This window comes from Notolepis coatsorum, assembly GCF_963971535.1.
Source record: "Notolepis coatsorum genome assembly, chromosome: 4".
In the NCBI taxonomy this organism is placed as follows: Eukaryota; Metazoa; Chordata; class Actinopteri; order Aulopiformes; family Paralepididae; genus Notolepis; species Notolepis coatsorum.
In genome coordinates, this window is record NC_140168.1 from 153,658,377 (window position 1) to 153,730,465 (window position 72,089).

The window sequence follows — 72,089 nt, forward strand, 5'->3', positions numbered from 1 at the left end:
AAAAGCGCTTAGTAACAATATTCGTTTCAATATGCGTTTGCAAGTTAAACGTCCTTTGCGTTTGTAGTATAATGATGCACTTGAGCGCGGTAAAATTGAGCGCTGTTAAGCTATTGAAAATAGTCAAATGAAATGTGAATTTTAACAAAATGGCCGCGCGGAAGCTATTGGAAAAAGTAGCATAGAATGTGAATCTGTATGGGTGTTTGTATTATATCTAAGGTAATGTGTTGCACTAATATGTATGTTTAAGAGTCTGCTAGAGGTTAGGAATGACTGACAAAACGTGAGAGCTTGTTGTATTATTATGAAATTTTAATGACCAACAGCCGTGGGGAAATGTGATAGTTGAACGCCGTTTTTTCGGGGGTCGTTGGAACGCAGCGGCATTAGCTGCTACATTAGCCACGGGGGCGACCGGGGTTAACGATGGTCTGGGCGTCATGGTTTCGAGTATATGAAGTCGATCGGAAATATCATGGGGCTACGGGGATGTGTATGGCACTTTAAAATTTTCAAATTCGGCACGTTTAAGGTAATTGTTTAACGTAATAAGGAATCAACTGGGGCGGAGGTTTGACCCGGAAGTCGTCCTGGGCACTGCTAAAACAATGGCGGTGGGGTCAAGCTAGTGTTTGGAATGGCCTGTGTGTTGTAATGTTTAAATTTTTTTTGATTAAATCTGTACACTGGCGTTTTGAGGGGATTAGAGTTCTGTTGTAGGGTGGGGCGGTGTTGCGCTAACATTGCGATGTGTCGGCCCGCGCGGCGAGACGGGACAATATGCCGTTAGGGGACGTTGTAACGGAGTCGTGGTTGAAGCTAAGCTAATGCTAACTAGCCACGCTAATGAGGCTAATATGCTAAGCTACCTGTGCTAACGACGTAGCATGACGGGACTCTCGGGATATCTCGCGGGATGCTAGGGATGGGACTTCACTTTTTTAAGGTGGTTTGTTTAGGAATGCAGTAGGGTGCGGCAGAGGCCAGGTTAAGTTTCCATTCAAAGCTGCTTTTGGTTTTAGGGTTGGACTCACACACGGGAGGTTTTTCTTATAATATACTCCCGTTCTTCCATTCCCTCTCCCCCCTCACCGCCTCCCCTCTCTCTCTCTCTTTCTCTCTCTCCCTCCCTCTCTCCCTCTCTCTTTCTCTCTCTCTCTCCCTCCCTCTCTCCCTATCTCGCTCTCTCTCTCTCTTCCCTCCCTTCCTCACCCCCCCTCTCTCTCTCTCCCTCCCTCCTTCACTCACCACTTACCCCCCCTCTCTCTCTCCCTCCCTCCTTCACTACCCCCCTCTCTTTCGCTCCCTCCCTTTCTCTCCATTACCCCCCCCCTCTCTCTCTCTCCCTCACCACCTACCCCTCCCCCATCTCTCCCTCCCTCCTTCACTCAACACCTACCCCCCCCCCTTTCTCTCCATTACCCCCCCTCTCTCTCTCTCCCTCACCACCTACCCCTCCCCCCTCTCTCCCTCCCTCCTTCACTCAACACCTACCCCCCCCCCTCTTTCTTTCTCCATTACCCCCCCTCTCTCTCTCTCCCTCACCACCTACCCCTCCCCCCCTTTCTCCCTCCCTCCTTCACTCAACACCTACCCCCCCCCTCTCTCTTTCACTAACCCCCTCTCTCTCTCAACACCTACCCCCCCTCTGTCTCTCTCCCTCCCTCTCTCCCTCTCTCTCTCCCTTACTTTCCCTCTCTCCCCTCCTTCCTCTCACTGGGGAAGGTTAGGTCTCAAGGAACCTGCTCCTCTCTCCTAATCCCTTAAACCTTCCCTAGCTTCCCCTAACCTACCCTAGTCGACCCCAATCCCTTAGACCTCCCCTGACCTACCCTAGCCTACCCCAATCCCTTAAACCTTCCCTAACTTCCTCTAACCTGCCCCTCTCTCCTGATGTGGGATAGTTTAATCTAGTGGTGAGATGTGGGGCCCAGGCTTCCTCCCCCTCCCCCTCCCTTGTTCTTTCTCTTTATGGGGCAGGTCAATGCTGAGGACCGCGGAGTCGTGGCTGTGGTGGTAAACCGCGGCGTCATGGTTGGCGGTAGTGAATGGTGTCCGTTGCGTCGTAGCTCACGGGACACGGGCGTGCGCGCTAGGTTGTTAGTGTAAGGTGTGTGAGAGCGGAGGTCGGTGGGGTTGGTGTGTGGGTTATGGTCCGCTAGGGGGCGAGAGAGCCATGTCAGGGGCTCCCAACCTGGTTTAGGATGTCATTCTTTAAGAGTGGGATCGTTTGACGAGAGGGTTGGCCGTTTATGCTGCATAGGCTATGTTGTATTTAGTGTAATTTCGGCCAATGAGGTGGTATATGGACGTAAAGTCTCTCTTTAAGTCCTCTCTCTCTCCCTCTCTCTCTCTCTCCCTCCCTCCCCTCCTCCCCCTCTCCCTCTCTCTCCCCTCCTCCCCCTCTCTCGCTCTCTATCCCTCTCTCCCTCTCTCTTCCCGCTGTGGGCTCCACCGGTAGAAGTGTGCATCACGGTTGTGATGGGGGCTCAACAGCACTTGGAGGCCGCATCGCGGGGTTGGACGGCAGGATTGCTCTGGTGCTGGTTTAGTTGACACCCGATGGTGGTAATGGCGGGTAAGGCAAATGCAGTGACAGTGGTATTGGCCAGCGTCAGGGCGATGATGTTGTAGCAGCGAGCGGTGGGGCCATACTCTCTGGCTCCCTCCAGGTCTCCAGCCACCTTCCGGTCCCTTGATTTAGCGGGGAAGTGAAGCGCTGCTGACACGGGGCAACGCGGGAGGCTACGTGTCAGTGTCTTGTGTGTTGCGTTCATGATGGTGGGGCGTAAGTCGGAGCGTGCTTTGAGGTTAGGTTTGGGACTCTCTACGCAGATGGACCTGCGTATGAGGGGTCGCTCTGCTCGGCTGCACCTGTGATGGCGATGTTGGTAGAAGAACAAGGCGTATGATGGAGGGGACGTGCCAGGGTTTGTTATGCATTGGGGGTTCAGTGGTAGGATTCCTGCCGGCCACGGTTGTGTTTAGATTTCGGCGAAGAGGGTGTGATTTTTCTTTTCATTTCAATGGGGGTGCCGGCTCCGGGCGTCGTGGCATGCGGTGGTAGACAGCTGTGTCGTCGCTCGCTGTCTACCTGCGCGCATTGACGTGGAGGCGTCGTGTGTGCGCTGCGTCGTCGTAGCTCGCTGCCACACTGCGCGCATTGGGTCGTATTATGTGTGGATATTTGGGTGAAGGTGTTTGCTGTTGTTAATGTGAATCTGAGGTGCTGTGTAAGTGCGGCGGTGGCGGTATGGATTTTGAATATCCTTGTGCGAGGAGCCCGGGGTTTCACTTTCAGGTCGCTACTGGAAGGGGTGCCTAGGGCTGCGAATGGCGACCGGTGAGATATAATTGGTCTGCAGGGATTTCAAGATGGGGGTGGTGTCTGCACCTGTAGTTTAATGAACAGGTTGGGGGACACTGTGCCAAGCCACAGGGATTCTGTGATATAAATCAAGGAAAATTGATTTAATTCCTCGTGAGTTGTAAGCGTGGTGTTTAGCACCTGAGGTTAAGGTGTTAAAACGGGGGGAATGTGTATTAATTATGAGTAAATTATGTGAATATTGTGATGTAAAAGGAAATGATGAAAGAAATACATTCTAGACTTCCTCAGATAAAGATAAATACAGCTACACATAGTGTAAAAAGCGATATATGAGAGGAATACATTTTTAGACTTTCTCAGATAGAAATAAATAAAGCTACACATGGAAGGAAATGTTAGAATTACATATACACATAGTCATTTGGAGCGCAATAAGAGTTAAAATATTTTATGAGAAAGAAATTACAAATTCATTAAGTGGAAGAGAGTGTATTTTAAGCAACTAAATTACCATATCCAGCACAAGTGTTTAGAAATGATAGGCTGTGAATAACACATTTCTGATTGATCAACAGACGGAAGAGGCCGATGCGAAATAGTGTTCCCCAGAGTCATGTGATGCGGATACATGACAAAAGGATTGGAAGATCCAGTTTTCCGATGAAGACAACAGAACAGAAAACAACTAAGGCCGTGTCGTTAAAATTCGAAAGAAAATTGCACTAACGCTCTCTAAAGTGATATTAGTATAGAAGATGCCCGACATTCCATGCTTAAAGATAATGATGGATTGTGAAAGGGAAATGCCACTGATAATTAAGTGTATGTTTTTTTCTTTCTTTCTTCATAGCTGCTCGAGGGCGGACAGAGGCGGTGCTGACGGTTCCAAAACTCCAACGGGGGATCAAATTGACTGTTGAAGTCTGGGTGTAGTATCACTAAGCGTTTTGTCAATTCCGGTCTACACCAAATAACTCTGCCAGTATGAGTGATTTTTAACTCAAGATTGTAAAAATAGGTTGAAGTGCAGAGAAACTTGCTTTCCAAACGTTAAAATTTGAGTGGATGAGAGCGAAGTGTGAATGGGGTTTCACCAGCTTGGATAGGAACAATTAGAAGAAAAAATAAGATAACGAAAACGAGAGTCGACAATTAGTCTATTTCATTAACCCATAGTATAATAAATAGAAGCAATATAAAAATGGCCAATAGTAGTCAGGCCAATGGGGGGGAAATGCCGATAACTTCTGCAGACATTTCATTGACCGAATTGAACAGTGACGTTAACCTGATTGATTTGAATGTGACTGACTCCCCTCCTGAGACCAGTGTGACGGAGGGACTGGAAATAATGTCTTTAACTCCAACACAGGGGGTCTTTGGGGAGAGAGATCCAGAGACAACTGTATTACCAGAGCCGATCCACGCTGGAGTGGCCATTGCAGGTGACTGCAATTTACAGACCACCAGTGTCCCTTGCCCAGGTTCCCCCCACCCCCAACATCAGCACCAAACTGAGAGGCGTGGCCAGGGGACGAGGAGCCAGGCAGCAAGGGCCAGGGTGGTGTACTGGCCGTGCGAAAATCTCGGACATACAGCTAGGGACTGTGACCAAGAATATCGACCCCGAGGAGGAGAGTATCATCCTCAACCCAGAGGAGGAGGTCCGCGATGGAATAACAGACGAAGAGGCGGACACGGGCAAAACCAGGGTCGGTATCAAGAACAGTGTCCACAGCCCGCAAGTCCCCCCGGTCCAGAACCCCCTCAGCACCAGAGTCAAGATGAGAGGCGGGGCCCGGAGATGGGAAGTCAGACCGCCAGCACTGAGATGGGGGGAGAGGCGTCGACCTATAGACAACAGAGAGCGTTTATAGCAGCGTTCGGACGACATGAGGCAGTGCATCGAGACCTGATGAACACACAGCTGGAGATTGATCAGGCCGCACACGAGACGCAGAGACTGGAGCAAGAACTGGCGAGAAAAAATGTACTGCTAGATGGTACAGTGATTGAGGTCATGCTTCGGGCGTCGGAATTAGGCCGCCGTGATCAAGCAATGCCCTGTGCCCCGTTGCCCAGACAGGGAGCGGGGCCTCGACAGGGTGTTGAGAGCCTCAGGCGGGGCGAATTTCCAGACCCCTCCCAACAGCAGGCTCAAAGGACGGTGGCTGAACAAAATAGGTACATGGTTTTCTCCCCAGATCAGGCTCAAGGGGGGCGAAACCAGGAATGGACTGTCAGAGGTGAGAGCCATGGAGATAATGGCAGAGAGCAAGGACAGACTCTGGGCCCGATGAACCCAGGGCCATCCGATTACAGGCGGGGGGCCCACAGGGTCCCACAACCGAGGGAACAAAGACAGGTTTGCTGGATCTGTGGACTGATAGGTCATTTTCAAAGGTCATGTCTGCAGAGGCCGCCGGCAGAATAAAGAATATAGAAAGCGATTAAAAATGAAAATGAATTGAATAAAAAATATATACAACTGATTAGAATAAAAATAGAATGAATTGAATAAAAAATATATACAACTGATTAGAATAAAAATAGAATAAAAAATATATAGAGGGGTTAGGTGATTAGGTTATGAGTGGAAGTTACTAAAATGGATGTGTGACTAACGTGGAGGGATGAAGTAACTGACGGATGCATGAACAAATCGGACTAACAAGAACATTAAATCAAATATTCCCAGTAGGGAAATATACCAATCAAGGATTTTCCTTTTTGCTACAGTGTTTCTGATCAACTCTTGCTGTGGCGGTAAGGAAAACATAAGAGAGAATGGTATGGTGGACGATTTTTGATGTCTCCCACCTGTGCAGCCTGGCCAAGCTGCACAGATGGGAGAAAGAGAGAAAAATTGTCACCGCAATGGCTTTTGTGGTCATGTGGATTCTGAACTAGGTTAAACAGTTAATATTAGGTATCCAATATTAGACAGTGAAATGATGTGACACTGCGTCAGCTAGTGATCAGTAGACTTTCCATGCTTGATCAATAATCAGTTTGGTCAAAGTGTGGACTGCATGAATATGAAATTAAGAAGACCTATAGTCTTTTCTAGGTTTTAAGATATTGATAGACGAACATCAATAATCAGGAATAATAGATATAGGCATTTATTTCTTTTCGTTTTTCTTTCCTAGTGTTTTACAAGCAATTCCTGCCTTAGGCCGGAAGTTTTCATTTTGTTTATTCTTTTGATTTTTTCATTTTGTTTCTTAGTATATACGGGGGTGGTTACGCCCCTAGATGATAGGTTAATTTTGTTTCAAAGAGTGAGTTGAAAAAGCAATGCTCACAAATTTTGTTTATTGTTTCATTTGTGGTTTTGGCATGTTTTTCTTTGATTTTGTTTTTTTTCTCTATTTTTTCTTAGGACCTGACAGGCTGGGTGGAATCGCGACACAGCAGGACTGGTAGTATATGTCCATATGGTGGGCTGAGAACAATGTGAATGGACTAGAGCTGGTTCATGGTTTTTGTTCTCCGCTCATTAAAAAGTGTTGGGAAACATGATTCTCTGTACATTGATAAGCTCAGTAGGTTTTGGTCGCCATTGGCCAAATAGCCTTTGTGTAGGGTGTGGACATGTGCAATTGATAATTGGCTTGTGGGGGACTCTGACGGCTTGTTAGAGGCTGGCGGAGCGTGTGAAAGATGTGTGTTTAAAGCGGACTGTGATTTGTTGCCGTGCGTGTAGGACTACTGGGGGAGAGGTCTCGTCAGTATTGGCTGTCCGGGCCCCGAGGCAGCTGTCCAGGAATGGAGGTATGATGTTTAGAATGTTATTCAGCACTGTTTTGACAGCATAATCAGCATAATATAATGAGAGACATGTGAATTTTTCTGAATTTTGAATATTAACGATCTAGAAGCCATGAAATATATAGATAAATGATTTGGAAAAGAAAAGACCAAAGACCAAACTCAGACCAGTAAAGAGTGTCTGAGGGAGGAAAATATGGATTCTCAATCAATTGTTGTGATAGAAGTAACCTGTGCTGTCCACCGAAGCGATATATACTCACTGCAGGATACGAATGGGAGATTGGGGAGTCAGCAGTCATCAGAGTGTGGTACGAGGAAGACCAAGGACTCCATCGGCACTGTTGATCCAGGACACTGGCTAGTGTCTACTAAGGCTGAGCCCGAACCCTGTTTTTAGGGTTCGAACGTTCGCCAGGGTTTATCGAACGAACGTTCGAACGTTCGTTTTTTGTAAATGTTTTAATAAAAAAAAAATATTACATTTTTTTTTTTATATAATTTTTTATTTTTTTTGTATTATAGATCCTACGGAGGGCAGCATTGCATAATCTATTGGTGAAAAACATGTTGTTTACAGTGGTGGCTGTTCATGTAAACATGTAATTAAACAAAGCACTCAGAAGCAATAGCCCTTGCACACCGCATTCACGTAAGGGGCTAGATAAACAAAGGCATTCGTTTTGTGGCATTAACGTTATATAGTTAGTGTTACACGTTCAATAACAGGTAATCACTCTTGGTCGACGGGAAGGAGAGAGGCGCGCGCCTCGGCTCCTTCCACCGTCTACCTCGGAACGGGGGACGGCAGAGAGACAGAGAGACACCGGCGCGGGGGTCCCGCCGGGCTCCCAACACGCCTGCCGCCTCGGCCAGAGTTGTTTCCAACGCAACCACCTCCCGCCATGAAGCTCGCACTCGAAAAAGGCTGGTATTCATTAATGATCCTTCCGCAGGTTCACCTATGGAAACCTTGTTACGACTTTTACTTCCTCGGCGGGGAGCTAACGCTACGTTAATGCTTCTCGCAAGCAGATCAATGGCGGCATTGCCGGAAGTAAAAAATAATAATAAACGCTTGCCGATTGGTGGTAACAGCAGAGGCGGGTGCAAGCGGTGTGACGTAATTGGCAGAATCGCCTCTCATTCAATCAAAATTGTTCTATTGCATTGGTTGAGACTAGAGCTCTGGTTGAGTATCCAGCAACAGCCCGGCAGAGACCATACTGGTTGAGCCGAGCGACTCGGGGGACGCGCCGCTTCACATCGCCTCACCGTCGTTGCGCCTGCTGCCGCTTAGCTGCCGTCGAACAAGACCAGAGTTATGGTCTTTTGAAAGTACCAGGGTTTTTAGGACGGGCAATTCACAACGCAGAGTATTGGTTCTGATGTCATCAGAACAGAACATAGACCCTAGGTGACTTCACTAGCTTTGCAGGAATTACACCAGACCATTCCGGTATATAGTTCATATTCACAACGCTATAAAACGGGAACGTATTGATGAAAAAAAAATTCTTTATGGCATATTGAAGGGAAGGTTTATACTGTCAATTGACAATGACAATGGACACATAGCTGTGAGGATTGGTTCATTCCCCGCCACACGCTCCGCTCCTTTAAGGTACTGTGTTGATTGATGCATTCCCCGCCACACGCTCCGCTCCTTTAAGGTGCTGTGTTGATTGGTGCATTCCCCGCCACACGCTTTTGGAGCAAGTATCAATTCCAGCGCGCACCTGTCATAGTTTTTTATTAGCGCCCCAGAGGCTTTTTATACTGGGACTTCCCTTCAATCGATGTCGGGTCGTTTTGAATACTTCTGTTTCTGCCTGTTGTTCCCCGTTGCTGTGCCTCGTCTACTCTCCCTCCAGGACATCTGTGGATTGCCGCTGGTGAAGACCTTGTCCCCCGTTTTGAGCTGCGCCTCGTTTACCCGCTTACTCTTGCGCTTTGGTGAGTTTGAACCAAACCCTTTTTTTTGACGATTCTGTTTTGTGTGTTTTGAAGAACACTGAAGAGTTCTATTTTTGCTTACACTTGACTCAGCTAAGTTCTGTGTTAAAGGAGACACTGAAGATTATCATTTGCTTGCACTGGACTCAGCTGGGGTGTGTGTTTAGAAGAGACACAGACGTTTATCGTTTTTGTTTTGCACTGACCCTCAGCTAAATTGTGTGTTGTGGTGAACACTGAAGATATCGTTTGTTTGTTCTGGACTCAGCTAAGGGAGGAGGAGACCGCACTGCCTCTGTGTGATGTGGACTGTTATTTACCTCTCTCTCTCTCTCTTTTCCACCTCGAGTTGAAGCTGGGAGTATCTGCAGAGCCGCTTCAGCGTCAATACCGTTTCCCCACCTCAAACACCAAGAGGATCTGCAGAGCCGCAGATAACTCTGCTGAAGGCAGTCTCGCTTTGTTTCAAGATTGTTACTTGCTCCTTTTTGACTCTGAAAATAAATACGCCCTAGTATTTGGCTAACTCTGAACTACCTGTCTGTGCCGTGCGTTTGAGGTCGGTTTCAAACCCTAACAATAGCAATAATATAAAATATAGATTTAGCTCTACAAACAACCTCACGCACAGTGAAAACTTGTAATGAAAAGCTGGCCTCAAGTTGGCCTCATAGTCTAATCCCAATGGCCCCGAATGTGTTAACAGATTGGACGCCAGACCCGACATAAGTCGAGTTAACTCACCGAACGTTGGGCGCCAAACCCGACAAAAGTCGGGTTTTCATCGTTATTTCTTTTATTCGATATTTCCCTTCATAATTCATCCATCCAGCCTGATGTTATCATTGGAAATGGGTCTGAGATTGCAAGCGTCCAATACCGCCGCCTAACGCCTTGTGGCCGTTATTGCACTCCATTTGAAACGATGTGGCTTGGTGTCTGGGCCGAGCTGCGGCGTGCGGGCGGGGTCTAACTACTCGGGCAAGATGAGCGGTTATAACGGATGCATCGACGAGGGTCACCCCCCCGTTCATGTTCAATGCTGGATTACGTTGGAAACATGATCGTGATCAGTACTTGGAATGTCGATCAGATAATTGGATTCTTCTTTTTGCAGTACATCATAGACAAGGTAAGGGCAATATGTTAATAATCTTGCGTTGATCCGATAATTCTTTCCCCGCGATCGGAGCGTGTGTCTGTAATGTACTGTGTAACATATTCCGTTGGTGGCGATCGAAGCATAGAACCCCCCCCCCCCCACCCTTTCATGCATGCATGATGAAACATAATACTGATAATCTAGTGTTGATTTCAGATTGAATATTGATCCAGGTGAGGAATGGCATGATTTATAATGAAATGCAGTAAAACGCTGTTTGGCGGCGTTTCCTGGGATTACACAGAATTACTCTAAAACTATACTCATATTCACCACGGTATAAAACGGAAATGTATGGATGAAAAAATTTGCTGTTTTTTGCATCTTGACCGGAAGAAACTCAATGACAATCGACTATGTTATTAGATCCATAGCTATAATATTTAATATAGTTTTAGCACTTCAAACACCGGCATTTATCCCCATTGAACACACACGGCCATACGCCCACAGCGACCTCTGGCGCGGAACCTGTTAAGTGTAAGGTGTGCCATCATAGAATACCACCCTCAAAACCAAATGCACCATAGAACCCATAAATGATGACTGCTCAAGTCAACCAGAATAACCTGGCCTGACTATGTACAGAGCTAGTGGTGGAAAGTACTGTAACTAAGTACTTTTACTCAAGTAAAATGTTTAGCTACTTGTACTTTAAGTGAGTATTTTCATTTTAGGGTACTTTATACTTTTACTCCACTACATTTCAATGGAAATATTGTACTTACTTACTATAGTCACTTTTCCGCACCTACTCCGCATGCACAGATTGCCCAGGGAGTCTCACAATCTGCGCATGCGCCGGTTGGGTAAAGTAGCTCAAAATTGTACTTGTTACTTTCCACCACTGAGTCTTTCTGAACTCACATTCCTTTGTGTTTCGTTTGAGCCAGAGCCATATAATATAGCCTAGTGACAATGCCCCCAAAATGTTGAGATACCCCTACCGGAGGTAGAACAAAACACAAGAATGTTTTTCCTTATCTCTAAGGTCTCCCATATATGAAATGGATTCTTGTATAAAAATATTTTACTGTAAAACTTGTTAAATTGATAGATATTGTTATACACACCCAAAGGAAAAAAGAACCAAAATATAGCCTGGCCGTATGGGAGTTGAGACATATAAACTCATGTACATTAATAATACAAGCTCCAAGAGCTTTCAAACTTGACATGCTAGCAGTCAGACAGTTGCTTAACATAATAGAAAACCCTGGATGTGAATATCTTTATGCATGTAGGAAATATATACCTATGTATGTACACATACTTAAAATAAGCGGAAATGTAAAAAATGAATATCTATGCAGAATGTTCTCATTTACTTTGTAGTAGCTCTGCCATGGATTGTCATAGAAACACATATGAGGGCTTTTTCGGAAAGGTGTGGTTGTGCTGAATCCAGCAATACCACATGTGTAAATATAGCATGCATGGTCTGGGAGTTACACCAGTAAATGTATGAGGTGTCCTAAATGAAAGACAATTAAACATTGACATAATGAAGTCTTCAGTCCAAAGCCCACTATCAGTGGTGAGAAGCATGTTGACAAATTCAATATTACTGCAAAGTAAAGTCACTTGAGGTAATGTTCTGGTCTATAATGTTAATATATTTATGATACATTTAATAAATTATACATTTCATATGATACATTTTATGATACTTCATATGGAAACAAAGGAATCAGGTTGAAATAGAAATAGAACACCTTTATTTCAATCTACCGCGCCCCCTGCTGTATTCACTGTACACACTTGACTGTGGCCAGGTTCAGCTCCAACTCCATAATGAAGTTTGCGGATGACACATGGTGGTGGGGAGGAGGCCTATTGGGAGGAGGTTGATGAACTGGCATGCTGGTGCCGGGATAACAGCCTACTCCTGAACATTGGTAAAACCAAAGAGCTGATCGTGGATTTTAGGAGAATACAGCAGGTGACACACACGCCACTGCGGATAAATGGGGCTATCGTGGACATGGTGAGCAGTTTCAAGTACCTGGGAGTCCACATCACAGAGGACATGACATGGTCAACACACATAGATTATGTTGTGAAAAAGGCGAAACAGCGCCTCTATCACCTGAGACGTTCAGGTGCAAATCCAGAGCCTGCAGAATAATGAAAGACCACCACCACCCCAACAACAGCCTGTTCTAGCTGCTGCAGTCAGGCAAGCGCCTACGTACTCCGGCTCAGCTTCTTCCCCCAGGCCATCAGAACACTGAACTCTCCACTCACAAGTTCACACACACACACACACACACACACACACACACACACACACACACACACACACACACACACACACACACACACACACACACACACACACACACACACAGCAACCGCTTTAAACAATCACTTTAAACTAAATGGAAAAGTCACTTTAAAGGAATGAAGAATATAAAAGTCACTTTAAGGAAAGAACAGATGTGGTTCTTGTATAGTATAGTTTTAGATATAGTAAGTAAAACATAATGACGGAGTTAAAATTGTATATTGTATAGTAGTGTACATAGGAACCAGTGCCTCCTCAGGAATTTAGCATGTCTATTTTTATCATGCACATCTTATGTCTTACCTGTTTTTTTTCTATGTCTATTTTATTATTGTATTATTGCACAATCGATGCGGGCATGACCACCCGCATTTCACTGTATGCCCTGGTATGTATGTGACAAATAAACCTCTTGATTCTAGCAACACATCACCGTCACTCATCCACATTATCATCAGTGACTAAATGGATAATAGTTGGGCAGTCAGGGAAAGTGCAAGAGCAAAACACAGTGCAAGTCAAGCCCACTGAAAGACATTGGCATTTGCGGACATCATTGCAGTTTCCATCTTTACAGTACAGGTGGGTGATGTCTCAAACTTACTTAGGTGCCGGTGCTTTCTGGAACATCACAGGTTCAATGGTCCCATCTTCTCTGAGCCTCCACCCTCTACCAACTGGATTCCAGAGAAGAGGCTTGGCCAGATGGCTGTGACACCACACTGCTGTTTGCAGGGCCGCCTCAGGGGGTGTTCGCACAGGGCCTCGCGGGAAGGGAGGCCTCGCACAAAAAAAAGAAAAATAAATAAAAGAAAAATATTTTTATTTATTATTTTTTTTATTATTTCTTAAAATTTTTTGATTTTTTTTTGCGAGGCCCCCCTTCCCGCGAGGCCCTTTTTCATCGCAGACCTAAAATCTAGTTTTGCTTATATGCTTATATATTTCACATTAGACACGTTTGTAGAATGTGTCTGACTTGTTCCTGGCTCTGCGGCTCTGCAGCAGACATACTCACTATTGGAGCTCTGGGGCTCTGCAGCAGACATACTATTGGTTTCAACGAAGGGAGGGGTTACATCATGTGTACGCCGACGTGCGTCAGCTGCGTTTGACTATTTCGTGCGTGCAGCTTTGGAGGTTATGCTTAGTTATGCCAGCCAAGACGAAGAGGACGGTCATTTGGCAGATGGACTGAAGATGAAAGTTGTTGCATGTTAGACGGCTCAGTCAGGCTAGCCATGTCGGCTTAGCTAAAGGCAGGGACAGCTAGTTAGCTTTAGCTACGTTATAATATCGAGTGCTAACGTGTGGTTCAGTCGGGATAGCCATGATGATGTCGGCTAGTAGCTAGCTTAGCTAAAGGCTAACTAGCGTTAGCTAACCTAGAGAGAGCGCGTGCAGCATTGTTATGCCAAGATGAAGAGGACGGTCATTCGGCAGATGAACTTCTTCAACTCCACGCGGTTGTCTCCATCCTCTTGGACGTTTGATGAGTTTTTAATGCACTCTATTCTATTCCCGCCGTGGATATATCTCTCTATCTCTCTCGGGAGCCAAACGGGCCGGCTAGCTGTTGTAGCTAATGTTATATTGAGCCAAAGCGGGCCGGCTAGCTAACGTAGCTAACGTTATATTGAGCCAAACGGGCCGGCTAGCTGTTGTAGTAGCTAACGGTGTGTGGCCTAGTGTCAGTACCTGGCTACTCTATTTGCAGTTAGCCTATTTAGCTGATGTCGGCCATTGGCTCCTTGCTACTTTGTTTTCTCTGGTATAGACCCTCTTCTCTTTGGATTTAAGTATTGATCTTTGTCCTTTTAGATCTATGTATATTCATGTTGCCTTTGTGAAGTTATCTTTTCCTTCTGTTTTGTTCTTCCATTAAAAGTTGAATATCCTTTAGGGGCTCATCTTTGCTTATCTCTCTCATACATGCTCTCTCTCTAACACACACACACAGACATGCTCTCTCTCTCTAACACACAAACACACATGTTCTCTCTCTCTCTCTTTCTAACACACACAGACATGCTCTATATCTCTCTCTAACACACAAAATGACATGCTCTCGCTCTCTATATTTCTCTCTCTTTCTAACACACATATACATGCTCTCTCTCTAACACACACACACAAACAGACATGCTCTCTCTCTCTATCTCTCTCTTTCTAACACACACAGACATGATCTATCTATCTTTCTCTCTTCAATTCAAATGGGCTTTATTTCACATTCTTGTATTTCTCCCAGTAGGTATGGGAGTTTTGAGTTATTGTCGATGTTTTCAAAGTCTCTTTGGGTGTTTGCAATTTGTGGGAAGTATGTCTTGGTATAGTGGGCAGGTTGTTAAGAAGTGGAGCTCGGTTTCCACCTCATCTTGTGTGCAGTGGGTCTGTCTTCGCTTGGGAGCCAGGTCTGCCTATGGCAGCCTTTCTCGATGGCTAGGCTGTGCTCGCTGAGTCTGTACCTAGTCAAGGATCTTCTTAGTATTGGGTCAGTCACAGTGCTCAGGTATTCTGCCACTGTGTACTCTCTGTTTAGGGCCAAATAGCATTTCAATTTGCTCTGGTTTTGGGTTGTTTCTTTCCAATGTGTCTCTCTCTCTCTCTCTCTCTGGCCTTGCTCTGGTGGAGGGTCAGGGGCATTGCAGGGTCTGTGCAGCGATAACACTGTATATTGACTGTAGAACGGGAGCTCTCTCTCGCTCTCTCTCTTGCTATATGTTGACTGTATCATGCCCACCCTCAGGCAGCGCTATTATTTAAGAATATGTTGACTGTATAAAAAAAATAAAAAATTACCTTTTAGGGGGGGGGGGGGGCTCGCGTTTAAATCTTGCACAGGGCCTCGCATTTCTCCCAGGCGGCCCTGGCTGTTTGGTACAAGGCTCTCAACACATGTTACTGGAAGGCATCTTCTGTTTGGGGTAGATTTGCAGCTGATGAATCTGTGGTAGATGCTAGTGTGTACCTCAGCTCATCCAGGTTGGTGCAAGGACGTCCATTCTCCATTTTCTTTTGGCCATACAGGAGGAGGGCATACTTTCTTGCACAAGAAAATCCTCCTCTAGGCTTTTAGACAGTCTAAAATTGTCCATTTCTTTTAACTCACTCAGATGGGTCTTCAGTCTTGTGAATGCAGTGGTCTTCCCAATTCTGTACAAGCTGCTTGTGGTATCACAACCTGTGAAGGTGTGGCATGCAAGTAAACACTCACAAAGTGCTGCTCCAAGCTTCTGATCGATGGATCTTTCCTTTGGGCCATGTCCAGAGTGCATGAACACTGTTGATGATCCAAACATCCCTTTGCTTGAATAGTACACAAGCAAAACCAGTACATCTGTATCATCACATTTGACAATGAGACGAGAATGTGACTGTGCAAGGTGTATTGCAATTTGCATGTAACAAGCAATCTTGTGCGGTCACTATAAAGATCTGTCAAGCAGTCAACGCCTGACTTGCTAACCGTCTTAACCTCCTCACCTTTTTCAAAGCCACCTGCCTAGATGACTGTGTTCTCTGAAGAGATTCTCTGTGGCCCTTTCAGACATACAATGATCTGGGTGAGTGTGTCCCATTAGCAACGTTAATGGGAAAGGAAGGCATCAACTGCGTTTTTTATAGTGTTTGACAGATATGACCATCAACACTCAATCGAAGACCTTGAAAGGCAAAGAAGAGGGACCATCCAAACCAGCAGACCAACACATATTATCACAGGACAATCAAGTGTTCCTAACTACAGGAAATACCTGAGGATCAGTGGGAACAAGGCTGCTCTATGTAGCTTTGTCAGCAACTACATAACCAATACAGGGCCACAGAGAATCTCTTCAGAGAACACAGTATGCCCTCCTCCTGTAAGGCCAAAATAAAATGGAGAATGGACGTCCTTGCACCAACCTGGATGAGCTGAGGTACACACTAGCATCTACCACAGATTCATCAGCTGCAAATCTACCTCCAACAGAAGATGCCTTCCAGCAACATGTGTTGAGAGCCTTGTACCAAACAGCAGTGTGGTGTCACAGCCATCTGGCCAAGCCTCTTCTCTGGAATCCAGTTGGTAGAGGGTGGAGGCTCAGAGAAGATGGGACCATTGAACCTGTGATGTTCCAGAAAGCACCGGCACCTAAGTAAGTTTGAGACATCACCCACCTGTACTGTAAAGATGGAAACTGCAATGATGTCCGCAAATGCCAATGTCTTTCAGTGGGCTTGACTTGCACTGAGTTTTGCTTTTGCTCTTACCCTGACTGCCCAAATATGATCCATTTTGTCACTGATGATAATGTGGATTAGGGGTGTAACGGTACACAAAAACCACGGTACGGTACGTACCTCGGTTTTGAAGTCAAGGTTCGGTACGGTTTTTGGTACAGTGGGGGAAAGTTTGGCTTTCCATGTTCCACTCAGGGGTGATGTAGTGTGCAGTAACTAATTGTACTTGTAGGGCTGTCAACGAATATTCTATATTGAAATTAATAATCGACTTGTAATTTTTTTTTTTATAATAATAATTAGATTTGATTGTGAAAAAACAGCCCCCGGTGGGTGGTCGTTAGTGGTTAATGTACCATTGTATTCGTTAAGTACACTACACAGCCGTACGGTACGGTATGGTACATACTGAAACGGTTCAGTACGGATACGTGTACCTTTACACCCCTAATGTGGATGAGTGACGGTGATGTGTTGCTAGAATCAAGAAGGTTTATTTGTCACATACATACCAGGGCATACAGTGAAATGTGGGTGGTCATGCCCGCAATGTGCAATAATACAATAATAAAATAGACATAGAAAAAAAACAGGTAAGACATAAGATGTGCATGATAAAAATAGACATGCAAAATTCCTGAAAAGGCACTGGTTCCTATGTACACTACTATACAATATACAATTTTAACTCCGTCATTATGTATTACTTACTATATCTAAACTATACTATACAAGAACCACATCTGTTGTTCTTTCCTTTTGTGTGTGTGTGTGTGTGTGTGTGTGTGTGTGTGTGTGTGTGTGTGTGTGTGTGTGTGTGTGTGTGTGTGTGTGTGTGTGCAGTGATGTACCCGAACGCGTTCAATGAACGATCGTTCATGAACGCGTTCGTATTTTGGGCGAATGTGAACTTATCCGCTAAATGAACGTTATTGAGAATGCGTTCATTATCAGCGCTGTATAACGGCGTTCAAACGTGCGTTCATTCTCAGCACTCTATTATAACGGCGTTCAAAGATGTGCCAGATTTCATATGCATTTCAGCCGAAAACCCAGTTAAAATACACTGTAAACAGGCTTCAAATGTATGCGGAAAAACCACCCAATCTGGCAACGCGCCTGTCACCCCCTGGCTAAGTCATCATACTCATCACAACAAGCAGTGGAACAGAGGAATCTGCAAGCATTATCATGGACGAAGCCAAGAGCTGCAGCAGCACTCGCTCAGAGTCAGACTCTACCTCTAGACGTCAGCGTATGAGCATTTAAAAGAGTTTAACGTTAAAGTCAGTACTGACTCAGACGGAAACAATCTAACGTTTGTCTGTAAACTTTGTCCACCCGTTTTGAAGAAACAAGTCCGTACATCGACGTCGAGTCGTCGACAGCAACATTGAGAATATGCAAACGTCCTGTTTTAGTTTTCATAATAAAGACAATTCAAGCAAAGTTTTTCCTCATGTTTTTGAAAATATACTGTAGAGATGAAAGCTGCAGCTACTAGTGTGGACTGAATGGGCGGCAGCAAAGCGTTATGGAAATGCCAGTATTCCGATTGCTGTCTGTGGTTCAATCATAAATAATAGCTCGCAGCAACGTATTGAAAAAAGAACTAACAAAATGGGCCATTCAATATCTCCTTTATGTTTGAAATGTCAAACAGACCTGGGTACCTACAGTCTATCACTACTTTTGGGAATCTAAGTGTTTATCCAGGTTCTAGGGCCAAGTGATTGATTGATTGATTGAACACTTTATTAACAGATTGCAGAATGGGTACAGTACAGTACAGCTCAGTCATATATGTTATGATGAATTGAAAATGGGGGACCCTGATGTAAACAAGACGAAAGTCTTTCTCTGGTCTGCATCCCCTTAACAATTGTATATGAGCTGTACTGTACTGTACCCATTCTGCAATCTGTTAATAAACTTTTCAATCAATCAATCAAACATACAATTGTTAAGGGGATGCAGACCAGAGAAAGATTTGCAAATACAGTACTGTTTGTGATACAAAAAGAGTCCAGAAAAGAGAGTATATACATTTGACGTAGAAACTGTACATTGGAGGAGGTTGGGTAGGTGGGGTGGGGGGGGTACTGTACATTGGAGGTGGTTGGGGGGGGGGGGGGGGGGGGGGGGGGGGGGGGGGGGGGTTGGGTAGGAGGGGTGACACCCTTCTTTACAATTCAAACTATTTGATAAACTTCTACTTTCAGCCCGGAAATGCATTCTGATAAACTGGATTAAGGATAAGCCTCCATTTTTACAAATGTGGTATAGAGAGATCTTCAGTGTGCTACCCCATGAAAGACACTGTGCAATGCATAGAGGCAACGACGCTTCCTTTCAGGAGGTGTGGGCCCCACTATTAGACTATTTTCCTGCTGAAATTTCTCGGATCCTTCTAAAGGCCCAGTGCCCCATTGTATGGACAGACCTAGGATAGGAAAAAATAAATATATGTATGTCTACATGTGAATGGGCTCGAGGCAAGTGCAATACTGTACAGTGCCTGTCTTGGTTTGCTTTCCTTTTTGCTTGTTTTTCTTTTTGTTTTGTTTTTGCTTGCTTATGGTGTGGATGATGGCATAGAGATGAACTGGAGGACCCCCCCCCCCCCCCCTGTCCCAATGTGTGTTTTTGTAATGTAAGTAACTGTATGTGAAAAATCTATATAAAAAAATCAAAAAAGAACTAAAAATAACTAAATTAGTTCATTATTGAAACCATGAACTTTAGTTAACCATTTTGAATTATGAACTATGAACTGAACTAGTTCATTTAAAAAATTGTGAACTGTGAACTGAACTATTTCATGTAGAAAGTGAACTTTCCCACACTTTTGTGTGTGTGTGTGTGTGTGTGTGTGTGTGTGTGTGTGTGTGTGTGTGTGTGTGTGTGTGTGTGTGTGTGTGTGTGTGTGTGTGTGTGTGTGTGTGTGTGTGTGTGTGTGTGTGTGGTGTGTGCTCATGTGTACTTGTGAGTGGAGAGTTCAGTGTTCTGATGGCCTGGGGGAATAAGCTGAGTCGGAGTCTCTCTGTTCTTGCAGTGTGTGACTGTAGGCGCTTGCCTGACTGCAGCAGCTTGAACAGGCTGTTGTTGGGGTGGTGAGGGTCTTTCATTATTCTGCAGGCTCTGGATTTGTACCTCCTGTTATATAAGTCCTGCAGGGGTGGTAGTGCAATACCTGTAGTATGCTCTGCTGAGTGCAGTGCACCACTCTCTGGAGGGCCTTCCTGTACTGTGCCGTGCTGTTTCCAAACCAGGCAGTGATGTTTCCAGTCAGAATGCTCTCTACAGCCCCGGAGTAGAAGGAGTGGAGTATCTTCTCTGAACTTCCTTAACTGTCTCAGGTGAATAGGCGCTGTTTTGCCTTTTTCACCACAGAATCTATGAGTTGACATGTCAGGTCCCTGTGATGTGGACTCCCAGGTACTTGAAACTGCTCATCCTGTCCACAATAGCCCCCTTTATCCGCAGTGACGTGTGTGTCCCCTGCTGTATTCTCCTAAAATCCACAATCAGCTCTTTGGTTTTACCAATGTTCAGGAGTAGGCTGTTATCCCGGCACCAGCGTGCCAGTTCATCAACCTCCTCCCGACAGGCCTTCTCATCATTGTTAGAGATCAGCCCCACCACCACTGTGTTGTCCGCAAACTTCACTATGGAGTTAGAGCTGAACCTGGCCACACAGTCATGTGTGTACAGTGAATACAGCAGAGGCTTCAGAACGCAATAGATTGAAATAAAGGTGTTCTATTTCTATTTCAACCTGATTCAATTGGATCTTTGTTTCCATATGAAGTATCATAAAATTTATCATATGAAATGTATAATTTATTAAATGTATCATAAATATATTAACTTTATAGACCAGAACAGTACCTCAAGTGACTTGAATTTGTCAACATGCTTCTCACCACTGATAATGGGCTTTAGACTGAAGACTTCATTATGTCAATGTTTAATTGTCTTTCATTTAGGACACCTCATACATTTACTGATGTAACTCCCTGACCATGCATGCTATATTTACACATGTGGTATTGGTGATTCAGCACAACCACACCTTTCCGAAAAAGCCCTCATATGTGTTTCTATGACAATCCATGGCAGAGATACTACAAAGTAAATGAGAACATTCTGCATAGATATTCATTTTTTACATTTCCGCTTATTTTAAGTATGTGTACATAGGTATATATTTCCTACATGCATAAAGATATTCACATCCAGGTTTTTCTATTATGTTAAGCAACTGTCTGACTGCTAGCATGTCAAGTTTGAAAGCTCTTGGAGCTTGTATTATTAATGTACATGAGTTCAGGGTGCGATCCACGGGGGAGCTGGGGCAGCCATGGCTCCTTTAGATCAGACATCAGCTCCCCTGAAAACATGATTTGTGAATTTTTGGGGGGTCTCTAAATTACTGAAAATAAATGCTACTTTTGCCATGCATTTCAAATTTTTCTGTAATTTTATGTATCATCATCGTGTATAATAATAAACGTATGCTATTTTGGATGTATGATTAATGATTTGCGCACTAATTCACACACATAATATGGCAACATGCATGCTATTCTTGCAATTACCATTCGGAGCGCGGCGGCGCTGCAGCCTGCACGCACGGCACAAATCAAACTTGACCCACGTTGTAACCTGTGACTTGTTGACAGTGATAGTTTTGACAGGTAAATAAGGTCACTCAGGAATGGATAATGTCTAAACGAAAAATGCAACAAGTAAGCCTAACCAATTTTGGTTTCACAAAGAAAGTGAAGCAGTCAATCGACTTGACAGAGCAGCAGGAGGCGGGATCATCTACAGGCGACGCCGTTACACCTGCTGCTGGTGCTGCTCCGGTGGGGACTATTATATCTCTGACAACGCCCGGTGACCGTGCCGGCGCCTGCGGTCGTATCAGAACACAGGATAGGCCGAGAGAAGAAGCTGGAGATGGGGGTAATTTGGGTAACAGCTCGACAGAAGAAGAAGATGAAGATGCTGAAGCTGAAGATAACCACCCCACCACCACCTCTCAGACTCTCCCGCCAGCGGCAGGGAGGGGCAGCTACGGCAGGGTTGGAGGAGGAGGAGGGGCTGGTGCTGCTGCCGGCTGGAGTCTGAGAGATAATCACGAGATACTGTAGACAGTGTTGGATGATGATCTATCATCTATCTAACTAAATGGATACTTTTTTTTATCATGGAATGTGCTGTGGAAGCCCAGACCGTACAGACGGCCGGACCACAACATCAACAAGTGAGTTGTCTATTATGTGTTCTGTAGTTACTGAAACTGATTGAATATATGACAGGATTCAAGAGGTTTATTTGTCACATACATACATACACAAGGCCTACCTACTACAGGCTACAGTAACGTCTGCGATCACAGTATCCTCCGACAGTCCGACTCCTCCCTGTGAGGCGCACCCCCCCCCCCCCCCCCCCAATTTAACAAGTTTTGCAGTAAAATATTTTTATACAAGAATCCATTTAATATATGGAAGACCTTAGAGATGAGAAAAAACATTCTTGTGTTTTGTTCTACCTCCGGTAGGGGTATCTCAAAAACTAAAGCCCTTTTTGACAGTTTGTCACAGCACTAATAAGAGTTGCGACACTCTGTGATCTCGCCGCCACGCGATCACGTGGTTCATGTAGCTCGCTTAGTTCCAAAACAAATCTGCACTCAGCGCTGTTTTAGCGAGATAGAGCAGCAGCGACTACTACTGTTACAGTAATTTTCTGTAAATATGAACACATAATGTGCATTGATCAGTTGTGTTCTATCATTTATAGGTCTGCTACTTCACATTTATTTATATTATATTACTTTATATCACTAGGCGATGGCGGCAATATCGAACGTTACTATATGCTAGCTGACTATTGTTTTACTTTACATTAGCCATTTAAAGGCAGTTAAACACTCAAGCATTATTTTATTAATCAGCCCACATTACAGTTACTATCTTGACAACACTTTATATTCAATATATATAATAGCATTTCTGGGGGGTATCAGAGACAGCATTAATCAGTTTTTCTGTTGTGTGTTCCCATAACCTAGGATAAGTTACAAAAAATATTACATACTGTAACATTCACGGTATGTATGTATTAATATTTTTCTTGTGCTTCTATGGTCATAAATACACATCCTAATGTTATCTTATGTTAAGACATTCACACATGCACAAAGTGAATATGGAAATGCAGTGAATATCATACCTCAAGCTGTTATTACTTTGCATTTCTTAGCATTTACATTTCATACTGTAACCATCGATGTATTATAAGAGCTTGAATACATCCATGACTAACTTAAACGCTACATTTCATACTATTACTAGTTTTCACACTGTATATATCTTAGCATATTCATACCACTCTTTTCATACTGTACATTCTGTTAATGTTCATACTGTATATATCTTAGCACATTCATACCTACCTTTACTGTTTATTGTATTTATATATTATACATAATATGTAAGTTAAATTACACTGCACTTTACTGCTTCTTTTGCACTTTGATTTGATGCTAAACTGCATTTTGTTGTCTCAGTACTTGTAGTCTGTGCAAATGACAATAAAGTTGAATCTAATCTAAATCTATATATCAATCATGCCAGAAACTACTCAATTAAGCCAAGAAAGAAGTTTGGTCAACAGTACAAAATATACAAGGCAACCAATTGCATTCCACACTTTTTTTATTATTATTATTCTTTATTATTATTATAGGCCTTTATTACATGGCGTTTTAACATTCGCCGAAATGCTTGATTGTGATTGGTCAATAGCACTCAGCAGCGGTCCGTTATTACTCGATAACGGACCGCTGCCAGGGGCAACGTTAACAGGAACCTAAACTAACTTTAGGTTAGTTGTAACGTTAGTTTAGGTTCGTTTTAACGTTAGATAATGTACAAAATAAACGTATTTCCGGTGCTTTAGACGTGGCTCTTTTATTTTGAAACCCCCCGATCGGAAGTATTTATGATGCGTCATATTCTGCTTGTGTAACTTAGTCCGGTTCTGTGTTTGTTGGTGTCTGTAGATTGTTGGTGAACAACTAACTTTAGGTTAGTTTAACGTTAGCTAGCAGCAGGGATGGACGCCTTTGTGCAAATGCAGGCAGCTACAGGAACTCGAGGAAGAGGAAGAGCTGCTGAATTTAATCGGCAGGAGAGAGAGCTCGTCAAAGCCGCATATCACAGTGGCTGTGGTGCGGTCGTAGGCACGAAAATGCAGCTCGAACTACCTGTTATATTAAATTAATTGATTGCTGTTTAACTTGTCCGTGTCCAGTCCTTTCGATTAGCCCCACCGTTCATTGTAAACAATGATGCATGTAATTATATTAACGTTACTGTGTTGTTGTAGCTATGTTAATACATTTTGAATGGCATTAGTTGGGTATGATAGCATTGAATAGCATCAACGCTAGCTGGCTGGCTACAACGAATTCTCACAAGCTGGCATCGTAAAATATCAACACCAGCCATGGGAATACTGTTTAATAAATTGTGGAGGCTTTTAATCCTCAAGGTTTGAAGGCGTATGCTATGGAAGTCCTCTGTGGCTCCACTTTGTTGAAATGTACATACTAGGGCTATAGGATAACCACCGGTTAATTCGTCATGACAAACCAATTACATAATCCAACATATGTGTAAGAAACTAACTTTTTAATGATTCGTTACGGCGAAATCAATACTTCCATTTGTATAAATTACGTTAACTCGAGGATGGTATTCCTGCCTGTGGGACCAATATTATTCTATGACAGCCCCGCCCCCATTCGCTAACCAACCAATCACTGCTACGCAACATCAACGCAACGGTTGTTCAGATTAGATTTTGGGGAGAGGTACGCAACATGCTCGCAACACAGTCTACAACACCCTCTGCAACATATGCAACCATGTTGCGTTGAAGTCGCGCTGATGTTGTGTTGCAGTTGCGTTGCAGTTGCTGTAGCATGTAGAGCCCTTAACACTGACATTGCCATGTCATCATTTCAGATATTGAGGGACAAATTCAGTTCCATAAATGGTAAGTCGATATATAATATATTTAATATGAATTAAATCATTTGTGAAAATAATTTCAGACAATAACATTCCACCTTGTAGCTTTTTTTATGTTATTTTTCTTTTTAAGGATATGTGCATAAATGTCAACCATAGAAATGTAGACACATGGATTGGGCCACTGTACATACTAATACTACAACTCTGTACATACATCTGAACTATTATTCAGTAGTACTAATTTATATATTTTATACCCAGTTTAACCACCTGTACATTGTATATTACTACACAGCATATAGGAATACAGTACAGCTCAATACACACAATTGTTAACACATTCCCTGCCATGCAATTTGAGCATATGTTTGAGCACTGTAAGCCTATGGAGATGTTCACCTTCTTTGCAGGGCTATAACTTTTTAAATTGTATTGCTAAATTGACATTACTATGGCCCATTCAACATCGATTATCTATCGTTCAGGATGTAGGAACGTTTTACTTTTTCATTCATATATTCATACGAAAATACTGTCTAGAATATAAATATGTTTTTATCGTTTTCTGCAGTAATTCCTAGAATGTGAGATTTAGGCATAAACGCATATATAGATTATCAAATGCCGTTTGTTGGCGATACACGCTATATAAAAAATGTCAACTGTACATGATCCTAAACGTTATGACTGATCATGCGCGGATGAACGGGGGGGGGGTCGTTTATAATTGCGTGATCGTCAGTAAATGCTTTATGTAGTATGGGTGATATATTGATCAGAGAAGTTTGCATGGATAATAATAAACAAACACGCTGAAAGTAACGTCAGCGTCCTCTTACCGTTCGACGATGAGACTGGAGGAAAAAGATCCCACTTATTTGACCACGATCTCCTAAATCCATTTCCGGTTTGTATAATCATAATACACGGCCAAATCGTATCGATTATTGCGTTATGGCAGCGATCGCTACACACGGACGTGTGTATACAGTCCCGCAACAATATGCGAGTGCCGGACGCATTTGTCAGATGCACCGGGATCACAAGAGATCCACTTCCGGTTTGGCAACTCGCTGATCATCCACCAGGTGGCAGTATTGAAGCGTTGCAGAGTTGTGCATGCTCCCACTGCATCATACCAGGCTCCGTGAGGGAATTATGAATAACATGGCGAAAAAATTAAATATGATCTCAATAACGTTGTACGCCGTGGATTGGCAGAATTCGCATGAACTTGAAACACGTCGTAAGCCTTTTCCGGCGTGGGATGTGTTAAGGGGCTGCAGACCAGAGAAAGACGTTCGTCTTGTTTACATCAGGGACCCCCATTTTCAATTCATAGTGACATTTATGACATACACAACATACATGACATCATGACATTTATGGCATAGGGACATACATGACATACAGGTATATAGTACTGTTACATTTGTGACATATATACGATATGCAAATATACAGTAGTTACCCAGAGATCCTAACAGAGAATATATACATATGATGGGGAGGAGACTGTACACACATACAGATAGTAGTAGTAGTAGTAGTAGTAGTAGTAGTAGTAGTAGTAGTAGTAGTAGTAGTAGTAGTAGTAGTAGTAGTAGTAGTGGTTAATCAGTCATCTCACACAATACAATATACACCATCATTTAACAATATTTGATTATTACAGTGACTGAAAAGGTACAGACTGAATCATAATGCTTATATATGCCTGTCCTATATTCTTAACAAAATTAAGAACAAAAAAGATAGACAATTCTGCTACATCTATACATTTATGACATACCAGATTAACAAATACAGTATTGTTTGTGATACAAAAAGAGGCAAAAAAAGAGAGTATATACATTTGACGAGTGTATGGTAACGTTAGCTAACTGCATTAAGAATCTAACAAGCTATTAACTTACGATAAACATTAACTAAAGCTGACTACATAAAATACAACTATTGGGGCGCCCTCGTGGCGCACCACGTTAGTGCATCGCACACCTACGCGGCCGTCCCGGGTTCGCTTCCCGCTCCCGGTGACATTTGTCGCATGTCTTCCCTGCCTCTTCCCCCGTTCATCCTCTCCTCATCTGTCGGTCATGTCTGACCATGGAAAGCAATAAATGCTAAAAAATCAAATCAAATAAATAAATCAAATACCACTATTGACTAAATCCATGAGTGGTCTGCTAATGCGTTAAAAAGTAAGTAAAGTAAAGTAAACTTACCAGCGAGAGTGCCTCGTAAACAATGAAAAGTAATGACGTTCAACGCTGGAAACGTGTCCTGCTCGCAGAGCTTGGAACTAGGAGGCGCTCCATTTCCGCATTCCACGATAACAATGAAACTCAATGCAATTGTTGTAACTCTCTTTTAGATGGCTCTGTTCGCCCCTTGCCGCATCTACATCTACATCTAGTGCTAGTTTTAGTCTTGTATCAAGTGATGGAGGAGTCCCACATTAATACATCATCTATGTAATCCTTGGCACCTGGCACACTGTCAAATACCTGTTGTATAGTTCTTTGGAAAACCGCTGGGCTGAGGTCAGTCCAGTCCAGTCTTAAAATAGTATGGCCCAGGGGCAGCTCTGTAGCGCAGTGGACTAAGCATACTATACTCGATCTAATCCAGCTGTCAGCGGTACCTCCAGCTTGGTCAGTCGTCCCTACTAACACAATTGGCAGTGTTAGCGGGTGGGAAGCCGGTGGGGTGTGTGTCCTGGTCGTAAACTGCGACTCCTACTGGTCGGTCGGAGCACCTGTTCAGCAGGGAGGGGATCTGGGGGAAATAGCGTGAACCTCTGCACGCGTATGTGATAGTCTACACCCTCCACAGGCCATCAGTGGGGCAATGCTCGCAACAACTAGGAAGGGAATTGGCATAACGACTAAAATTGGGATGGGTGAAAAATACAGAAAGCCCAAAAATAAATAGAATAAAAGAAATTTATAGTATGGCCCAAAGGGTGTATTGAAAGTACACACTTTTGTACTCATCTAGACAAACTTGCCAGATTCCTGAGGAGGAATAAAAAATTTCTCCAGAGGTCTTGCCTCTGGTTGGTAGCTGGAAATGCTCTCTTTTCACACTGTGACCCCTTTCTATGTCTAATCTAGTCTCAGCTGAAGTATATTCTGGCCAAGGCCATCTGTTGGTCAGTATCAGGCCAAGGACTGCCGAGGCAGCAGATTTGGCTGACCAGGACAGGCTGAATGAATGAATGAATGAATGAATGAATGAATGAATGAATGAATGAATGAATGAATGAATGAATGAATGAATGAATGAATGAATGAATGAATGAAAACTTTATTTAACAGATTGCAGAATGGGTACAATACAGTACGGCTCAATACATACAATTGTTAAGGGGATGCAGACCTGAGAAAGACGTTTGTCTTGTTTCCATCAGGGTCCCCCATTTTCAATTCATATAGACATTTATGACATACACAACATACATGACATTTATGGCATAGGGACATATAGGTATTTAGTACTGATACATTTGTGACATAAACGGTATTCAAATATACAGTACTGTTACCCCTAGATCCTGACAGAGTATATATGATGGGGAGGGGACTGTACATTAGGAGGGGGTGGGTGGGTGGGAGAGAAATATACATACGGCGGGGAGGGAATATATACATGCAGTGGGGAGGAGACTGTCTATTGGGAGGTGGTGGGGGTTTTGGGCATTTACGGTGGCCAGTTTCGAATTGCAGCCTCCCGTAGGTGCTCTTTAAGAGCGGTTTTGAATGTGGGTAGTGATTCACATTCCTTTACAGCTTTGGGTTGGGCGTTCCACATTGTTGTGGCATAATTGCGAAACGTGTTTAGTCCCTTGTTTGAGCCGAATCTGGGTTTTACATGATTTGTTGAGCTTCCTCTGGTGTAGTGGTTGTGGTATTCACTGACCTTTGGGAAGTATTTTGACATGTACATGGGTACCCCGGTCGTATAGTGTATCTTGTAGACCAGGCCCATTGCAAGTTGCTGTACTCTGTCGTCTACTCTAAGCCATCCTAGGTTGTCAAAGTGGGCAGGGGTGAGGTGGGTTCTGGGGTTCAGGTCAAGTAGTAGTCTGACCAGTTTGTTTTGTGATGTTTGTAATTTTGTTTTAAGCGCCTTTGAGGTGCTTTGGTACCATGAGGTGCACGCATAGTCGTAGTACCCTTGAAAGAGTGCTCCTGCCAGAGTCTTCAGGGTATTCTTGTTTACCAGAGAGGAGATCCGGTACAAGAATCTAGTTCGTTGGTTGACTTGTTTTATTACATTGGATGCCATTTTGTCACAGGAAAGATTTGCCTCTAGGATGGAACCCAGGTAGGTAATTTCGTCTTTCCTTGTGACAATATTGTCACCCACTGTAACTGAGAAGCCGTCGGTCTTGCTAAGTTTGTTATTTGAACCGAAGAGAATGGACTCTGTTTTGCCCATGTGTAATGATAGTTTGTTATCAGCGAGCCATATGCAGATTTTGCCTAGTTCCGTGCTGAGGGTTTTTTCAACCTGCAACTTGTTCTTGTCAGAGACCAGCAGGGCTGAGTCGTCCGCAAACAGGAACAAGTTGCAGTCACAGGCTGACGACATGTCATTTGCATAAATTAGGAAGAGTAGTGGTCCTAGTATGCTTCCTTGTGGAACACCACAGCTCACTGTGAGGGGGGGGGATAGAGTACCGTTTACCTCTACCATCTGTTCTCTCCCCTCCAGGTAGGATTGCATCCAGCTCACTGATAAACTATCAAAACCAATTGCTTTTAGCTTGTCCATCAGAATGGAGTGATTGACAGTGTCGAAGGCCTTTTGTAGGTCCAGCATGACCATGCCGCAGTATTTGCCCGCGTCCACCTCTTGTTTGATGTGGTCGTTCAAATAGAGGAGGCATGTGTCAGTGGAGTGGGACGTTCTGAAGCCAGATTGGAATTCGTAGATTAGATTTTTTTCCGCCAGGTACTTTTCGACCTGTTCGTACACTATTTTCTCCATGACTTTCGAGATGGAGGTAAGAATAGAAACAGGGCGGTAGTTGCCTGGGTCTAATTTGCTGCCCTTTTTGTGCAGAGGGGTCACTCTCGCAATTTTGAAGTCCTTGGGGACGTGTCCCTGTTTTATAGAGAGGTTTATTATGTGTGTGATGACTGGGGTGATGACGGCTGCTGCGTCTCTGAGGAATTTGGAGGGGATGTTGTCATGGCCAGTGGCCTTGTTAGGTTGGAGGGCGCTCAATTTTTTGAGTACCTCATCAGTTGTTACCATTTCAAGTTTGAAGTCATCTTTGTGGACCCCTAGGTTTTTGTAGTATTCTACTATGTGTTCTACCCCATAATGCCCTGAGTGGGAGGGTAGTTTGTTTACCAGTGTTGTGGCTATGTTTGTGAAGAAGATGTTTAAGTAATTGGCTACATCCAGCTTGTCTGTGATGAGCGTGTTGTCCGTCTTTATGTTTATGTTTGAGAATCTGGTTTTAAGTTTTTTACTGCAGCCTAGTTGATTGAGTAATTTCCAAAGTTTGCAGGGTTTGTTTTTGTTTTCCTCAGTTTTGTCGTTGATGAAATTTCTTTTTGCGGTTCTGATCATGGTGTTTACGTCATTTCTTAGTCTGTTTCTTTGAATTTTTAGTTCAACCACGTGGGCTTGGAGTTCATTGTTTGAGCTTTTGGAAAGCTTTGTCTGACTTTTATGAAGTTCAGAGAATTTTTTGTCTCTGGTTTTCATAGCGGCCAGTATTTCAGTGTGCATCCATGGCTCAGCGCGATTTTTAACCCTGGTGGTTCTTATGGGTGCCATGTTGTTGAGTATTGCTGTGAATTTGGTTTTGAATCCAAGCCATGTTTCTTCAACCTGTGTACCACTGAGTTCATCTGACCAGTCCAAGCTCCCCAGTTCTAGGTTAAAGGCCTCTCTAGAGTAAGTTTTGAGGTCTCTAGATGTGACTGTTTTGTGACAGCCGGCCTTCTGTTTTAGCTTTTTGCGGGTACAGAAAATCATATAATGATCACTTAACCCGCATGCTATCACCCCTTTATTGGAGATCATGGACTTGTCAGAGGTCAAAATGAGGTCAATGGTGGTTTGTGTCGAATCACATACCCTTGTGGGTTGGGTGATTAGCTGGCTGAAACCGTGCAGATCAGAAAATCTACTGAAGGCCTTGAAGACGGGTGCTGCTTTACGCAGCATATCCGTGTTCCAGTCCCCAATAAGAATTTTTTCTACCCCCTCCACCCCAGCTAAACACCCATCAAGTGTGTCATAAAAGCCACTCTGTTCTGGCGGTCTATATATTGTGCCTACTAGTACTGGTTTCGCCCTGTCTAATAAGATTTCAATCCAAACAGTTTCAATTTCATCATGGTTAAGGTCAGTACGGTTGATGTATTTGGTATCCTTGTGTATATACACGCAGATGCCACCTCCATACTGGTTTCTATCCCTCCTGACTATTGAGTAGTTTTCAATTTCAATCTCTGGATCTTGTACAGATGAGTCTAATTTTGTTTCTGTGAAACACAATATGTTAGCCTTACCGTTTAAAAACAACTGTTTGATTTCAGCCAGTTTAGGTATCAGGCTAATGGCAGCATCTGCAATATTTGTTTGATTTCAGCCAGTTTAGGTCTCAGGCTAATGGCAGCATCTGCAATATAATAATAATAATAATAATAATAATAATAATAATAATAATAATAATAATAATAATAATAATAATAATAATAATAATAATAATAATAATAATAATAATAATGCATTTTATTTATAGGGCGCCTTTCAAGGCACTCAAGGTCGCCGTACAACTATTTAAAAACAGTTAAATTCACAATCACAATCCATTAAAATATAAAATCAGAAAAAAATGAAATCAGACATACGCCTGCCCAAACAGGTGGGTTTTGAGGTGGGTTTTAAATGGGATGATGGAGTCAATGTTCCTGATGTCGGGGGGGAGGGAGTTCCAGAAGCGGGGGGCAGAGCAGCTGAAGGCTCTTGACCCCATGGTGGACAGACGGGCTGGGGGGACGGTCAGGTTGATGGAGGAGGCAGACCTGAGGGACCGGGTGGGAATGTTGATGTGAAGGAGGTCGGACAGGTATGGAGGGGCGAGGTTGTGGATGGCCTTGAATGTATGGAGGAGGATTTTGTAGTCTATGCGGTGTTTGATGGGAAGCCAGTGTAGTTGGCGTAGGACGGGGGTGATGTGACTGATGACAGGGGTTCTGGTGATTATACGGGCAGCAGCGTTCTGGACCAGTTGGAGCTTATGGAGGAGTTTGTGGGGGAGACCAAAGAGAAGGGAGTTGCAGTAATCCAAGCGGGAAGTGACGAGGGAGTGGACCAGGATTCCGGCGCTGTTGGGAGTGAGTGAAGGGCGGAGGCGGTTGATGTTGCGAAGGTGGAAGTAGGTGGACCGGATGATGTTATTGATGTGGGAATGGAATGACAGGGTGCTGTCGAGGACGACACCCAGACTCTTGACCTATCTATGAATCAATCTCTCTATCCATGTATCTATTGTAAGAGTGCATAGACAAGTATCTACAATGTGTGTACCATTACAAAGTGTGGTAATATACTGTACTGTATTAAAACAAGCAAATGTGTAGGTCTTTGTTTAGTCGTTTGTTAGCCCTCAATCATGCTGCTAAATTGGAAGAAAGCCACCTCATTGGCCCAGAACTTGAGTAGAAAAGTATAAATGCCAATGTAACAAAGGTGCTGCACACACTCTCTCGCCCCCCAACTGTGTCCACAGCTGTGTGTGTATTCTCTGTAATATTGACTATTCACTCTGGAATAAATCTTTGAAACTGCTAAACCCTCTTCTTCATCTTTCAAGGTCAATCTAACGAATGTGACAACACACTGGTTCAGTTCTTTCGGGTCAATAGCCTCGGTGGCTCGGTGACCAATGAATGGACCCATTCTGTTGAATCCTCCACATTTCCTGTGATGTATTGTCTACAGCTTCTAATCTATCTAACTCTGCCTTGAGTTTGTCTCATAAAGCTAGAGGTATCTTCCTAGGTGCATGTATTACATACTGTAGTTGTCTTCCAGTTGTATTTTGTGCTTTAACTTGAGTTTACCAATCCCATCAGTATATTATTCTTCAATATTGTGCCATTCATCTTGTGCACTCCTTTTTTACCAGTCCCAATACAGTGCATGCTATTAATCCTAGTAGGGCTGACCCCTATTAGTCGAATAGTCGACTAATCGATCGAAAAGAGCCATAGTCGACTGCCAACCTCTTAGTCGAATGCAAAAAAAAAATATATATATATATATATTATTATACATTTTTAATTTTTTTTCATCATTCTTTCCAAAAGAAAAGAGGCCTAGAAGCGTGGCTAACGCTAATGGCACGCATACCAGAGGCTAACTGCCTAATAAAACAGGCACAGAGGCACTGAAAGAGGATTTCACCCATCTAATGAACATAATAGACTAGACAAATATCAAGATGTATATACTGTATCAGTGGACCAATTGCATGCTTTTGCAGAGGACAAGAAGCCTTCCGTCGACTCCTTCAGACATTAACACAATCGGGACGGGCCACGTATATATCCGTGTTTCGAATCCATGCTTAAAGGACCGAAGGACGGATATATCCGTGGCAAGTTGTTTTGGCTTTTATTCCATTTTAATAACCTATTCAAGGTCGCCGAGCTGCACTGCAGATGTACCCTACTCTTTGAATTCGACAAAGTGCATTACCGGCCAGATCCTCTTAGGGGCGCTGTCGCTATAATGCAGTGTGCCCTGTGGCTGAACGGTGCATTATTTTTTTTGACTTTCAATGGAGTTTCCAGTTAGCTGGATTCTGGATGTGCAGCCTGTAGCTTGGAATACGTTTTGGATCGCGGATTTCACTATGCAATAAGGGGATTTATCATCAGCCAATGGACATATCGATCTACCAGATGGCGATCGATAACGGGGAAATGCTCTGGGGATCCAACCGGCTCATGGTAAGATCTTTTTCACGTAAATTACAGCCCGATCGGGCCTTGTTATGATACTCAACCAGGCGACCAGCGTATGTGGCTACTTAGACAAACACGGTTATTGGTAATCAATAATAAGAAACGACGACCCCCGCCCCGCCCCCCCCCCCCCCCCCCCCCTCTTTCATGCATACATGCTTGAGGATCGTGCCGATCATATGCAGTTTGAGTTTTAACTGTAGCTTATGTATAACGGAAATGCCATTGGATATAACGTTAGTAGCTATTAGCCCTTTATCTCGCCTTCCAGGAAATATCCTAGCCGGAATCCTGTATAACGCTTATCGGCGCTATAAAATGAGAACGTATTGATGAATTATTTTTTTCTTTAAGCCATTTTGAAGGGACGGTTTATGGTCTCAATTGACAATGAGAATGGACAGATAGCAATACTATAAAGTATAGATTTAGCTCTACAAACAGCCCCAAGTCTGTTTACATAATTGCTGGTCGTCTAGAGTGGGGCCCGTCTAATCCCTGTGGCCGTCAATGTGTTAAGCACCCCCACAGCCCAAATTGAATGATACAAAAAAAATAAAAATCTTTTTTTTTCATAGTCGACTAATAGTTGACTATCGGCTAATTTCGGCCAATCAAAGTCGACTATCCAAATCCTTAGTCGGGGACAGCCCTAAATCCAATACTGTAGGTGCTCTCTTGCCCTCAACAATCACACATTCTAGCTTATAGTATGGTATGGTTTATTCTTAATCCCAGAGGGGAAACATGGTTTGCCACCAGAGCAAGTACAAATACACAAACAAGAAACAATAACATACAGTACAAGTTACATAACACAGTAGAAAGAAAAGAGAAGAGAGCCTCACAATACAGAGCTAGAGGTGTTCGTTAACACTTTGACGACCGGCTTGGACCCGTCTAATATGGTGCAGGGGACCGCAGAATGTAAACAAACGTGTTGGTTTTGTTTTAACTATATCTATGCTTTATAGTATTGCTATCTGTCCATTCTCATTGTCACTTGAGTGCATAAATCGTGCCTTCATAATGGCTTAAAGAAAATAAAAATCCATCGGTTGGTTGTCATTTTATAGCGTCGTAAATATAAGGTATAACACACTTTTCGTCTAGACTTTTTTCCCGGGAGCTTAGATAATAGGCTAAACGTTGGCGCTGTTATATCAAACGCCATTTCTGCTGTATATATACGAATGAAATAAAACAAACTGCGTAGCATCCGGACTATTACAGAGCATCTATGGATGAAATGGGGGCGGCAGGGAATGCCGATTAGTATTATTGATTAGCAATATAGTGTGCGTTCAATCAGCCATGTTCACTGATCGATCACGTTAGGTTTTAAAACAATGTCCAATCCAGCTGTAATTTGGGGTAATATTATCCTACCGTCAGGCCATGTGATCGCCGGCAGCATTTCCTCACCACTCATTGGATTCTGGTAGATCGATATGCACATTGGCTAATCATAAATCCCATTATGCCACGCTGAAAAAAACGCTCGCCAAACTAATCCAAGATGGAGGATGTTCGGCTGGGATCAGGGAACTATGATCCACCCACAGGACTGTACTTAAAAATAAAAAATCACAATGATACTGCAGTGGAGCGATGGCGCCCCTAAGCGGGTTTGGCCGGTACTTCATGTTTCGAAAATCAAATATCTGAAAAGATGCTGGTAGTGGATCGGGTACCTAAGAAGCGCTATAAATAAGGAATAAAACAATAACAACTCGTCACGTATATACTCGTAGCTCTGGTCCATATTGCGCTTTTTCAAAACCTGTATATATACGTGGACGGACGCCATAGTGTTAACACATTAACTGCCACGCAGTTTGCCCCTCTCATACCACTCTCTGCCACCACTCTAAGCCTATGGAGATGGAATTATGAATACCATGGCGAAAAAATGAAATAATATCTCAATAACGTCGTACGCCGTGGAATGGCAGAATTCGCATGACCTTGAAACCCGTCGTAAGCCGTTTTTGGCGGTGGATGTGTTAAATAATTTAACAGCCGCAGGAACAAAGGACCTTCTCAGTCGCTCAGTAGAGCATTGCGGCATCAAAAACATATCACTAAATGAGCTTTGCAGAGCATCAAATACATTATACAGAGGATGGCCTTCAAAATATAGAATGGAGTTCAGTTTAGTCCTTGTTTGCTTGGCTATAGTGATCTCCAAGGAATCAGGGGGAAGGGCAATCACGAGACAGCCTTTTTAATAATTTAGTTTATACGATTTTTGTCAATGACCGTGATGCTGCCCCCCCCCCCCCAGCAGAGCACAGCATAAAAGAGGACACTAGCAATGATACCTTGGTAGAAAACATGAAGAAGTGACCTGCTGATGAAAAAGTTGAGAATGGGCTTTTTTTAACACAGAATCTTGACGGACAGACGGATAGATAGATAGATAGATAGATAGATAGATAGATAGATAGATAGATAGATAGATAGATAGATAGATAGATAGATAGATAGATAGATAGATAGATAGATAGATAGATAGATAGATAGATAGATAGATAGATAGATAGATAGATAGATAGATAGATAGATGTAGCAAAGTATTGACCTTGTGATTTTGTACAGGCTTAAGACATATTCCTTTTCAAAAACAGTTCATGTTTTCGTCTTAAGGCCATTTCCTGCTCCATATATTTGCTCCAGTTTTATAGTCATCTATAGTTTCCCAGTAACTCATTAAAATTCTCCAGCCACAGTCTCCTGAACCATTAACTGGCCATGATATCATTCCTATAGCCTGGAGAAATATAATCTCTTTGAGATCCATTATATATATATATTATTTTTTACACTTACATGTTCATGCAATATTGCCTTATTTCCATTTCTCATTTCCTGGTTGGCTGGTTTCCCCATTTGAAGGTACATCACCACTGGTGATTATTATCCCCAGTATCTGCTTCATGTTGGCTCTTAGCCAGGCTTACTGTAGGACCCATTCATTAACCAAGCTTATTGTCACCACGGTTTCTTATCAAGCTCCATTATTATTATATCACACACACAGTTCCATCAGTCTCCATTACAGTGAAGACGGCTAGTGGGACCAGGACAGACTCTGGTCCCGCGCTGGCAAAAGAAACGGCTGCAGGCGAGATCTTGACAACTCTGATTGGAGAATCAGAAAGAAAGAGAGGAAGATAATAGGGATAGAAAAGGTCCCTGTTGAGGCCCTAGTGGAGGCACAATGAGCAGCAACTGTTTCGTGCCGGTCCACACCTCTTAGTGGTTTGACTCTCTGCCAACACAGCGCTGTCCCATTCTCCTCTCCTCCAGGCCTCCTTAGTCTGCCATTCAGAGGGAGAAGACTATCACTTACATCACTAGATACCTTTTTACAGCAGAGTCTCTGTTCTGCCTGACAACCGCAGTCACCGGAGCAGCCCTCTCTATGTCTCCTCGCTGCTGTGACACATCAGGAGGACAGAGAGAGAGGAGCTAGTGAACTTTTGAACCAGGAAATAATGGTCTAATCGGATTCCTAAACTAACCGACGACAATAACAGCTGATCCTGCGAGACAATTATAGTTCCACACTGTCTAGGAGAAGCAGAGGGGTCGCGAGTCATTGACTGAGAAAAGAACCAGATTGATATGTATTGATCCAGTTAGAATGCCTGATCATCTACTGTTATAATAACCCTATACCTTGTTGAAATAGTATATTTTTGTGGCAGTTGTCTATAACTAGCATGTGTGTGTGTGTGTGTGTGTGTGTGTGTGTGTGTGTGTGTGTGTGTGTGTGTGTGTGTGTGTGTGTGTGTGTGTGTGTGTGTGTGTGTGTGTGTGTGTGTGTGTGTGTGTGTGAGAGAGAGGAGGGGGGTGTGAGTTATCAGCCCTTGTGTGGGTTAATGTAACAAGTTCCTAACGTTTTCTTTCCACTATTATTTCATGCACTTTAATAATTGTTTTAAATTATTATTTTATTTTAAGTTATTTTGTGCATCACTCTGTTTTGAATTTGATGCAAATTTGCAATGGGTCATCCTTTTGTGTTAAATGGCTGCTTAAAGCAAGCATTTGTTGACTCTCATGTTGCTAACTTAAAAATGTATTAATTAATCGCGAGTTAACTATGGACAATCATGCGATTAATCGAGTTAAATATTTTAATCGATTGACAGCACTAATATATATATATTAAACTAAATAAGACTTGTGCACAGTCCTGTGGAGTGTGCGGTCCCTTCTTTCCCTTGAAGGTTTTCTCCTTTTAGTTTATATATATATATATATATATATATATATATATATATATATATATATATATATATATATATATATATATATATATATATATATATATATATATATATATATATATATATATATATTATATATATATAATATACATATACACACACACATATATTATACTATACTGTTTTCACTTCCTTGCAGTCTCAGCCTGCAGTTTAAAATTAAGTATTTAATTGGACTTTAATTTCTAAATGACAAAAAAGGCACTAATTTGCTCTACAAGCACACAGCGTTGACACACCAATATACAGGTTGCTTTGTTGCCTTCTGTAACATGACATAACAAGAGTAGCCAGTATACCATCTCATATCACTACATACTTAAATACACTCCATATGAGTAGCCAGTATACCATATCATATCACTACATACTTAAATACACTCCCTATGACTAGCCAGTATATCATATCACGACATAATTAAATACACTCTTCCCAACTTACTTACCGTATTATGTATCAGATGTATGTATCAGATGCTGTGTACAATAATCATTTTGGGATGACACCTCAGAGATTGTAGGGCTGATGTGGTCCACAACAAATATCAGGAGAACATTAGAAGTCTGAGGGAAAATAAAATATATTGATCTCATCACTGTACATCACACACACACACACGTGCGTACACACACACACACACACACACACACACACACACACACACACACACACACACACACACACACACACACATATATAATATACACACACACACAGGGCCGCCTGGGAGAAATGCGAGGCCCTGTGCGAGATTTAAACGCGAGCCCCCCCCCCCCCCCCCCCCCCCCCCAAAGGTTTAAAAAAAAAATATATATATATATATATATAATTTTTTATTTATTTTTTTTCATACAGTCAACATATTCGTAAACAATAGCGCTGCCCGAGGCTGGGCATGATACAGTCAACATATTGCAAGAGAGAGAGCGAGAGAGAGCTCCCGTTCTACAGTCAATATACAGTGTACAGAGAGAGAGACACATTGGAAAGAAATTGAAATGCTATTTGGCCCTAAACAGAGAGTACACAGTGGCAGAATACCTGAGCACTGTGACTGAAGATCCTTGACTAGGTACAGACTCAGCGAGCACAGCCTAGCCATCGAGAAAGGCCGCCATAGGCAGACTGTGTGTGTTAGAAAGAGAGAGAGAGAGAGAGAGAGCATGTGTGTTAGAGAGAGAGCATGTATGAGAGAGATAAGAAAAGATGACCCCCTAAAGGATATTCAACTTTTAATGAAAGAACAAAAACAGAAGGAATGAATATACATAGGTTACTGACACCAGGCCACACACAGCTTTGGCCAACGGCCCAACGCTACCCAAGCTACACAAACGACCAAGACAATGAATTCACACACAGCACATGTCGTATCTCCAAATGTTGTGAAGTAACATATGTTTTGCCTGGAAAAAAACATCGTTATTAACAAAACATTCGGGAGGGGAAGGAAGGAAGAGTGGGGTAATGTTATGACATTTTCATTAATCTTACCTGCACCAAGGAACGCAGGGTCTCCACGTTGACGAAAGGCCTCTCGCTGTCGGGACAAAAATAAGCTATGGCCAGAGCCTTGTCATGGTGCAGGCCCGACTACATCTTCTGTCAAAGATGATGTCGTAGTCAGAGTGCCAGAACCCCCTGCTATTCTCACGGCTAATGTCAATGGTCGTAGCACAAGCTAACAGCTAACTCAAGGCTAACTGATAGCATCAAACGAACGTTCCCAGCCGAGCGCAGCCGGCAGCTAACGTCGTAGCTAAACAGCTAACTGGCTAACAGTTAGCTCAACCAGGCTATCGCTAACCATTAGCTAACGCAGAAGCAAGCTATGCGACTACATACAGGTGCTGACACCAGGCCACACACCGTTAGCTACTAGTAGTACTACAACAGCTAGTCGGCCAGTTTAGCTCCAGAGAGAGAGAGAGAGAGAGAGAGAGAGATGTCCACGGCGGGAATAGAATAGAGTTAATAGAATAGGTTAAAAACTCACCAAACGTCCAAGAGGATGGAGACAACCGCGTGGAGTTGATGAAGTTCATCTGCCAAACGACCATCCTCTTCATCTTGGCTGCATGCGCTGTCTCTAGGTTAGCTAACGCTAGTTAGCCTTTAGCTAAGCTAGCTACTAGCCGACATCATCATGGCTATATCCCGACTGCATCATGACAAGGCTCCGGCCATTTGTCCCTGTTATGTACTAGAGGCCTGATCACTCCTGTGTCACCGGGCATGCAGGTGAGGCCTGCCAATTAGCCAATTAGTGCTGATTGGTTACCTGCTGGGGAGCTTTAAAGGCAGACCTAGTAACACACATGCAGAGTCTGTGCTTAGAGAAAGAGCTGTTACATTCTTCTAGTCCTTGTCCGTTGGGTTGCATTAGTACTTTAGTTTACAGTTACAGTAGTAGTTCCTTGAGATAGTAGCACTTTGAGTTAGAGCACGGGGTTTTGGTGTTGGTTTGCACATAGGTTGCGTGCCCATGAGCCAGGGTCGTAACAGTCCCGCCAGCGAGAGGCCTTTCGTCAACGTTCCTTGGTGACCGACCGACTGATAATGACCGACCTCTTCGTCTTGGCTGGCATAACTAAGCATAATAGTCAAAAGCTGCACGCGCGAAATAGTCAAACGCAGCTGACTCACGCCGGCGTACTACACATGATGTAAGTAACCACTCCCTTCGTTGAAACCAATAGTATGTCTGCTGCAGAGCCCCAGAGCTCCAATAGTGAGTATGTCACTGCAGACCCAGGAACAAGTCAGACACATTCTACAAACGTGTCTAATGTGAAATATATAAGCATATAAGCAAAACTAGATTTTAGGTCTGTGATGAAAAAGGGCCTCGCGGGAAGGGGGGCCTCGAAAAAAAAAAAAAAAAAAAAAAATTGCGAGGCCCCCCTTCCCGCGATGCCCTGTGCGACCGCACTGCTCGCACACCCCCTGAGGCGGCCCTGCACACACATATATTATACTATATAATACAGTAGTCATGTTAGCTAGCTTAGTTAGTTAGCTAGCTAGTAGGGGTGTAACGGTACGTGTATTCATCCCGCAAATTTGCGGTACGGCCGTCACGGTGCGGTACGCGCACCCATGCAATGAATACGCTCCACAGCGCAAACACACCCACATGCAGGCACTCGCGAGGTCCGTGCGAGAACAGTGCACAGTGCACAGAGGAGAATGTAGCACATTTACATTGGAACAGCTGCAGGGTCATTACATTTTTCTTTCGTTTTCTTATGCGCCCAATAATGTTAACCAAATGTAACCAATGGAAAGAAACACACACGCGTCGCCAACACACACACGTACGCGCCAACAAACACATCAACATTCTCCCCCGCCGGACTCACAGGCACAATCAAATATAAAGAAGCAACATACTTTTCCGGACAGATCATCTGAGCTCCACTGTGTTTAAATCCAAATAATCTTCTGCCATTGTTGTAATATGTCATCTGTTCTCTAGTATTCAGTCTGGTCGTGAAGTGAAATTCTCTCTGGAAGTGAAACTGAAACTTAGCAAGGATAAGTTTAAAGGGGCAGTAAGCAAGTGGATGCCTGTACACAGAATGACACCAGTATCACTAATTACCACGGCAAGCCTATAGAAAATTATTCTATTTAATAATAATAATTATAATAATTATTATAAATATAATATATAAATACAAAAATAAAAATGTATATTAATAATAATTATTATAAATAGTTTGTTTCTGTTGTACCGAACTCGTACCGAACCGTGTCTCCAATACCGAGGTACGTACCGAACCGTGGCTTCTGTGTACCATTACACCCCTACTAGCTAGTGTTAGCTATAATGTAGGCTAATTTGATGATATACTATCTCAAACAATAGTCATGAATGACAAACTATACAGTAATGTTAGCTAGTTTATTTAGTTAACTACCTAGTGTTAGCAAACTACTGTATTTTATTTTGATGTTTCCCTGAACAATGAGTGAACTAAAAACCAACAGGTATTGTGCTTTGTCAGTAGGGATGGGTTCACATTTAAACCGATACGGTACCGGTACCTGTGAATACCGGTACTTTAGTCTCTAAAAATGTAATTTACTCAGTTGTGAGAAGAAAAAAAATCCAAACTTCAAATTCACATTTTCGACCGTTTTTGGCTTGCCATTGCCCCAACTGCTTAGTTGTTGAATCAAGTCAAATCCTAAGTAAGCATATATTGTGCGTGTGAACGTTGACATGAAAAGAAAAAAGTAAAAAAAAAAAAAAAAAAAAAAATGTATCGGAGCTATCAATACTTTTATCGGGATGACGTCATAATTGCTGATATCGGCCCGATAATTATTGACCCGATAATTATCGTGCATCCCTAGTTCTGTCCCTAATATTGACCCTTAAAACAAGATCATTGTGAAATCATGCAAAGACTACTGTTTGCAAACCGTGACTAATTTTAATAGCAAGACTAATGAAGTTCTCTTGTCACAGACTGGGACCAGTGTCCAGGGGCATCTGGACAGCATCACGGAGAGCCTTAAACCCTATCTGCTTGCTGTGGGGACCCAGAGGAGTGTGATTCACAAGTACTTCATTGTGATTGACAAACATGCAATCCCTTGTAAGTCACCAGACTCTCTCTCGGCACGGTGGTGTAGTGGTTAACACTGTCGCCTCACAGCAAGAAGGTCCAGGGTTCGATTCCCGCTTGGGGACCAGGTTTCCATGATGCCAGTTACCCAGGTGGGGTATCTCCCAGGCCTTTCTGTGTGAAGTTTGCATGTTCTCCCCGTGCTCGCAAGGGTTTCCCCCCCGATAAGATAAACCCAATGGAAAAACATGCACAACAACAAGATCGCTAACGCTGTGGCGTCCTTGACAAAGACGGACAGGAGCACTTGGATTGGTCCCCTGGTGCGGCTCACGTTGACGCCTGTCTGCTCCCGGCTGCCCTTGGGGGGGAAGGATGACGGGATGGGTTAATCGCAGAGACGAATCGCATGCATGCATCGCATGCGTGCCGATTGATGACCTCTGAGCAGGTCCTAAATTATTATTATTATTGCCTCTTTTGATGAGTTTTTCAAAGCTCATTTTGTCTTTGGTACCTCATACAACCGGGATCTGGCCAATGTGTACAACTTCTTGCAAACCGCCGTTTACAAGATCGATGCTGCTACCACTAATGTGAACCCCAGGGTTAAAGAGATGAGGGCTCGGATGCTGCACTGATTTCTTTTTTATACTGAGAGGATATTTTATCTTGAGGCCTCTGATGCTGCACAGACAGGCAAATGCCAATTCACTGATAAAGCACTTGAAGATGATCCACGGACTTTGTTCAGGAAGGACACTTCGTCTTAAATGTGGTCAGCCTGGTTGTTTACATGTCTTTGGCACTTTTTCTGGGTTTCGAAAGCATCTTAAAGCACATCAACCATGTGATGATCCTGGTGAAGGCTGCTCTACAACTGAACATTTAGCTGAAAGTTATGTTGATGACTTTCCATCAAGCAGTGCCCCTTCTGACCCAGTCCTTCTTAATAATAGTCTTGTAGACAGCTGTGCTGCAACAGTAGCTGCACTTAAAGTGGCAGGTGTAGGTGAAACAATAATCAACTCTTTGGTAACTTCAATGGAAGAGATTGTTGATGATATCCATAATCAAGCAAAAGAATAAAGCAGTGTCTATCTTTACAGGAACATCAAAAGTGAGGTTGAGTGTAAAATTTATCAGTGTTTTGAAGAAATTGAAAATCCTTTTGGTATCTTAAATTCTGAAACTAAGAGAAGGCAATATTTTACAGAGAAGTGGGGAAGGGTAGACCCAGTTGAATATGTCCTTGGTACAAGATTTGATACCCTGCGCAATCGGACTACTGGAACTTATGATCAGGCTGTTGTTACTGATAAATGTGTTTATATCCCAATTTTGAAAACATTAGACTTTATTTACAAACACCCTAATATAAAAGAGATGATGCATAGTGATTCTAGTTTAAGAGAAGATCTTCTTAATGACTTGTGTGATGGAGAGTTTTTCAAGAGTCATCCTCTATTTTCAAAACGGAAGCATGCAATTCAGGTGCAGCTTTTCTATGATTTTGAATGCGTAAATCCGTTGGAGAGTAAAAAGGGATCTATTTCACCTTGCGTAATTCTTCTCAAGTACAACTCAATTCTGCTTAATATTCATTTGGTCGCTTTATTCCATGCCCAAGACATTAAAACACGCGGCTTTTCTAAAATACTTGCTCCACTTGTGCAAGATATAAAAATACTGGAGAAGGATGGAATTAAGGTCCCATTGTATGATCAGCCAGTGCAGGGGTGCCCAGCCTTTTTTGAACCAAGATCTACTTTTTAATTTACCACCTAGCCAAGAGCTACCAGCCAAAATTGTATATTGTAAGCCGTCATTTGAGGCTTTATAAAAGCAGCATAATGAACACAAATCTGTCAGTGCCGAGTCAGACCTCATCTTAAATAACAAACAGCATTGCTTGTTGTAGTTAATAAGGAGAGGCAGAGTTGATTTTGCAATTTATTTTTTTATTTTTTTTAATAATCTAATTTTATTAATCGAGATCTACTTGAAATCAGCCCGCGATCTACCTGTCGATCGCGATCGACTGGTTGGGCACCACTGAGCCAGTGTATGAAACTATTGTCCAAGTTACAGGTGACAACCTTGGTCTTCACGGTTTGTTTGGTTTCGTAGAATCATTCAGTGCCAGATATTGTTGCCGCTTTTGTCTTGCTGAGAAAGAGGACTTTCAGACAGAATTCAAAGAAGATTCACCCAAGATAGTTATGCAAACTCATTCATGCAGAACACTGCCAAAAAATGGAGACAACTCTTGGTCTTCCCTATGTGATGGGAGTTAAACGTTCTTGCATTCTAAATTCCTTGCAGTACTTCAATACATGTGACAATTTCTCTGTCGATATTATGCATGATATCTTGGAGGGTGTGGCACAATATGAAATGAAACTGCTAATACTACACTTGATTAAAAACTATACAACATCAAAGGAAATAGACTTGAGAATTAAGAGCTTTAGTTACCTGGAACAAAACAACAAGCCACCTGCATTGAAGTTAGTAGAGACCTCAAATGACTTGGGGTTAAATGCAATCCAATCTTGGTGTTTACTTCGCAATCTACCACTTATCTTTGGAGACTTGGTTTGTCCAAATGATCAACACTGGTATTTGCTTCTGCTGTTGCTTCAAATAGCAGATATTGGGTCTCATTCCCGAAAATTTTCCAAAGATATATTCTGGAAGACTTATCTTGGAACCACTGAGACATAATCTATGACAAGTACACTCTGAGTCCTGAACGTGCTGGAGATATGTCTTAAGTGGCTGAAACGGTCGCAGAAATTATATGATCTGATATCTGCTTGGAGAATGGCATTCTGTCGTAAACTCCAAAGCGCGTTCCCGTTCAGCTCATTTGCATACAAAACACCGCCTCCATAGTTCCTTATAAGGCAACTGGTGACGCAGCTGTGTGAAATGGAATGGCGGAAGTGCTTTGCGAGCCGCGTGATTACGAAACCTAGCGTCAGTCAGTGCCAAGCAGAGAGCGTCTCCGAGAAATGCGGCTAGGTTTCGTAATCACGCTTGTGCCCATCAAAACTAGATTAGATTAATGTATTGGCATCATATACAGCTCGCGGTACACACCTGCCGCAGCGCGCGCGCACACACAGACACACACGCGCGCGCGCGCAGTACTGTATATGAATGAATGAATGACATATAATATATATAGCCTACGAGCCGGCGGGCGTAATGAATGAACGCAGTATGGCTTATTATTCCATAAGCCTATAGGCTACTGTTCATTCGTAGGCGCACACAAGACTTGTTATGGAATATTAATGCAGTCTATTTCCACCGATTAGCTTTAGTTCTTATTTATTTATCCACTGTCATTTCAGTGTTGGTGTATAGGCTAGTGTATTTCAATATAAGTTTAATTGATTAATGATATATTCGAAGGAATGCAGGTTTATAGCTATATCAACCCCCTCCAATGTACAGTAAATGACCAAGTATGGTTCTGTCAATATTCCAATGTACAGTTTTGCTTGTACAGTGTAAGTCTATCCCCCACCCATCCCTACCCAACCTCCTCCAACAGTTTCTACGTCAAATGTACTCTCTTTTCTGGACTCTTTTTGTATCACAAACAGTACTGTATTTGCAAATCTGGTATGTCATAAATGTATAGATGTAGCAGTACTGTCTATCTGTGTCATGTGTGTCATATATGTTATGATGAATTGAAAATGGGGGACCCTGATGTAAACAAGACGAAATTATTTCTCTGGTCTGCATCCCCTTATGTAATTGAGCTGTACTGTACTGTAGCCATTCTGCAATCTGTTAATAAAGTTTTCAATCAATCAATCAAACAAAAGTCTGTCCCATTGTATACCAATCAATGGGATACATTGCATGTTGACCTGCATTCTTTCAAATGTATATAATTAATCATTAAAACAGATGTGTAACAAATAAGAAATACAAATTCCACAGAAGGCATTAAATTATTATTATTTTCAATAATTTCACAATAATTGCATAATTGTGTTTGAATATCTGAGTAATTATTTGTCCAAAATAGCTGGTTCAGATATGGTTAATCCAGCTGCCCTGTGATCAGATGAATCCATATTATTTATTTTTCCGACATCAAATTCGTAATTTCTTATCGTACAAATATTGTCATATTTATTTTAATTATGATTAAGTAATTAATTCCAAGGAGGCCTGTAGCGTTGACGTGAAGGAATCACTATGAGAACACAGTCTGTCAAGTTATAATAACATTTTAAATTAGTCAATCAATCATGAGATTTGATCGTGGGCTGAGAGCATATTTAAGTGTGCTCCTCAGCACTCTTAGATCTGCTCTCAAATAAGATCTCAGGAAAATTTGAAGACTCCCACTCCCAGCCCTAATATGTCTTAAATAGGCCGAAATCTGGCTAAGACGAAATATTTTGTCGTAACTTCGTTTGAGAATGAGACCCATTGTATTTTCTCCCAGGTTATCAACTGGCATTACTGATTGCAGAGCACCACGGGTTATTCAAGCATTTGTTTCCCAACAGGAGGTTACTACCAAAGCATCATTTTATGGTGCACTATCCTACATGTATTCGTAAAATTTGACCACTTTTGCATGTCTGGTGCTTGCGCTGTGAAGCGAAGCATAATTTCTTTAAAAAACAACTAAAAAGCTTCAAAAATATAACTAAAACGTTGGCAAAGAAACACCAAAGTCAAGTAGCATACAATTGGCAGACATTTGATCCCAACAGACTGGTGCTTGGTCCAAGTAAAATGGTAGCATTAAATGTGATGGACAGAGGCTGTGAGATAGCGGAGACTCTTCAGGTACCAAGTGACACCAAGGTGTTAAATGTTAGATGGGCCAAACACCATGGAAATATGTATCGTCCAGGTTTAGTTGCAGTGGCGGCTCGCCACTGGTGGCGCTAGGGCGCCGACCCACCTGTTAAATGAGAGAAGAAGAAAAAAAAAATCTTTTTTGTTTTTTGTTTTATAGCCCTATAAATAATATAAACATGTTTAAAATGAATAATATTTACTCATTTTAAGTATGTTTGTATTTCCAATGCACAATATAACGTTATTATCTAAATTAAAAAAACAGCGTTTTCATGGGCAGGAAGTGACGTTTTTTTTTTTTTTTTTGTATTTCTCGCCCGGGCAAGAAGCGATAGCGCTCTGACTGCGCGTCACAGTTTGATCGCTGTCTCCGTCACAGCCAATCAGTGCATACGGCGTTGTGCGTTGAAATATGACTATTATGTTGGAATCCGAGCGCGATTTGAAGCGGTCTAGAAAGCAGCGTGAACTTCCGTGAGAATTTCCATAGCCGCATTTCGCGGAGACGCTCTCTGATTGGCCGACGCCAGTATTTTTTTCTATGGCAGAATTTCACAGAGACGATCTCTGATTGGCCGAATCCAATTTCTAATGTTCCAATTCTAGCTTCTAGCTTGGTTCCTGGTACTAGGACTGTTGTTTGTCTTAGAGCGTGCCGTGCTGTGACTGCAAGTTCTTTAGACTGTTAAGCTTAGGCACTCTTTCAAAGTTGGTTAAGGTTAGAGTTTGTCTTAGAGCATGGCGATAGAACGCCAGGTAGTTTGCAGTCTGTTCGAGCGGAAATGGACAAAGGAATGTACTTGTTGAGTGTTGTGCTAACGTCGACGAGCTCAGCTGAGCTAACACTTGGCTAACAAGCTATATGGCGGATTATACACGTTTCCTGCCCTGGACGTTTCAACTAAACAGTGAGTCTCTCTCTCTCTCTCTCTCTCTCTCTCTAACGTTAGTAGTACTACTAGGCTGGTGCGGGCTAACTGGCTATCGTTCTGGGAGCTAACGTTAGTAGTACTACTAGGCTGGTGCGGGCTAACTGGCTATCGTTCTGGGAGCTAACGTTAGTAGTACTACTAGGCTGGTGCGGGCTAACTGGCTATCGTTCTGGGAGCTAACGTTAGTAGCGAGACATTGCTGATTGTTTATTTATCGATGGCTCATTGATTTAACTACTGCAGCTCTCTCGGATTGAAAATACGTGGATTATGGCTTGTTCAATATTGTCTATGTTTGAATGAATGAATGAATGAGAACTTTATTAACAGATTGCAGAATGGGTACAATACAGTACGGCTCAATACACACAATTGTTAAGGGGATGCAGACCAGAGAAAGACGTTTGTCTTGTTTACATCAGGGTCCCAGATTTTCGATTCATATCGATAGTTTAATAGCTAGCCTTGGCTCGTTTAACAATATGCAAAATATGTGTACAGCCCTGTACTCATACTGAAGTTATTCTTGGTATATAATAGGTCTGATTGTGTAACGAATCGATTCCACGTCGCGCTGTGTGTGAGAGAGAGAAGGAGAGAGGGAGAGATCTGCCTGTGTTTGGAGACGGGCGAGTTTTGTTTCTAACTTTTCTATTTATATTGTGTTTCAAGTTGTGAATTAGAGTCTAGACTATACTTTATTTGACTGGTTGTGTGTTGTTGTAGTAACAGCTGAGCGACTCGTTCATAAGAGCCGATTCATTGCCGTGAGCGTGAGTCGAATCGCTCACGTCTTGCCATGAGTCTTGCGTGGTACAGTACTGTACTGTACATGTTTGCAAAATATTTGGTATAGCGCCCCTAGTGGCGAAGTACCCAGCGGCCGCCACTGTTTAGTTGTTTGTCTTAAAGTTCTTAGTGAGGTTCCAGTTTTTCACAAAATCCACGTGTTGTTCTTAAAGATGAGAGGTTACTGTTGTTTACATTTGCGCTACAAACAGTGTCTCTGGATGACCATGTTTATGCATTTAAAGTTGTGTGTACTACAGATGGACCTCATAGTTGATGTCAAAGAGCTTTTGTTTTACAAAGCATTCGATATACAGATGTCATACAGTGATGACGATTCAAGCTCATTTATTGTTCCATACTGTTTCATGTGATTTAAAAAAGGAAAAGAGAAAATCACTAAGCTCTTGAACTATTGCACTGGGGATGGACACTTATTAGTTTTCTTTTATTTCTTTGGGGTGAACAGATGCTGTCACTTTACAGAGGCCAAAATGTAATAGTCTTATTTAATTTATTACCTTTTTTCTATCGATCGCCCCTTGAAGTCATGATTTTTGTTCACACTGCTGTTATGCAAAAGTGTTTGCATCCCAAAGGATATGCCTGTTTCAAGCGAATAAAAGTGCATTGTTACCTATCCCTAAGGGTGAACAGATGCTGCTATCACTTTACAGAGGCCAAAATGTAATAGTCTTATTTAATTTATGACCTTTTTTTCTATCGATCGCCCCTTGAAGTCATGATTTGTGTTTGTCGCATTCACACTGCTGTTATGTAAAAGTGTTTGCATCCCAAAGAATATGCCTGTTTCAAGCAAATAAAAGTGCATTGTTAAATACTGATTTCTGCTTTGACCCTGTTTATTTTAAATGTATTATGCCAGAGTAAATTATAATTTAATTCTATATTGAGTGAAATATGATATTCTATATTGAGTGAAATCTATTCTATCTTGAGTGAACTACAACTCCATATTGAGGGAATTACAACTCTATATTGATTAAAATACCACTCTATATTGAGTGAAATATAACTTAAAATATCTCTATATTGAGTGAAATATAACTTAAAATATCTCTATATTGAGTGAAATATAACTATATTGATTAAAATAACACTCCATATTGAGGGAATTATAACTCTATATTGAAGCAATTACTACTCTTATACAGAGTAAAATACAACTCTATTGATGGAATCACAACTCTATACGGAGTAAAATACAACTCTGTGTTGAGTGAAATTATGTTAGAGTTGTTTTTACTTTATGCTAAATGGAGCAAATTGGCATCTTGTGGAGAACACTAAATGGAGTAGAAATAACTCTGAAGAATTAACTCTGTGACAAGAGTCAATTTGACTCTATTTGGACTAGGAGCCAATACTGTCTTTTTGGGAGTAAAATTGTACTCAATTTGAGTAAATTTTACTCTCTGTGTATTGTCAGACAGCCAATTCCTAACCTTAGAGAGTTCCTCTCCTAGCATTCTTTGGAGTGTACTGAGATCATTATGGGAGATGAGCAAAGCTGAATCATCTGCAAATAAGAATAAATTACAAGAACATGCTTCTCTCATATCATTTATGTAAAAAAAAAATAGCAATGGTCCTAAAACATGTTATGTTTTGATGAATTGAAAATGGGGGACCCTGATGTAAACAAGACGAAAGTCTTTCTCTGGTCTGCATCCCCTTAACAATTGTGTGTATTAAGGGCGGCTATGTGGCGTAGTGGGCAAGGCGCTCGCCACGAAATCTGGAGAGGCTGGGCTTGCCTGTTCGAGCCCAGCGCTCCACATTTGCTTTCAGTTTAGCTGGTCGTCCGTACTAATACACATTGGCCGTATTAGGGGGTGGGAAACTGATGGGTGGGGATCGGGCGTTGTGGACAGCGACTCCTACAGGTCGGTTGGTGCGCCTGCACAGTAGAATCAGGAAGTGTCGGGGGCAGCGTGAGCCTCCCACGCGTTACTCCTCGCCACTGAGAGATCGAGCTGCGCAGGTGAAAAGATGCGACTGCTGTTACCTCAAGTACCGGAGGGGACTTGTGCTATGTATGACTTAGTCCACATTGCAGCCGGCTTGTGGGAGGCAATAAACAGCGTTCGTGACAGGGGAGGGTTGAATTGGATGATACGAAATTGGGATGGGATAAAATATAGAAAATGGGAGAAAAAAGTGGATACAAAAAAAAATGTGTGTATTGAGCTGTACTGTATTGTACCCATTCTACAATCTGTTAATAAAATGTTCAATCAATCAATCAAACTCCCCCCTCCCCCATGTTGCTATGATGCCTGAATTTCCTCAAGGGGATCAATAAAGGAATATCTTATCTTATAATTATCTAAATGAATAACAAACTGTTAATTATGACTATTGTAAACAAGACAAATGTCTTTCTCTGGTCTGCATCCCATTAACAATTGTGTGTATTGAGCCGTACTGTATTGTACCCATTCTACAATCTGTTAATAAAGTTTTCATTCATTCATTCTCCTTTTGGATTGCCCAGCTGCTAGCCTGCTAGCTAGTGTTTTAGCTTGTTCATGACGATATACGTACTAAAACGTTACGTTACGATTTTGATTATGATGTTCAGCCACACATTACTTTGCATAATCTATGCAATAGTGTCATTGCATAAAATAGCAGTGCTATAGGCGCCCTCATTGTATAATAGTATATTATATGCTAGTACTGTACTACAATACCCAGAATGCAGAGAAGTGACACGTTAGGTCACGAGCAGCCAATAAAAAAATCCCCTCTCAGACCACGTGAGGTCACGTAGCTGAGCGCTAGCCTGCTAGCTAGCGTTTTAGCTTGTTCATGACGATATACGTACGAAAACGTTACGTTACGATTTTGATTATGTTCAGCCAAACATTACTTTGCATAATCTATGCAATAGTGTCATTGCATAAAATAGCAGTGATATAGGCGCCCTCATTGTATAATAGTATATTATATGCTAGTACTGTACTACAATACCCAGAATGCAGAGGAGTGACACGTTAGGTCATGAGCAGCCAAAAAAAAAATCCCCTCTCAGACCACGTGAGGTCACGTAGCTAGATGCATGCAGAGGAGTGACAGGTCACGGGCAGCCAATCAAAACAATCCCATCTCAGACCAACCAATCAAAAATAGTCTCAAAAGGTCCTCACACACATCTGCGCCAAACACACATTTCCCCTGCAGTTCTCGAGTGTGTCCTGAAGGAATGCTGATGAGTCCGGGTGAAATCAATAATTATACCAGTGTGAGGACCTATTCCAAAAAAATTTATATTAGGGACTTAAAGATCATTTTAAAGTCATCTAAAGTATATTATCTCTGAGGACCAGGCAAAAGTCCTCGCAAGTGGATTTGTCCTCACAATGAAGGTTGGCCGAGCATAGAATGTCCTCGCAAGTACCTATAAACAAACAAACACACACACACACACACACACACAGGGCCGCCTGGGAGAAATGTGAGGCCCTGTGCGAGATTTAAACGCGAGCCCCCCCCCCCCCCCCCCCCCCCCCCCCCCCCCCCAAAAGGTTAAAAAAAAATACATTTTCATATAGTCAACATATTCTTAAATAATAGCGCTGCCCGAGGCTGGGCATGATACAGTCAACATATAGCAAGAGAGAGAGCGAGAGAGAATGAATGAATGAATGAATGAATGAATGAATGAATGAATGAATGAATAAATGAATGAATGAATGAATGAATGAATGAATGCATGATGAATGAATGAATGAATGAAAACTTTATTAACAGATTGCAGAATGGGTACAGTACAGTACAGCTCAATACATACAATTGTTAAGGGGATGCAGACCAGAGAAAGACTTTCGTCTTGTTTACATCAGGGTCCCCCATTTTCAATTCATCGTAACATATATGACATACATGACATACATATAGACAGTACTGCTACATCTATACATTTATGACATACCAGATTTGCAATTACAGTACTGTTTGTGATACAAAAAGAGTCCAGAAAGAAAAGAGTATATACATTAGGCGTAGAAACTGTACATTGGATTGGGTAGGTGGGGGTGGGGGGGACTGTACATTGGAGGTGGTTGGGTGGGTGGGGGGGGGGGGGGGGTAGGAGTGTGGGGGGGGGGGGGGTTGGGTAGGAGTGGGGGGGGGGGGTTGGGTAGGAGGGGTGGGTGGGGGACACTGTACAACTGTACAAACAACACTGTACATTGGATTATTGACAAGACCATACTTGGTAATTTACTGTACATTGGAGGGGGTTGTGTCCGGACATTTACAGGGGCCAGTTTCGAGTTGCAGTCTCCCTTAGGTGTTTTTTGAGAGTGTTTTTGAAAGTGGGTAGTGATTCACATTCCTTTACAGCTTTGGGTAGGGCGTTCCACATTGATGTGGCATAATTGCGAAACGTGTTTAGTCCCTTGTTTGAGCCGAATCTGGGTTTAACATGATTTGTGGAGCTCCCTCTGGTGTTGTGATCGTGGTATTCACTGACCTTTGGGAAGTATTTTGTCATGTACATGGGTACCTTGGTCGTGTAGTGTATCTTGTAGACCAGGCCCATTGCAAGTTGCTGTACTCTGTCGTCTACTCTAAGCCATCCTAGGTTGTCAAAGTGGGCAGGGGTGAGGTGGGTTCTAGGAGTAAGGTCAAGCAGTAGTCTGACCAGTTTGTTTTGAGATGTTTGTAATTTTGTTTTTAGTGCCTTTGAGGTGCTTTGGTACCATGAGGTGCAAGCATAGTCGTAGTACCCTTGAATGAGTGCTCCTGCTAGAGTCTTCAGGGTATTCTTGTTTACCAGTGAGGAGATCCGGTACAAGAATCGTGTTCGTTGGTTGACTTTTTTTATTACATTGGATGCCATTTTGTCACAGGAAAGATTTGCCTCTAGGATGGAACCCAGGTAGGTAATATCTTCTTTCCTTGTGACAATATTGTCACCCACTGTAACTGAGAAGCCGTCGGTCTTGCTGAGTTTGTTATTTGAACCGAAGAGAATGGACTCTGTTTTGCCCATGTGTAATGATAGTTTGTTATCAGCGAGCCATATGCAGATTTTGCCTAGTTCTGAGCTGAGGGTTTTTTCAACCTGTAACTTGTTCTTGTCAGAGACCAGCAGGGCTGAGTCGTCCGCAAACAGGAACAAGTTGCAGTCACAAGCTGACGACATGTCATTTGCATAAATTAGGAACAGTAGCGGACCTAGTATGCTTCCTTGTGGAACACCACAGTTTACTGTGAGGGGGGGGGGGGTAGGGTACCGTTTACCTCCACCATCTGCTCTCTCCCCTCCAGGTAGGATTGCATCCAGCTCACTGATAGACTATCAAAACCAATTGCTTTTAGCTTGTCAATCAGAATGGTGTGATTGACAGTGTCGAAGGCCTTTTGTAGGTCCAGCATGACCATGCCGCAGTATTTGCCCGCGTCCACCTCTTGTTTGATGTGGTCGTTTAAATAGAGAAGGCATGTGTCAGTGGAGTGGGATGTTCTGAAGCCAGATTGGAATTCGTAGATTAGATTTTTTTCCGCAAGGTATTTTTCGACCTGTTCGTATAAAAAAATGTCCATGACTTTCGAGATGGAGGTAAGGATAGAAACAGGGCGGTAGTTGCCTGGGTCTAATTTACTGCCTTTTTTGTGCAGAGGGGTCACTCTCGCAATTTTGAAGTCCTTGGGGACGTGTCCCTGTTTTATGGAGAGGTTTATTATGTGTGTGATGACTGGGGTGATGGCGGCTGCTGAGTCTCTGAGGAATTTGGAGGGGATGTTGTCATGGCCAGTGGCCTTGTTGGGTTGGAGGGCGCTCAGTTTTTTGAGTACCTCATCTGTTGTTACCATTTCCAGTTTGAAGTCGTCTTTGTGGACCCCTAGGTTCTTGTAGTATGCTACTATGTGTTCTACCCCATAATGCCCTGAGTGGGAGGGTAGTTTGTTTACCAGTGTTGTGGCTATGTTTGTGAAGAAACTATTTAAGTAATTGGCTACATCCAGCTTTTCTGTGATGAGCGTGTTGTCCGTCTTTATGTTTATGTTTGAGAATCTGGTTTTAAGTTTTTTACTGCAGCCTAGTTGGTTATTGAGTAATTTCCAAAGTTCACGCGGTTTGTTTTTGTTTTCCTCGGTTTTGTCATTGATGAATTTTTTCTTTGCTGTTTTGATCATGGAGTTTACATCATTTCTTAGTCTGTTTCTTTCCAGTTTGAGTTCAGTCACGTGGTCTTGGAGTTCACTGCTCGTGCTTATGTTAAGCTTTGACTGACTTTTACGAAACTCAGAGCATTTTTTGTCTCTGGTTTTCATAGCGGTCAGTATTTCAGCGTGCATCCACGGCTCAGCGCGATTTTTTACCCTGGTGGTTCTTAGGGGGGCCATGTTGTTTAGTATCGTTGAAAATTTGGTTTTGTAGAGCTCCCGTTCTACAGTCAATATACAGTGTACAGAGAGAGAGAGAGAGACACATTGGAAATAAATAAATTGAAATGCTATTTGGCCCTAAACAGAGAGTACACAGTGGCAGAATACCTGAGCACTGTGACTGAAGATCCTTGACTAGGTACAGACTCAGCGAGCACAGCCTAGCCATCGAGAAAGGCCGCCATAGGCAGACTGTGTGTGTTAGAAAGAGAAAGAGAGAGAGAGAGAGAGAGAGAGAGAGAGAGAGAGAGAGCATGTGTGTTTGTGTGTTAGAGAGAGAGAGCATGTATGAGAGAGATAAGCAAAGATGAGCCGCTAAAGGATATTCAACTTTTAATGGAAGAACAAAACAGAAGGAAAAGATAACTTCACAAAGGCAACATGAATATACATAGATCCAAAAGGACAAAGATCAACACTTAAATCCAAAGAGAAGAGGGTCTATACCAGAGAAAACAAAGTAGCAAGGAGCCAATGGCCGACATCAGCTAAATAGGCTAACTGCAAATAGAGTAGAGCTACCCAAGCTACACAAACGACCAAGACAATTCACACACAGCACATGTCGTATCTCCAAATGTTGTGAAGTAACATATGTTTTGCCTGGAAAAAAACATTGTTATTAACAAAACATTCGGGAGTGGGGTAATGTCCAATGGACATCTTACCTGCACCAAGGAACGCAGGGCGAAAGGCCGCAACACAGGTCTCCACGTTGATGAAAGGCCTCTCGCTGGCGGGACAAAAAGAAGCTATGGCCGGAGCCTTGTCATGGTGCAGGCCCGACTACATCTTCTGTCAAAGATGATGTCGTAGTCAGAGTGCCAGGGCCTGCTATTCTCACGGCTAATGTCAATGGTCGTAGCACAAGCTAACAGCTAACTCTAGGCTAACTGATAGCATCAAGCTAACGTTCCCAGCCGAGCGAAAACGAGCAGCTAACGTCGTAGCTAAACAGCTAACTGGCTAACAGTTAGCTCAACCCGGCTATCGCTAACCATTAGAAGCAAGCTATGCGGCTACCACTGAAAAACTGTACAACGTGAGAAAAGCAATACAGGCCAACACTTCAGACAGCCACTGTGTTTTCCTCTTCTCATACGAAGAGAGAAGGTAAAAAGAAGGCAATACACGTCCCACTACAGAGTGGTGTTTACCATAGCGGTGCCGGCAACAAGTCCCTCGCAGACTATAGCCGACTTGAGCATGGAGATATTCTCATAATGAAACACCAAGCTCACCTCCCTCACACCAGGTGCTGACACCAGGCCACACACCGTTAGCTACTAGTACTACAACAGCTAGTCGGCCCATTTGGCTCCCGAGAGAGAGAGAGAGAGAGAGAGAGAGAGAGAGAGAGAGAGAGAGAGATATCCACAGCGGGAATAGAATAGAGTGCATTAAAAACTCACCAAACGTCCAAGAGGATGGAGACAACCGCGTGGAGTTGATGAAGTTCATCTGCCGAACGACCATCCTCTTCATCTTGGCATAACAATGCTGCACGTGCTCTCTCTAGGTTAGCTAACGCTAGTTAGCCTTTAGCTAAGCTAGCTACTAGCCGACATCATCATGGCTATATCCCGACTGAACCACACGTTAGCACTCAATATTATAACATAGCTAAAGCTAACTAGCTGTCCCTGTCTTTAGCCGGGATGGCTAGCCTGACTGAACTGTCTAACATGCAACAACTTTCATCTTCAGTCCATCTGCCGAACGATGTCCTCTTCATCTTGGCTGGCATAACCTCCAATGCTGCACGCGCGAAATAGTCAGACGCTACCTTACCTGTAACCTGAGCTGCCTCCAATAGTGTATCTGCAGAGCCTCAGAGCCAGGAACAAGTCAGACACATTCTACAAACGTGTCTAATGTGAAATATATAAGCATATAAGCAAAACGATAGGTTATGACTATAACCAAGTTCTGTTAGTTAGGGGCGATGCTTGGCATCACACTGCACTATCTCGCGTACGTGCACGCGTACTGAATAAACCACAAATGTACCTCTAATACCAGTATTAGTCTGACCACACCCCTCATCAGCTTACCTTCATAAGCAGGTGTGTGGTCACCTGCTCTCCTCCTTCCCAAGCTTTCACCACAAGGTGAGGACAAGGGCTGCAGCGGCCGTCTGATGCCAAGCATCGCCCCTAACTAACAGAACTTGGTTATAGTCATAACCTATCGTTCTGTATCGTTAGTGGCTTAGCTTGGCATCACACTGCACAAGGGAGGCCAAGCGGAGCCACTTGGCTGACAAATACACCCCGCTGACAGCCCCCCAAAACCATCAGAACAGGGAGGGCCGAGCCCCCCCGACCCCCCCTAATGGAGGGTATCCCCCCTATTAGAGGCTTCACGGGAAGGCGACGGACCCGACCGTGCGAAGAGGCACTCAAGCAACTTAACGCACAGGGTGAGCAGACCGTGGCCTGACCCCACGACTACACACACGCACAACCCGCATGCCACCCGGGAACGAACGGAGGAACAACCTCGTCACTGCCCCCAGAATCACGGGGTCAAGGGCAAACCCAACCCCGTGGCAAGGCCGTAGCAGCGGAGCGCGAAGGAAGACCCAGACCCACCAAAAGGACTGGACTCCCTGGAATGGGGGCCCGGAGAAGTCCATGATGCCAGCATCAAGACCCCACCAGGTGGGCACGTAGTGCCCCGCCCCCCACATCGCCAGCGTATTCGGACAAAGGCCCCCCAGTTACTGCACCTGGTAATCCCAGGCGGTATCCCACCAAGTACTAACCAGGCCAGAACCTGCTTAGCTTCCGAGATCGGACGAGACCGGGCGTGTTCAGGTCGGTATGGCCGTAAGCCGAGCGGGCCCCGTCCCCCCAACAGTACACCGCCTGGCACACTAACCCTGCAGAACAGACAGTCAGCATGGCCGTAAGCACACAAAAAAGGTTAACCAACGGAAGCAGGCAGCGCACCGGGGAAAAACCAGGCAACAGGCTGTTAACCCTAGCCTGGAGACTGCGGACGAGACAGGCGCCAGAGGGGACAGCTGAACACAGCTGCCCCGGCGGAAGGGGCGTATGCTGGCGTTGTTGCATGACCAAGCCTCCATTTAAAAACCCCCACCCAGAGGGGTCGAGGCAGAGAAGGCTGACACGATTGGCAGACGTCATGAACGTGCAGAGGCACCCTCAAACGGTGAACCCGGGAGTTGACACTGCACCAACACACCAGGGAACCAACCACCTCGGTGTTACCCAATGCGGTGGTTGTTCCTATAACCCCTCAAGAAAAAACTCCAAAACACACCTGCGGGTATACACCGGCTATACCGCAGTACAAGTGTTTCAGTTTTCAAAAAAGGGTTAACCCAGGCCTACGGGTCGCAAACATCACTTCGGACCGGGCCTGGCGGTACGGGAAGCACAGGGTCACCAGAGGAGGTCAAAAAACCACCCCCACAGGCCCCTCTTCGCCATGCGTGAGAGAGGAGCGAAAAATAATGGAGAACCAGCCCCTAAGCACACCGTACTTGGTATTCCCAGGCGGTCTCCCAACCAAGTACTAACCAGGACCAACCTGTGTAGCGGCCGAGATCCGACGAGATCGAGCGCGTACAGAATGGCATGGCTGTAAGCCATGACGACAGTGCTGAGTAAAAACATACCCAACCAGGGTCTCCATAGCGCTTAACCCTGTGACACCCAGACCGACCTGGCATTTTTCCCCCTGAAAAAAGCCCAAGTCCCTCAGGGTACCAGAACAGCAGATCTGCATCCCCGGCGGACAACGGGTTCAACTGATCCGGACCAGCGTGACCAGAACCAGTCCCGTGCCCTAACCACGCCGATATGCCTACTCCAGGAGAAGGGCAGATATGCGTGTTGATCTTAACATGAAAAGAAGGCGCCACCCAGACGTCCGGACGAACCGCGCCTGGTGGCCCACCCCAAGGGCGTGAGACCCCACTACATATGTTCAGATCCATCCCGTCATCATCCCCCAGACATGAACGAGAATCCGTCGACAACCCACCCAGGTCATGGGATGTGGTCGTCGGAAGAGGAAAAACCCCCATCTCAGTTGCTTTATAAAAACGCTGTTTCAACCACAAGCAACCAAGGCGTGCCAGTCAATCGCCTGTTTACAGCGAGCTAGCACTATACGTGCGTCGGGACACACCCCCATCAATGAACAGGCTATTTAGACCTGTCATTGAATTCCCAAGGCGCCCAGGGGAACGACAAGAGGGGTGTGACACTCCCTAACTCCAACACTTCTGGAATAGAAAGAAGGAAGCATCAACAGTATGTATCCCAGTCTACACAGCCGGGGTAAAAAAAATTCACATTTTTACATCCCACCACCCTCCCATAGGAAAGAGACGGGGATCCCCAGAGAGACTTCCCACGCGAGCTGTACAGATTGAAAAGAATATATTGCACCTTGAGCCATGTAAAAAACTGGTTTTAGGGCCTCCGGGGAAGAGGCACTGAACCCATACACACTCAATAAACGAATTGAATCGAATATACATACAATAGAAAAGGACCCTTCTAGAGGGTCCACTCACTTTGACAATCTGAGGAGGAAGGCTCTGTACTCTGATGGAGGCTTCCTCACATGGAAGAAGGAGTCCGAACTCACAGAAGGCCTGAATAGGCGCTTGGTGAGGAGGAGCCCTGACCACCCCCCCTGAAAACAGATCCATCACATGGACCTGAACAGCACACGGAAGTCCTACCAACAGAGACGCGCACGGTGACGTACTCTATGGCGGGGGAATTCCTGCGGTGCACACGCCCAATATACCAGGCCGTGGGACCAGGAACTCCCTCCCCCCCCCCCCCCCCCCCCCCCGTAACGTGCCGAAACGCCACGTGACGGGAACCTTGAAGGACAGGGGGTGTACCCCTGACCGACAGAACAATGGGGAGAGGAAAGGTTACCAGTTCACCCCTTTACGACCCCACACCCATGATACGACGTAACGACAAAAAGAGAATATGACACAGTCATAGTCAGCTCTATGAAGCGTTTCACAGCTCCACACAGCGCATGAGCTAACCTGCTATCTGATTTTTACTAAGGAAAAACACAGAATAGAGAGGGCTCTAAGAACCCCGGTCCAACATACACATGTGCTTCTGTGGCCAGTACAACCCAGTTGTAGGTCACATGACACACACAACCCATCATCACCTACAAAAAATGGCAAAAACACTCAACAGAGGAACGCCGTTTTTTTCACAATGAGAGAATACATCATTCTTGATTAGTATCGACCACAGGCCTTGCTAAGCACACATGACAGCAACCAAACCAATTTCCCTTTAGGAAATAAGTTTCTCCAGCAGATTTAGCACAACCTCAGCAATCAAGCTAAGAGTTACATCGTATCCCTACCACACAAAAGACACAATTAATGCACAACATGTCTGATAGGAGGTGATAAAGTCCCCAGGGAACCGGGGGGGAAAACACAATCCTCCTATTTTACCCTCAATACGGCCAGTTAAAACAGGAAAACCTGTTAATGTGTGAACACACTGTTCATTGTCATTACAGTCTGAGAAAGAACATTCTTTTACTCACTTGTCACCAAGCATAGCTTCATAGGTTAGTTACCTTAGTTGTGAGTACACGGCCGTGTTACTCACACAACAACCAGATCATTACATCCCGTTTGCACGGAGAAGCTAACTGCCAGTGACAAAAACAGCTCACACATAACCCGCAACGTATCCTAAATGCATTGTAGCAACACACGTTTTGGGAAAAACACCGTTATTCACAATACATTTAGCAAAGTAAAACCAGAAGACGTGTTATGAGGTCTGGTCAACCCCGTTCCTACCCGGAACGCAGATCAGCGAAGTGCAGTCACAAGACACCGTAGAACACAGCCGTCCTGTGTTGTTCGATCCGGGCAGCGTCGCCGCTCCAACCAGTCGCTACAGTCCTCTTTGTTGACGCAATCCCCGTCCAGGCTCAGGGCAGGGTCGACGAACATCCCCTGTCAAGGATGACGTCGTGGTCAAGAGTGTAAAACATGTTAAAATCAAAGCACGTTCAACAGAATAGCATCAAGCTAACGGCTGCTCCAACCGTTCGGGTGCTATTGCTTCTGCTCGCGAGACGCCGATCTAACGACGCACGCGATCAGAAGCGAGCTCCCGGCGGCGCGCGAGAAGCTAAGCTACCCCGCGCCAGGCCATGGCCATAGCAGCAAGCTAACGTTACCTAGCGACCACGACATGCTAGCCCCGCAGCTAACAGCTGACTGGCTAATAGTAGGCCTTAAGCAGGCCATGCAGCGATCCAGCAGGCTAACGCAGCAGTTAACAGCTGACCGGCTAACCGTAAGCTATGAACATGTAAACAATGACATAACACTCACCCAGACAGGCCGCCGTTCTGAACCTCTCCTCACTTTTTAAGAGAAAAGAGAAAACAAGATGTCAACACCGCTTCACAACGGTGACATTACCACATCCGACGGAGTCAGCACAGTACCAACTGGCCTGTGTAGCTGACTTTGAACATGAATCTGCCGCTATCGCACATTACATGCACATATCCCCTCGTGAAGGAATACTCTCATTTGGATATGAAAGATGGGGCCTTAACACGGTGACAGAGAGAATCCACTCGTCCAGAACACACAGGGATCACCAGTGTCAATGGTCGCGGCCCACTAGTTAAAACTATAATGGTCTCCAGACCAAGGCCTTCTGTCGCCTAGGTGGCTGAACAAAGGACCCTAGTCTGGGGCCGGTTTCCATAAACTTTGTCAAGTAGCCCCCATAGCACTAACAGACAAGTGGAGCCCGCCAGCAAACACTACTCACCCAACCTGGAACGCACCGCTTCTCACAACAGCGGCATGTCCGACAGTTCAGCTGTGGCCTGACAGGTTTCACCCCAACAAACACAGCAAGGAACTGCAGTTGAGAAGCATGCAGCGGCGTGCTCCCAATACGAAAACCGGTGGAGGGTTTTTAGAATGATCATCATCTTCCAGACACTCCAGTACGAAGACAATATCGCCGTATTTTCTCGAAAATAGTGAGAGAGAAAATAAAGATATGATGTCAACGTATCCTTGTTTCCCAAAGCTGTTCCTAATCCAATTTCTTCCATCATGGTGTCAAGTGTGGGGATCTACCGAGGCACTTCTTCCTTGTGGTGAAAGCGAGAAGGAGGAGAGCAGGTGACCACACACCTGCTTATGAAGGTAAGCTGATGAGGGGTGTGGTCAGACTAATACTGGTATTAGAGGTACATTTGTGGTTTATTCAGTACGCGTGCACGTACGCGAGATAGTGCAGTGTGATGCCAAGCTAAGCCACTAACGATACAGAACTAGATTTTAGGTCTGTGATGAAAAAGGGCCTCGCGGGAAGGGGGGCCTCGAAAAAAAAAAAAAAAAAAAGGCCGCACTGCTCGCACACCCCCTGAGGCGGCCCTGCACACACACACACACACACACACACACACACACACACACACACACACACACACACATACACACACACACACACACACACACATATATATATATATTAAGGCTGTCAAAGTTAACGCGCTATTAACACGTTATCGCCCGATTCTATTAACGCCACTATTTTTTTAAACTCACGATTAACTTTTTCAAAAAAAATATTATCATTTTTTTTTTTTTTTTTTTACTTTTTACATTTTTTTTATTAAACTTCACTCAGGTGTATTATTGATACTCTCATTGATACTATGTTTGTTTCTGACTCAAAGTGTGTGTGTGTGAGAGAGATAGCGAGAGAGATAGAGAGGGGGGGGGGGTGAGAGAGATGAGGAAGGGGCAAGAGAGAAAGAGAGCTGGGAGAGTGTGTGTGTGTGTGTGTGTGTGTGTGTGTGTGTGTGTGTGTGTGTGTGTGTGTGTGTGTGTGTGTGTGTGTGTGCGTGTGTGTGTGAGAGAGAGAGGAGGGGGGTGTGAGTTCTCAGCCCTTGCGTGGGTTAATGTAACAAGTTCCTAATGTTTTCTTTCCACTATTATTTCATGCACTTTAATAATTGTTTTAAATTATTATTTTATTTTAAGTTATTTTGTGCATCACTCTGTTTTGAATTTGATGCAAATTTGCAATGGGTCATCCTTTTGGGCCTGGCCTGATGGTGAAGCCTGGACCTGGCCTGATGGTGGTAGATGGGCTGGTGATGTCTGGGCCTGGCCTGATGGTGAAGCCTGGGCCTGGCCTGATGGTGGTAGCTGGGCTGGTGATGTCTGGGCCTGGCCTGATGGTGAAGCCTAGGGCTGGCCTGATGGTGAAGCCTGGGCCTGGCCTGATGGTGTTAGCTGGGCTGGTGATGCCTGGGCCTGGCCTGATGGTGTAGCCTGGGGCTGGCCTGGTGGCTGGTAGCTGGTAGGCTGGGGCTGGCCTGGTGGTGATGGCTTGTAGCTGCTAGGCTACTCCAGCTGGCTTGCTCCAGCGGACATCAGAGCTCAGCCCGCGGCGAGAATGTGCTCCCGCGAGCGGCATCGCTGAGCTCTGGCTCTGACTACATGCAGTCACTGTGTGTTGTTGTAGCCAGCGGGTAAATCGCGATTTTTTTATTTGTTTGTCATGACAAACCAATTACATAATCCAACATATGTGTAAAGGCACAACATATTCCAGTTAACGGTATCTTTTTTTAATGATTTGTTACGGCGTAGTCGTTCTATATGAATTGAAAATGGGGGACCCTGATGTAAACAAGACAAACGTCTTTCTTAGGTCTGCATCCCCTTAACAATTGTGTGTATTGAGCCGTACTGTATTGTACCCATTCTGCAATCTGTTAAATAAAGTTTTCATTCATTCATTCATTCATTCATTAATTCATTCAGTCAATACTTCCATGCGTATAAATTGAGGAAGCGAGCGAGTCCGCGGCCGCTCGTTCTGCCACGCGCGGCAGCGGCAGAGCAGAGCGGTGGATAGGGGGGCGGGTCACGTGGGGGTCGCGGCCAATCAGAGGAACCCGGAAACCGAATTCCGTTGCGGAATGGATACACGCTCCCGGGACACGTCCTCCTCTTGGACTCCCGCAGGTACATCCACACCCCCATACAGACACCCATATACCCCCACCCGCGACAAGTGCTATGTCTGTCTCTCTCTCTCCCTCTATCTCTGTCTCCCTCTCTCACTGGCATAAAAAATTTATTGTCGTATTCAATATTTCAGAGATTCTTTGCCAGAGGAACTTGAAGCCATTCCCGAATTACCACCAGAGACCAGCAGTTGCATGCAGGCCGAGACTGCCTGTAGCATGAGTTGAATTTTATACACAAGTTCACTGGTGTTTATTCTTATATAAAACGTCTCTAAAGAGGTATGTTTACCTTTGCATTGATTGGCGGATTTGTGACTGAAGACATTGGATCTTGCCTGCTGTCCCATTCAAGTCCCAGGTTGTAATGATGTAATCATGACACTTAGTTGATTCTGAGTAGACAATTACTCGTTGCATCTGGGCTCATAGTCGTTCTTTGTCGTTCAGACAGATTCTCCTATCTGCACCTATCTGACACGTAGCCACTGATGGTGGAGAAGTGCTGTCCAATTAGCCAATTAGCAATTTTGGGGAAATTCAGGCGTAAAATAATATTCTGTTGTGTGTCACTGTCAATCCAATATTTCAGAGATTCTTCGCCAGTTGCAGGAACTTTGTCACCACCGCGGAGAAGACGCAGACCACCACCTGAAGCCCATGTAGAATCGTGAGTTGAATGTAATACACAATAGATTATTCTTATATAAAACTTCTCGATATAAAGAGGTATGTTTACCTTTGCATTGACGGCGGATTTGTGACTGAAGTCATTGGATCTTTCCTGCTCTCCCATCAAGTCCCAGTTTGTAATGACGTAATCATGACGCTTACTTGATACTGAGTAGACAATTACTCGTTGCATCTGGGCTCATAGCCGTCTACCTATCTACCCATATAGGAATGAGGTTAAACCGTTGCGCCAATAACGGCCGAGGGAGGGAGAGTTTTGTTCGAGTTCTTTGTCGTTCAGACAGATTCTCCTATCTGCATAGGGACTCTGAAGCTTTTACAGTGGCTGACACATAGCCACTGATGGTGGAGTAGACAAGTGCAGTTCATCAAAATGCTAACATGTTTTAGGACTTACCCTTGTTTAGTCTATCCATACAGTTGATTTGGAGAAGTATGGCCTGTTTTCTTTCACCTTGTTACAAATGAATTGGCTTGGTGTTCTGTTCAAAGTGATCAGAAGTTTAGTAAAACAAATTATCTGTGTTCTTGAGCTTAGTATCAGTGTTAGTATCAGTCTGTCTCCCTTGTGAAAGAGATATTTGATCTCGACGGGACTAACCTGGTTAAATAAAAATAACCTTCTCACCAAAAAGATTGTTCTAACTAAAATATGAACAACTTACAAACACAACTCCATATACTTAGCTTTGTGCTGCACTTTGTAGAAACCATGGATTTATTTGTGATTATTATGTCTCTTTCATTCCTTCAGGACACGACTGATGAGCCAGAGCTTCAGGGTGTTGCAGTGGCCCTCCTTACTGTCATCAGTGACCATGACACAAGTCCAGTTCACTACCAGCCTGTGACAATCTCTGTCGTCGTTGAAAGTCACATCATGATCAGCCTCCCCAGATTTGGTGATTCCTACCTGGTAATGTTTGGACTAATCTATGCACTACACCTCAGCTACCCCAAGGGACTTACCAACACTTTTGAATTCATTCAGAAGATTTTACTAGGTCTAGAAGCTGGTAAACTGTCTCCCAGGTTGCAGACTCTCAACAATGACTTGATGATGCATTAAACTTTTGAAGGTATTATTTTGAGATGACAAGGAAAAAGTGTGTCTATAGAAACTCATCTGAAATGTCTTGTCATGTCAAAATAATACCTTCAAAAGTTGCTGTACTACTTTGCAGATGTTCAGCCAATAGGTCCAAACTACTCAATGTACCTTGTTCTTTTTTTTTTTTTTTTTTTACATTTGAGAGTTTTACAGTTAGAATTGTCTTAACCGTCTATAGCATTATTGTAATTTCATCCAAGTTAGTTTTAGAGTTGAAAGAGTTTATCAGAATCTCAAAGGCAACATCCAAGTCCCAAAACGTTTGTTTCTCGAGGAACAATAGGAGGCAATGGGCATAAATGCCACTCTGCTCTGACTGCTTCCATTGCTTGTAGGCAGTGGTAGAGTGTACTGTATAGTGTTCTCAGTACCGAGTACTGTGTTCTCAGTACAGAGTACTGTAGTGTTCTATACTGTAGTTATCATTCTGCAAACATAGCCTGCTCTAAATGACCGATGGTGCCTCTGACATTCTGACCAACTCTTTCAATGAAAACACCATCTTGTTGCATGATATAGAACATCATGGAGCAAGTACAGCTGCATTTCCATACCTATATGTAGGTATGTCACTATTAACAGTATTGCCAGCTGTATAGCGTGTAATGTGGATTGGTATTTTGGTTCCACATTGGCAGGACCCAATATACAGCACAAAGTTTGTGAATTTTACATGTGCCAAGCGGATTGACAATTTTCAGATTATCTATACATTTTATTCTGTACTGTACATAGATACACTGTGTTATCCCAACGGTCACAATAGTTGCCGTCAACATGTTTGCTCATTCTATGACCACACTATACAAATTTGAGTAATTCAGCCAGGATGTAAACAGCTCTGGTCATGTGCACTGCACATATTGAGACCCAGGCACGTGCACACATAGAGCCCAAGGGGTGCTTGAGCACCTGCCTTTTTGAGCCTCGTAAAAAAGTACCCTTTTTGAAAAAAAGAAGGAAAAAAATGTGTTACGCATATAGACTGCCCTTCCAACTGAAAATGTCAGGATAGAATCAAAATATTAGGTAAAGAGAGAGAGATGCCCCACATTGCAGTTTGCACGGCCTCCTCAGCGTGCCTCTCCGCGGACCTATATATTTTATGCATAGCGTGGGTGGTGATGATGTTGATGATAGAAACCGCTGTGGCGCATACAATTGAATGCTGGTATTACACTCACTGAGGGACACGAAGAAGTCAAGTCCGATGGGATTTGGGAATCTCAAATACAAATCGGGATTGGAATAAAAAATGCATTTATATTAAACAATACAGAATATACAGCACTTCTTGGGGTCTGTAGGGTAAGCACTTATTCCCTCCCCCCTGAACATTTATGGAGATGTATGGGCCTTTTAAGTCAGTGATAGTGTCTTTCAATGATAAGTGAGCTCCTGCACTGATTATTATAGTTCAATATTCAATATTTGATCACCAAAACCCCCCAAAAAGCATAAAAAGGGGGCCCCCACCCTAAAAGGGCCCTTAAAAATTGGGCTTGTGCGCTACGCACGCTCGGTTAAAACACACATAGGCATAGTGCCCTTTTCAGCCTTTGAGCACCTGCCCCTCTAAAGTCCTGTGCACGTCCCTGTTGAGACCCTTTATTATTTCAATATTTGCTGGAAATGCATTGATGCATCATTCAGTAACATTTTCAGAGCCTTATAACAAACATTATTACACTATTGTGACCAGTGGGATTAAATGTGTAATATACATTACATTTTATGTACATGTTATAACATGCATGTATTTATTTTCTATATATATTTTCTATATATATTTTCAGATAATCTATACATTTTATTCTGTACTGTACATAGATACACTGTGTTATCCCAACGGTCACAATAGTTGCCGTCAACATGTTTGCTCATTCTATGACCACACTATACAAATTTGAGTAATTCAGCCAGGATGTAAACAGCTCTGGTCATGTGCACTGCACATATTGATACCCTTTATTATTTCAATATTTGCTGGAAATACATTGATACATCATTCAGTAACATTTTCAGAGCATTATAACAAACATTATTACACTATTGTGACCAGTGGGATTAAATGTGTAATATACATTACATTTTATGTACATGTTATAACATGCATGTATTTATTTTCTATATATATTTTCTATATATATTTTCAGATAATCTATACATTTTATTCTGTACTGTACATAGATACACTGTGTTATCCCAACGGTCACAATAGTTGCCGTCAACATGTTTACTTATTCTATGACCACACTATACAAATTTGAGTAATTCAGCCAGGATGTAAACAGCTCTGGTCATGTGCACTGCACATATTGAGACCCTTTATTATTTCAATATTTGCTGTAAATACATTGATACATCATTCAGTAACATCTTCAGAGCCTTATAACAAACATTATTACACTATTGTGACCAGTGGGATTAAATGTGTAATATACATTACATTTTATGTACATGTTATAACATGCATGTATTTATTTTCTATATATATTTTCTATATATATTTTCAGATAATCTATACATTTTATTCTGTACTGTACATAGATACACTGTGTTATCCCAACGGTCACAATAGTTGCCGTCAACATGTTTGCTCATTCAATGACCACACTATACAAATTTGAGTAATTCAGGCAGGATGTAAACAGCTCTGGTCATGTGCATTGCACATATTGAGACCCTTTATTATTTCAATATTTGCTGGAAATACATTGATACATCATTCAGTAACATTTTCAGAGCCTTATAACAAACATTATTACACTATTGTGACCAGTGGGATTAAATGTGTAATATACATTACATTTTATGTACATGTTATAACATGCATGTATTTATATATTTTATATATATTTTTTTTCAATTTTAACATTGCCATAATGTTGGAGAGGGCAACACAATGTTTTTGTAAGTTAAATAGATGTATACTCTGAATAGAAATAAATAAGCGTTTGAAGTTGATATAATGTGCTTGTGTAGTTATTTTTCTATTAACTTATTCACATGGATTTTAAAACTGAACCTTAAGTTATAGTAACTGCAAATATTTGAGTTGATTAACTTAAAAGAAATGAGGCATAAGAATGACTCAATTTCTTTGAGTTCTGTTAACTTAATCACATGGATTTAAGGTTGAACCTCAAGTCACAGTAACTGACCATATTTGAGTTGACTTCACTTGAGAACCGTAAGTCTATTTGAGTTGCCTCCACTAGAGAACTTTAAGTCACAGTAACTGAACATATTTGAATTGCCTTAACTGAGAACTGTAAGTCACAGTAACTGAATATATTTGAGTTACCTCCACTTGAGAACCTTAAGTCACTTGAATTGCCTTAACTGAGAACTGTAAGTCACAGTAACTGAATATATTTGAGTTGCCTCCACTTGAGAACCTTAAGTCACAGTAACTGAACATATTTGAGTTGCCTTAACTGAGAACTGTAAGTCACAGTAACTGACCATATTTGATTTGACTTAACTGAGAACCTTAAGTCACAGTAACAGACCATATTTTAGTTGTCTTAACTGAGAATTGTAAGTCTTAGCCAACTGAAAACATTTGAGTTGATCAACTTAAAAAATTTGAGGCAGGGGTTTACGTAAAAAAATTTAAGTTCTGGAAACTTATTGGGTTTTACAGTGTATGTATTGACAGAACAGTAAATAAGTGGAGTGATCATTATGGCCCATATTTACTTGACATACTATTATAGCCATCTTCAGCTAACATTAACTACACCGCATCTAGCTAGGCTGCATTTATATAGCAGCTTTTACCAAAGCACTTTACTATTTGTTCCTCACATTTTACCCATTCACTCACACATTCACACACTGAGGGCGGAGGAACCATGCAAGGTGCCGACCTGCTCATCAGGAGCAATTAGGGGTTAAGTGTCTTGCTCTAGGACAATTAGACATGCTGCCCGGGAGGACCGGGAATCGAACTAGGAACCTCCGGATTACCAGACGACTGCTCTACCTACCGAGCCACTGTCGTGAACAGGATCCTGGACCCGGATATTGTGAATGTTAATCTGCCAAGATCACAAATATACAATGTTCAATGTCTTTTGGACGCAGGGTATTATACAATGGGAATCTCAAATTTTTGTTTGCACAACATTTTACATTTTACATTACATTACATTTTACCAAATCTGTGGTGCTCTGTACTTTCGTCCTTATGTCCTTTTTATGGCCCACACAGTTTAAAACCTGACAATCTTTCTTCCCTGTTTGTTACAATAAAATCGCTCTCATTTACAATACAATAATCATAGTGTGTGGAGTGCAAAATGGCAGGATGCATCAAAATAGCAGCATAAACAACAATAAAATAGTTATAATTTACAAGACAATGACCACAGTGTGGATGTAATAAGTGCCATAATGTAGGCTATGGTGAATAGATACGTTTTTAGCATATGTTTTAAAATATTTTGTGAGCTAGCCTCCCTAATCCTAATGTCCATAAGTAGAGTGTTCCATAGCTTTGGTATTTAGCAAAGACTGCAGCCCCAATCTTCTTTTGGCTGTTGCTGGGAACCTTCAATAAACCAGTAGTAGATGATCGTATTGTTCTTGGGGGCGCATAGTTGAGAGAAGATAATTGGCAATGTAGCTGGTCCTGTTCGATTTAGGGCTTTGTATGTAATGAGGAGGATCATAAAATCAATTCTAAATGTTAGTGGAAGCCATGTGCAGAGTAGCTAACACTGGACTGATGTGCTCTCTCCTCTTGGTTCTAATAGCCTAGCTGCAAAGTTTTGAATGAGCTGAACATTCAGGGCGGGATCCACTAAGAATGGATTGCGTGGTGGTAATTGCACCCTTAACATCATTATCATCATCATCTTCGTTTTACGTCCCTATTTTCCCACTACATTGAGGTTGGACGGAGCGATGACGGGCCTTTTCCAGATCTACAAAAAAATTATTTTTCTTCTCTCTATACTTTTCCTGCATCTGTCTCCTGTCCACACTTATTAATCTCCTCAGCCTTTCCTTCAACACCCTCTCAAAAAACTTCATTCCATGTTCCAGCAGTCTAACCCCTCTGTACTTTCCGCACTCAAGGACATCTCCTTTCCCTTGACGTATCTGCTCCGTCTTTGCGAGCTATCAACTAAGGACATTGCACGGATGCAATACCAGCGCAGACACGCCCATTATGTGTGGAGTTTGCTCCTGATCTGCTCCAGTGCAGTTGACTCGCGGAACAGTCTGCACCTGACAGCTGTTGGCAGATATCAGGAAGGGGAAAAATAAACCCGAAATGAGGCATAGACACCATTCACCATTAGTATTCTGTTAATTTCGTATAGTATTTCGTTTACTTCGTAATGTATAGAGCTTGCTTAATTTGTATTTTCATGACACATTGCGTCCTGTGTTTTTGTCAAAATGTTTCGTCATTGCATATGTTTGTAATGTCCTATTCCAATTACATTTGTCACTTATAGTTGTACTATATTCTATTGTGCTATATTTAATTTAGTTTATATCCCATTTAATTGTATTCAATCTCTTTATTAAGTTGTACAGCCCTGGGCCCTCATTTATCAATG